The sequence below is a fragment of the Pseudophryne corroboree genome, chromosome 2 (assembly GCF_028390025.1).
Source record: "Pseudophryne corroboree isolate aPseCor3 chromosome 2, aPseCor3.hap2, whole genome shotgun sequence".
NCBI classification, from domain to species: Eukaryota; Metazoa; Chordata; class Amphibia; order Anura; family Myobatrachidae; genus Pseudophryne; species Pseudophryne corroboree.
Genome location: NC_086445.1, coordinates 1049074108 through 1049136194, shown reverse-complemented (window position 1 = coordinate 1049136194; position 62087 = coordinate 1049074108). Strand labels below are relative to the sequence as shown.

The 62087-nt window shown below is 48.9% G+C and overlaps 1 protein-coding gene across 1 annotated transcript; it reads left to right on the top strand.

Annotated features, from left to right (window-relative positions):
- Nucleotides 1–1544: 1544 nt before the first annotated feature.
- On the top strand, nucleotides 1545–31284 carry LOC135030817 (immunoglobulin superfamily member 3-like). Its single transcript, XM_063953964.1, has 5 exons — nucleotides 1545–1617; nucleotides 8315–8377; nucleotides 10080–10451; nucleotides 21373–21783; nucleotides 30536–31284. Exons 1-5 carry the CDS (start codon nucleotides 1545–1547, stop codon nucleotides 30634–30636), a joined length of 1020 nt encoding a protein of 339 aa, XP_063810034.1. The 3' UTR covers nucleotides 30637–31284.
- The last annotated feature ends 30803 nt before the right edge of the window (nucleotides 31285–62087 follow it).

Sequence of the window (62087 nt, the reverse complement as noted above, 5' to 3'; positions counted from 1 at the left end):
TCTGCAAAGTGAAAATACACTTCCCGGTGGGCGGCGACTATGCGTTTGCACAGCTGCTAAAAACTGCTAGCGAGCAAATCGGAATGACCCCCACTGTGCGGAAGCCTGCCATTATCAGACACAACGCCGCAGATCACAGCACCAGGGGTTTTTGTTTTGCAATATCTGGAGTAGAAATCGCCGGCTGTAATAAATGCAGATTTAACAACTCGCGGAGATTCAATTAAAATGTCATTGATTCCCCCTGTAATGAATTCTTACAGTAATTCTGGTCCCTGAAATGAGAAATAATTAGTGACACAGTAATGCATGAGCCTAGTCTTCTGCCCGGCCATAGATCTAGAAACACTGAGAGCGCCGTCTCCGGTGAGTGTGTCCTCTAACACCTGACACAGATCGCTGCGAAACACGGGCGCGTTTCTCCACCAACCTCAGCTCGCTGGGAAAGAAAACCACACAGTTCGTGTAGATTTGCAACTCACCAGAAACACACAACCTGCGACACTGCAGCCATCGATGTGACCCTGAGTGTGGCAAGTCAGTAGGTGTGTGACGTCGGTATAGGCTGAAATACTGCGATTATACCGGCCAGATGTAGGTGAGCCCGCCCCCGCGATGTCTTCACTTCAGTGCTGGGACCCTCTCCCAGGCACGCGCGGCAGCCATTCCAGGAAGGGTTCCGGAGAAACCCTCTGCCAGCTGTCTGCAATCTGTAGCCCATACTGCCATCTTCAGATGGCGGTACCTGCAGGGGCCAAGCTCGGGGAAGCGTTCCAGAATTTAGTAAATCTGACAGCATCGCATCCCCCATAGATACCTAGGGGGGAGTACAGCTATTTAGTGATAAATGGGCCTGTAACATGCAGCTGCAGGACACACAACGTACGCTGGGTATACACCGTCTCTATGTATTGCATACGGGAAGGGGGAGGGGGATATGTGCTCACACCCAATCATTATACAAACCATGGCTTCGCGTGATGATGTCACTGCGCAGCGCCCCACTACTCAGATTAGTGCCCATTTATCATTACCTATGTGCAGCTTATTACCCCAATACCCTCATCTCTGGAGAGTGACCACAACAAGTGCAGTAAGCGCAGCACAGGAACGGGAGCCCCTACATGTACTTCTTATTACATCTGCCCGGTATAACCGCATCCTTCTATGTGATCCCAATGCGATGCAACTATGGGCACCATAATACAGAAAGGATTTCCTGGAACTAGAAAAGGTTCAGAGGCGGGCGACCAGATTGTTTAAGGGGGTGGAGACGCTGGAATACGAGGAAAGGCTTGCTAGGCTGGGCATGTTTACACTGGAAAAGAGGAGACTAAGAGGGGACATGACTAATATTTACAAATATATAAGGGGACAATACACAGATATAGCAGGGGATCTGTTTTTGGTAAGATCAGCACAGAGGACACGTGGACACCCGCTTAGGTTAGCGGAGAGGAGATTTCGCACACACACAGAGACGGAAAGGTTTCTTCACAGTAAAGGGAATACTTATCTGGAATTCCCTGCCTGAGAGAGTAGTAATGGCAGACTCGGTCGTTGCTTTTAAGAATGGGCTAGATAAAATCCTAATGGATAAGGATATACAGGATGATGGTGGGTAGGTCACGCAATATAATAATAGTAAAAAATAAAAATTGACATAACAGCTAAATAAAAATATTACAGTGCAGTACACTCACAGGTTGGACTCGATGGACAAATTGTCTTTTTCAACCTCAGAAAGTATGTTACTATGATTATTGGTAAATGGGCCCCTATGTATGAAGCTTCCGCATATCAGGGCCCGGACCCCTGCAGCCAAACCAGCACTGCAGCCACTGCTGCCCGTACATCTATAGTAACACCTGGCTATGATGTGGCCATTACCTGCTATCAGTAGCCATGGGGGGTGCCTGGGACAGTGTGCCTCCATACTACACGCTATGTAACTCCACACCGGGGGTCCTACACCCCTCCCTAATCCCATCAGCAGGATCTCTACCTGATACAGGAGCTCCGGCCGCTATATAAGAGATGAAACAGAGTACAGCACAGAGTATCATGTACCCTGCACTGCAAGCCAGACCCCGGCTATGGCTGCTCACAGTGACGCTGCTCTTATACACAGGTGAGTACAGTCCCCACCTTACACCCTTCTTATACACAGGTCAGCACAGCCCCCCACACTACACTCCTCTTATACACAGGTGAGCACAGCCTCCACACTACACTCCTCTTATACACAGGTGAGTACAGCCCCCACCTTACACCCTTCTTATACACAGGTCAGCACAGCCCCCACACTACACTCCTCTTATACACAGGGGAGCACAGCCCCCACACTACACTCCTCTTATACACAGGTGAGCACTGCCTCCACACTACATTCCTCTTATACGCAGGTGAGCACAGCCTCCACACTACATTCCTCTTATACACAGGTGAGCACAGCCTCCACACTACACCCCTCTTATACACAGGTGAGCACAGCCTCCACACTACACTCCTCTTATACACAGGTGGGCACAGCCTCCACACTACACTCCTCTTATACACAGGTGAGCACAGCCCCCACACTACACTCCTCTTATACACAGGTGGGCACAGCCTCCACACTACACTCCTATTATACACAGGTGAGCACAGCCCCCACACTACACTCCTCTTATACACAGGTGAGCACAGCCCCCACACTACACTCCTCTTATACACAGGTGAGCACAGCCCCCACACTACACTCCTCTTATACACAGGTGGGCACAGCCTCCACACTACACTCCTCTTATACACAGGTGAGCACAGCCCCCACACTACACTCCTCTTATACACAGGTGGGCACAGCCTCCACACTACACTCCTCTTATACACAGGTGAGCACAGCCCCCACACTACACTCCTCCTTTACACAAGTGAGCACAGCCCCCACACTACACTCCTCTTATACACAAGTGAGCACAGCCCCCACACTACACTCCTCTTATACACAGGTGAGCACAGCCCCCACACTACACACCTCTTATACACAGGTGAGTACAGCCTCCACCCTACACCCCTCTTATACACAGGTGAGCACAGCCTCCACACTACATTCCTCTTATACACAGGTGAGCACAGCCTCCACACTACACCCTCTTATACACAGGTGAGTACAGCCTCCACACTACATTCCTCTTATACACAGGTGAGCACAGCCTCCACACTACACCCTCTTATACACAGGTGAGCACATCCCCCACACTACACTCCTCTTCTACACAGGTGAGCACAGCTCCCACACTACACTCCTCTTATACACAGGTGAGTACAGCCTCCACCCTACACCCCTCTTATACACAGGTGAGCACAGCCTCCACACTACACCCCTCTTATACACAGGTGAGCACAGCCTCCACCATACACTCCTCTTATACACAGGTGAGCACAACCCCCACACTACCCACCTCTTATACACAGGTGAGCACAGCCCCCACACTACACTCCTCTTATACACAGGTGAGCACAGCCCCCACACTACACACCTCTTATACACAGGAGAGTACAGCCTCCACCCTACACCCCTCTTATACATAGATGAGCACAGCCTCAACCCTACACTCCTCTTATACACAGGTGAGCACAGCCTCCACACTACACTGGTCTTATACACAGGTGAGCACAGCCCCTCCACTCCTCTTATACACAGGTGAGCACAGCCCCCACACTACACTCTCTTATACACAGGTGAGCACAGCCCCTATACTCCTCTTATACACAGGTGAGCACAGCCTCCACACTACACTGCTCTTATACACAGGTGAGCACAGCCCCCACACTCCTCTTATACACAGGTGAGCACAACCCCCACACTACACACCTCTTATACACAGGGGAGCACAGCCTCCACCCTACACCCCTCTTATACACAGGGGAGCACAGCCTCCACCCTACACCCCTCTTATACAAAGGGGAGCACAGCCTCCACCCTACACCCCTCTTATACACAGGTGAGCACAGGCCTCCACCATACACTCCTCTTATACACAGGTGAGCACAGCCTCCACCATACACTCCTCTTATACACAGGTGAGCACAGCCTCCACCATACACTCCTCTTATACACAGGTGAGCACAGCCTCCACCATACACTCCTCTTATACACAGGTGAGCACAGGCCTCCATACTACAGTCCTCTTATACACAGGTGAGCACAGCCCCCACCCTACACACAGGTGAGCACAGCCTCCACTCCTCTTATACACAGGTGAGCACAGCCCCCACACTACACTCCTCTTCTACACAGGTGAGTACAGCCTCCACTCCTCTTATACACAGGTGAGCACAGGCCCCACACTACACTCCTCTTCTACACAGGTGAGTACAGCCTCCACTCCTCTTATACACAGGTGAGCACAGCCCCCACACTACACTCCTCTTATACAACAGGCGAGCACAGCCCGCACACTACACTCCTCTTATAAACAGGTGTGCACCACCCCCACCTTACACTCCTCTTATACACAGGTGAGCACATCCTCCACACTACAGTCCTCTTCTACACAGGTGAGTACAGCCTCCACTCCTCTTATACACAGGTGAGCACAGCCTCCACCATACACTCCTCTTATACACAGGTGAGCACAACCCCCACACTACCCACCTCTTATACACAGGTGAGCACAGCCCCCACACTACACTCCTCTTATACACAGGTGAGCACAACCCCCACACTACACACCTCTTATACACAGGAGAGTACAGCCTCCACCCTACACCCCTCTTATACATAGATGAGCACAGCCTCAACCCTACACTCCTCTTATACACAGGTGAGCACAGCCACTACACTGCTCTTATACACAGGTGAGCACAGCCCCCACACTACACTCTCTTATACACAGGTGAGCACAGCCCCTATACTCCTCTTATACACAGGTGAGCACAGCCTCCACACTACACTGCTCTTATACACAGGTCAGCACAGCCCCCACACTCCTCTTATACACAGGTGAGCACAGCCCCTGCACTCTTCTTATACACAGGTGAGCACAGCCCCCACACTACACTCCTCTTATACACAGGTGAGCACAGCCCCCACACTACACTCCTCTTATACACAGGTGAGCACAGCCCCCACACTACACTCCTCTTATACACAGGTGAGCACAGCCCCCACACTACACTCCTCTTATACACAGGTGAGCACAGCCCCCACACTACACTCCTCTTATACACAGGTGAGCACAGCCCACACACTACACACCTCTTATACACAGGGGAGCACAGCCCACACACTACACACCTCTTATACACAGGGGAGCACAACCTCCACCCCTCATATACACAGGTGAGCACAGCCCCCACACTACACTCCTCTTCTACACAGGTGAGCACAGCCTCCACACTACACTCCTCTTCTACACAGGTGAGCAAAGCCCCCACACTACACTCCTCTTATACACAGGGGAGCACAGCCTCCACCCTACACACCTCTTATACACAGGGGAGCACAGCCTCCACCCCTCTTATACACAGGTGAGCACAGCCTCCACCATACACTCCTCTTATACACAGGTGAGCACAACCTCCACACTACCCTCCTCATACACAGGTGAGCACAACCCCCACACTACCCTCCTCTTATACACAGGTGAGCACAACCCCCACACTACACACCTCTTATACACAGGTGAGCACAGCCTCCACACTACATTCCTCGTATACACAGGTGAGCACAACCCCCACACTACCCTCCTCTTATACACAGGTCAGCACAGCCCCCACACTACACTCCTCTTATACACAGGTGAGCACAGCCTCCACCATACACCTCTTATACACAGGTGAGCACAACCCCCACATTACCCTCCTCTTATACACAGGTGAGCACAGCCTCCACATTACACTGCTATTATACACAGGTGAGCACAGCTCCCACACTACACTCCTCTTATACACAGGTGAGCACATCCCCCACACTACACACCTCTTATACACAGGTGAGCACCACCCGCACCTTACACTCCTCGTATACACAGGTGAGCACAGGCCTCCACACTACACTCCTCTTATACACAGGTGAGCACAGCCCCCACACTACACTCCTCTTCTACACAGGTGAGTACAGCCTCCACTCCTCTTATACACAGGTGAGCACAGGCCCCACACTACACTACTCTTCTACACAGGGGAGCACAACCCCCACACTACTCACCTCTTATACACAGGTGAGCACAGCCCCCACACTACACACCTCTTATACACAGGAGAGCACAACCCCCACACTACCCACCTCTTATACACAGGTGAGCACAACCCCCACACTACACACCTCTTATACACAGGAGAGCACAGCCTCCACCCTACACCCCTCTTATACACAAGTGAGCATAGCCCCCACACTACACTCTTATACACAGGTGAGCACAGCCTCCACACTACACTCTTATACACAGGTGAGCACAGCCCCCACCCTACACTCCTTATACACAGGTGAGCACAGCCCCTACACTCCTCTTATACACAGGTGAGCACAACCCCCACACTACACTCCTTCTACACAGGTGAGCACAGCCTCCACACTACACTCCTCTTATACACAGGTCAGCACAGCCCCCACACTACACTCCTCTTATACACAGGTGAGCACAGCCTCCACCATACACCTCTTATACACAGGTGAGCACAACCCCCACATTACCCTCCTCTTATACACAGGTGAGCACAGCCTCCACATTACACTGCACTTATACACAGGTGAGCACAACCCCCACACTACCCTCCTCTTATACACAGGTCAGCACAGCCCCCACACTACACTCCTCTTATACACAGGTGAGCACAGCCTCCACCATACACCTCTTATACACAGGTGAGCACAACCCCCACATTACCCTCCTCTTATACACAGGTGAGCACAGCCCCCACACTACACTCCTCTTATACGCAGGTGAGCACAACCCCCACGCTACACTCCTCTTAGACGCAGGTGAGCACAGCCTCCACCATGCACTCCTCTTATACACAGGTGAGCACAGCCTCCACACTACACTCCTCTTATACGCAGGTGAGCACAGCCTCCACCATACACTCCTCTTATACACAGGTGAGCACAGCCCCCACACTACACTCCTCTTATACGCAGGTGAGCACAGCCTCCACCATACACTCCTCTTATACACAGGTGAGTACAGCCTCCACACTACACTCCTCTTATACACAGGTGAGCACAGCCCCCACACTACACTCCTCTTATACACAGGTGAGCACAGCCCCCACACTACACTCCTCTTATATGCAGGCGAGCACAGCCTCCACACTACACTCCTCTTATACACAGGTGAGCACAGTCCCCTCCCTACACTCCTTATACACAGGTGAGCACAGCCCCCACACTACACTCCTCTTATACACAGGTGAGCACAGCCCCCACACTACACTCCTCTTATACACAGGTAAGCACAGCCCCCACACTACACTTCTTATACGCAGGTGAGCACAACCCCCACACTACACTCCTCTTATACGCAGGTGAGCACAACCCCCACACTACACTCCTCTTATACGCAGGTGAGCACAACCCCCACACTACACTCCTCTTATACGCAGGTGAGTACAGCCTACACCCTACACTCCTCTTATACACAGGGGAGCACAGCCTCCACCCTACACTCCTCTTATACGCAGGTGAGCACAGCCTCAACACTACACTCCTCTTATACACAGGTGAGTACATCCCCCACACCTCTTATACACAGGGGAGCACAGCCTCCACCCTTCACTCCTCTTATACACAAGTGAGTACAGCCCCCACACTACACCCCTCTTATACACAGGGGAGCACAGCCTCCACACTACACTCCTCTAATACACAGGTGAGCACAGTCCCCACACTACACCCCTCTTATACACAGGTGAGCACAGCCTCCACACTACACTCCTCTAATACACAGGTGAGCACAGTCCCCACCCTACTCTCCTCTTATACACAGGTGAGCACAGCCTCCACCCCTCTTATACACAGGTGAGTACAGCCTCCACACTACACCCCTCTTATACACAGGTGAGCACAGCCTCCACACTACACATCTCTAATACACAGGTGAGCACAGCCCCCACCCTACACCCCTCTTATACACAGGCGAGCACAGCCCCCACCCTACACTCCTCTTATACACAGGCGAGCACAGCCCCCACCCTACACTCCTCTTATACACAGGTGAGCACAGCCCCCACCCTACACTCCTCTTATACACAGGTGAGCACAGCCCCCACCCTACACTCCTCTTATACACAGGTGAGCACAGCCCCTACACTCCTCTTATACACAGGTGAGCACAGCCCCTACACTCCTCTTATACACAGGTGAGCACAGCCCCTACACTCCTCTTATACACAGGTGAGTAGAGCCTCCACAATATACCCTATGGTTTGGTATGACAACATGCATGTAGGTCGGCATTTAAATGCTGAAACACACATATCAACGTGTTTTTTTCCTCATTTTAACCTAACCCAGTGGTTCCCAAACTTTTTGAACCACAGCATCCTACAGCACAGGTTCTCAAACTGGGTCCTCAGGACACCACACAGGGCATGTTTTGCAGGTCTCCTCACAGAATGACAAGTGAAATAATTAACTCCACCTGTGGACCTTTTAAAATGTGTCAGTGAGTAATTAATACACCTGTGCACCTGCTGGGTTACCTGCAAAACATGCACTGTGTGTACCCCCGAGGACCGAGTTTGAGAACCACTGTCCTAGAGCATACCTCCCAACATGATCCTCTCCAGGAGGGACACCACGCTCTGCTTCTGGAATTTTCTCTTAATTTGTGATTGCTAGCACCTGTTTTAAACGGGTTCACTACGGCTGGCCGGCGGTCGGGCTCCCGGCGACCAGCATACCGGCGCCGGGAGGCTGACCGCCGGCTTACCGACAGTGTGGCGAGCGCAAATGAGCCCCTTGCGGGCTCGCTTCGCTCGCCACGCTATGGGCACGGTGGCGCGCTACGCTATTTTATTCTCCCTCTATGGGGGTCGTGGACCCCCACGAGGGAAAATAAGTGTCGGGCTCCCGGCGCCGGTATACTGAGCGCCGGGAGCCCGACCGCCGGCATACAGAAGATCACCCGTTTTAAACAGGTTAATGGATACGAAAGGTGTTTCAGCACAGGTGAGGGCAATCATACTTTAAGAGAGAAGTCCAGAAGCAGAGCAGTGTCCCTCCTGGAGAGGGACATGTTGGGAGGTATGCCCTAGAGCAGTGGTTCTCAACCTCGGTCCTCAAGTACCCCCAACAGGTCATGTTTTCCAGGTCTCCTCACAAGATTGCAAAATAAATAATTTGCTGCACCTGTGGGTCTTTTCAGACGTGTCAGTGATTAATGAATGCACCTGTTCAACTGCTAGGTGACCTGGAAAACATGAACTGTTGGGGATATTTAAGAACCAAGGTTGAGAACCACTGCCCTAGAGTATCAGGTTTTCTTTTTACGGCACCCCTAGGCCACAGGTTCTCAAACTCAGTCCTCAAGACCCTAAAAAGTGCATGTTCTCCAGGTCTCCTCACAGAATCACAAGTGACATCATTACCTCCACCTGTGGACCTTTACCAATGTGTCAATGAGTAATTGATACACCTGTGCACCTGCTGGGTGACCTGCAAAACATGCACTGTGTGGGGTCCTGAGGACAGAGTTTGTGAACCTGTTCCCTAGGCCAAATGTTTTTTTATTGGGAAATATAGAAATATTACATTCATTTAAATTGTGTTTATATGTCACCAGTTGTGTGGCGAGGGACAGGACTTGCTTCTGTGTCCACATATGTTATGACTGAGCCACCAGCACCTATTACATTGACCATAAATAATGTGAATTGGTCCTGGACAACCAACCCAGGGCCCCCTGCTATTGTCCCGAAGCGCCGCACACTGGCCTAACCCTAACCAGTCCATTATATGAAAGCAATGCTCACATGAAGCCACAAATGCCCAGATCTGGACTTTTCCCCATTTTTACATCTACCTGTGGACGCCTGATATGAATATAATGTGTGAAGGGAGCCACATATGTTTTTTTCCTCTGTCCCCCATCCAGGCCGGAGTCTCTCTCAGCACAACGTACATGACACCCCAGACGCCCTGATCCGGACACAGGGCTCTGCTGTCTCTATCTGGTGTAACGCCAGCGGCCATACCGTGGGGGGCTTCGAGTGGTCCATGTTTCCCGCTCATTCGCCCACACAGAAGATGCAGATTGTCAGCTCTGTGGACCCTCACTTCTCCTATACCATATACAGGGATCGGGTGAGGGTAAGGCGGGAGATCTACCTAGAGAGTGTGGGAGACGACGCCTCCCGACTTCACATCACCCACTTGCGGGCACAAGATGCGGGCGAGTATGAATGTTACGCCCCAAATACAGCTTACAGCTACTACGGGGGTTACAGCACCAGCGTCAGCCTGACAGGTAATTCACAAGCTCCCATACTATACCCCCCCCCACACACACTATACCCCTCCCATATTATACCCCCCATACTATACTATACTATACCCCTCCATACTATACCACTCCCATACTATACCCCACCATACTATACCCCTCCCATACTATACCCCTCCATACTATACCCCTCCATACTATACCCCTCCATACTATACCACTCCCATACTATACCCCACCATGCTATACCCCTCCCACACTATACCCCTCCCACACTATACCCCTCCCACACTATACCCCTCCCATACTATACCCCCCATACTATACTATATCCCTCCATACTATACCACTCCCATACTATACCCCACCATACTATACCCCTCCCATACTATACCCCTCCCATACTATACCCTCCATACTATACCCCTCCATACTATACCACTCCCATACTATACCCCACCATACTATACCCCTCCCACACTATACCCCTCCATACTATACCACTCCCATACTATAGCCCACCATACTATACCCCTCCATACTATACCCCTCCATACTATACCACTCCCATACTATACCACTCCCATACTATACCCCACCATACTATACCCCTCCATACTATACCCCTCCATACTATACCACTCCCATACTATACCCCACCATACTATACCCCTCCCACACTATACCCTCCACACTATACCCCCCAATACTATACCCCTCCATACTATACCCCCATCCTATACTATACCCCCCATCCTATACTATACCCCCCATCCTATACTATACCCCTCCATACTATACCCCCCCACACTATACCCCCCCCACACTATACCCCCCCACACTATACCCCTCCCATACTATACCCCTCCCATACTATACCCCTCCCATACTATACCCCCCCACACTATACCCCTCCCATACTATACCCCTCCCATACTATACCCCTCCCATACTATACCCCTCCCATACTATACCCCCCCCCCATACTATAACCCCCATACTATACCCCCCCATACTGTACCCCATTCATGGCCATAGACCCTCACTCTATAACTCCTATTACTCCTCAGAAGGCGATATAACTCACTTATTACTCCATGCTGCTTCTCTTTTCACTACTTACACCTCCTCCTCCTCCTATTACTCTATATAATCCCTGCTCCCTATAACTCCTGTTACTCAAACCATGTGTCTAATACTTCCTATTACGCTATAGACCCTCTCTCTGTAACCCCTATTACTCCCTAGAAGGCGATGTAATGGAATCGGTATGTTTTACCGGCAGATGGGATTCCAGCTCTCAGTATACCGACATCGGCATCCCATCTGTCAGAATCCCGGCAGCGAGTCCCCTCGCAGGATCGATGCGCTCGCCACAGGTTATGTTCCACTCGGCTAGTGGCGTGGACCCATAAACCCAGTGGGAACACCCTGCGGAGGTTGGGATTCCGTCCAGCGGTATTTAACCAGCTGTTTGGATTCCAGTGTCGGTCTCCTGAACGCCAGGATCTCGCAGCTGGTATTTTATCTGCATCCCGATATTATTCCATCTATTACTCTACGTTACTTCTCTGTTCACTTCTATTACTCTATATAATCCCTACTCCCTATAACTCCTCCTATTACTCTATATGATCCATACTCCCTCTAACTCCTCCTATTACTCTATATAATCCATACTCTCTATAGCTCCTCCTATTACTCTATATAATCCCTACTCCCTATAACTCATCCTATTACTCTATATAATCCCTACTCCCTATAACTCCTCCTATTACTCTATATATCCCTACTCCCTATAACTCCTATTACTCTATATAATCCATACTCCCTATATCTCCTCCTATTACTCTATATAATCCATACTCCCTCTAACTCCTCCTATTACTCTATATAATCCATACTCACTATAACTCCTCCTATTACTCTATATATCCCTACTCCCTATAACTCCTATTACTCTATATAATCCCTACTCCCTATAACTCCTACTACTACTCTATATAATCCCTACTCCCTATAACTCCTCCTGTTACGCTATATAATCCATACAACCTATAACTCCTCCTATTACTCTGAATAATCCCTACTCCATATAACTCATCCTATTACTCTATATAATCCCTACTCCCTATAACTCCTCCTATTAAACTATATAATCTCTACTCCCTATAACTCATCCTATTACTCTATATAACCCTTACTCCCTATAACTCCTCCTATTACTCTATATAATCCCTACTCCCTATAACTCCTACTACTACTCTATATAATCCCTACTCCCTATAACTCCTCCTGTTACGCTATATAATCCATACAACCTATAACTCCTCCTATTACTCTGAATAATCCCTACTCCATATAACTCATCCTATTACTCTATATAATCCCTACTCCCTATAACTCCTCCTATTAAACTATATAATCTCTACTCCCTATAACTCATCCTATTACTCTATATAACCCTTACTCCCTATAACTCCTCCAATTACTCTATATAATCCCTACTCCCTATAACTTTTCCTATTACTCTATATAATCCATACTCCATATAACTCCTCCTATTACTCCTATATAATCCCTACTCCCTATAACTCCTCCTATTATTCTATAGGATCCCTACTCCCTATAACTCATCCTATTACTCTATATAACCCTTACTCCCTATAACTCCTCCAATTACTCTATATAATCCCTACTCCCTATAACTTTTCCTATTACTCTATATAATCCCTGCTCCCTATAACTCATCCTATTACTCTATATAATCCTTACTCCCTATAACTCCTCCTATTACTCTATATAATCCATACTCCCTATAACTCCTCCTATTACTCTATATAATCCATACTCCCTATAACTCCTACTATTACTCTATATAATCCTTACTCCCTATAACTCCTCCTATTACTCTATTTAATCCATACTCCCTATAACGCCTCCTATTACTCTATATAATCCATACTCATTATAACTCCTCCTATTACTCTATATACTCCTTACTCCCTATAATTCCACCTATTACCCTATATAATCTCTACTCCATATAACTCCTCCTATTACTCTATATAATCCCTACTCCCTATAAATTCTTCTATTACTCTATATAATCCTTACTGCCTATAACTCCTCCTATTACTCTATATAATCTCTACTCCTTATAACTCCTCCTATTACTCTATATAATCCATACTTCCTATAACTCCTCCTATTACTTTATATAATCCATACTCCCTATAACTCCTCCTATTACTCTATATAATCCATACTCCCTATAACTCCTAGTATTACTCTATATAATCCTTACTCCCTATAACTCCTCCTATTATTCTATATAATCCCTACTCCCTATAACTCCTGCTATTACTCCCTATAACTCCTCCTATTACTCTATATAATCTATACTCCCTATAACTCTTCCTATTACTCTATATAATCCATACTCCCTATAACTCCTCCTATTACTCTATATAATCTCTACCCTTTATAACTCCTCCTATTACTCATTATAATCTCTACTCCTTATAACTCCTCCTATTACTCTATATAATCCCTACTCTTTATAACTCCTCCTATTACTCTATATAATATCTACTCTTTATAACTCCTATTACTCTATATAATCCCTACTGCCTATAACACCTTCTATTACTCTATATAATCCCTACTCCCTATAACTCCTATTACTCTATATAATCCCTACTCCCTATAACTCCTCCTATTACTCTATATGATCCCTACTCCCTATAACTCCTCCTATTACTCTATATAATCCCTACTCCCTATAACTCCTCCTATTACTCTATATAATCCCTACTCCCTATAACTCCTCCTATTACTCTACATAATTCCTACTCCCTATAACTCCTCCTATTATTTTATATAATCCCTACTCCCTATAACTCCTCCTATTACTCTATATAATCCCTACTCCCTATAACTCCTCCTATTACTCTACATAATTCCTACTCCCTATAACTCCTCCTATTATTCTATATAATCCATACTCTCTATAACTCTTCCTATTACTCTATATAATCCATACTCCCTATAACTCCTCCTATTACTCTATATAATCCATACTCCTTATAACTCCTCCTATTACTCTATATACTCCTTACTCCCTATAATTCCACCTATTACCCTACATAATCCCTACTCCCTATAACTCCTGCTATTACTCTATATAATCCTTACTGCCTGTAACTCCTCCTATTACTCTATATAATATCTACTCTTCATAACTCCTATTACTCTATATAATCCCTACTGCCTATAACACCTCCTATTACTCTATATAATTCCTACTCCCTATAACTCCTGTTACTCTATATAATCAATACTTCCTATAACTCTTCCTATTACTCTATATAATCCCTACTCCCTATAACTCCTCCTATTACTCTATATGATCCCTACTCCCTATAACTCCTCCTATTACTCTACATAATTCCTACTCCCTATAACTCCTCCTATTACTCTATAGAATCCCTACTCCCTATTTCTCTTACGTCCTAGAGGATGCTGGGGACTCTGTAAGGACCATGGGGTATAGACGGGCTCCGCCGGAGATAGGGCACCTAAAAAGAACTTTGACTATGGGTGTGCACTGGCTCCTCCCTCTATGCCCCTCCTCCAGACCTCAGTTAGATCTTGTGCCCAGAGGAGAATGGGTGCACTGCAGAGAGCTCTCCAGAGTTTTCTGTGGAAAAATAATTTTGTTAGGTTTTTTATTTTCAGGGAGTCCTGTTGGCAACAGGCTCCCTGCATCGTGGGACAGAGGAGAGAGAAGCAGAGCTGGCTTGTAAAGTTGGGCACTGCTTCTAAGGCTACTGGACACCATTAGCTCCAGAGGGAGTCGGAACACAGGTCTCACCTGGGGTTCGTCCCGGAGCCGCGCCGCCACCGTCCTCCTCACAGATGCCGGAGATAGAAGCCGGGTGAGTATTGAGGAAAAGACTTCAGGCGGCAGAAGACATCAGATCTTCATGAGGTAAGCGTGCAGCGGTGAGCTGCGCGCCATTGCTCCCAGTCACACACACAAAGCAGGCACTGAAGGGTGCAGGGCGCAGGGGGGGGGGGGGGCGCCCTGGGCAGCAATAAACCTCGATTTGGCCATAAATAAGGTGGATTAGGCTGGGGGACAGTAAATCCGCGGACCCCCGCCATTTTATTAATATATGATGAAGGGACCGAAGCCCGCCGTCGGGTGGGCGGGGCTTGATCCTCAGCACTAACCAGCGCTATTTTCTCCACAGAGGCTGCATGAGAAAACGCTGGCTCCCTGTTCTCTCCCCTGCTGAGCTTCCCAGGTTGGAAAAAAGAGGAGGGGGGCACATTAGCGACGCAGTGAGTGGGAATTGGCATATTATATATAGAAAAGCGCTATCTGGTCATATAATTTACAGTGCTTTTAAGCGCTGGTGTGTGCTGGCATACTCTATCTCTCTGTCTCTCCTAAGGGCCTGGTTGGGGTTTTGTCCCCTTATAGGTAAATCCCTGTGTGTGTGGGGTGTCGGTCTGTGTGTGTCGACATGTCTGAGGCGGAAGGCTTCTCCAAGGAGGAGGTGGAGCAAATGAGTGGTGTGTTCCCGTCGGTTGTGCCGACTCCTGATTGGATGGACATGTGGCATACGTTGCATGAAAGTGTGGCATCTTCACATAAAAGGCTTGATAAGGCTGGTTTAGGGGGGACATCAGGCGGTCAATCCTCAGATTGGACCGACTCACAGGGCCCGTCGGGGTCTCAAAAGCGTCCCTTAACACAAGACACTACTACCGACACGGATTCTGATTCCAGTGTCGACTATGACGAAGTAAAATTGCACCCTAGGGTGACTAAAACCATTCAGTGTATGATTGTGGCAATAAGGGATGTGTTGCATATTGAGGATGAACCCTCGGTCCCCGACACAAGGGTACACATGTTTAAGGAAAAGAAACAGATTATTAATTTTCCCACATCTCATGAATTAAATGAGTTCTTTGGAAAAGCTTGGGAGACTCCGGATAAGAGGCTGCAGATCCCCAAAATAATTTTTATGGCATACCATTTCCCTAAGCAGGACAGGGAGATTTGGGAATTACCCCCCACTGTGGACAAGGCCCTGACGCGCTTATCCAAGAAAGTGGCGCTACCATCTCCTGACACAGCGGCCCTTAAAGACCCAGCAGATCGCAGGCAAGAAACTACCTTAAAGGGTATTTATTCTCATACGGGTGCTGTGCTAAGACCGACGATTGCGTCGGCATGGGTGTGTAGCGCAATTGCAGCTTGGACAGAGGAGCTGACAGTTCAATTTGATAATATGGATAAGGATACTATATTCTTAACTCTAGCCCATATAAAAGACGCAGTCTTATTTATGAGGGATGCTCAAAGGGACATTGGATTGCTAGCTTCTAGGGCCAATGCCATGGCTATCTCAGCGAGAAGATCCTTATGGACTCGCCAATGGACGGGTGATGCGGATTCCAAGAAACATATGGAAGTACTACCCTATAAGGGGGATGTATTGTTTGGGGATGGGCTGACGGACCTGGTTTCCACAGCTACAGCAGGTAAATCAAATTTTTTACCATATATTCCCCAACAGCAAAAGAAAGTAACACCCTATCAGATGCAGTCCTTTCGGTCGCACAAGTCCAAAAGAGGTCGGGGATCCTCTTTCCTCGCCAGAGGTAAGGGCAGAGGCAAGAGAGCACCTGCTTCGGCAGGTGCCCAGGAACAAAAGTCCTCCCCGGCTGCTCCAAAACCCACAGCATGACGCTGGGGCTCCCCTGAGGGAGTCCGCACCGGTGGGGGCACGTCTTCAACTTTTCAGTCAGGCCTGGGTCAGTTCGGACCTGAATCCCTGGGTGTTGGAAATAGTTTCCCAGGGTTACAAAGTGATACAAACTGGAATTCGAGGAGGTGCCCCCGCGCCGATTTTTCAAATCGGCCCTACCAGCTTCCACATCGGAAAGGGATGTAGTGTTAGCTGCAATTCAAACGCTGTGTATACAGCAAGTGATAATCAAGGTTCCCCTGCACCAGCAGGGAAGAGGTTACTACTCAACCCTATTTGTGGTCCCGAAACCGGACGGTTCGGTCAGACCGATTTTGAATCTGAAATCCCTAAACCTGTACATAAAAAGATTCAAATTCAAAATGGAATCACTCAGAGCGATAATAGCCAGCATGGAGGAGGGGGAGTTTATGGTGTCTCTGGACATAAAGGATGCGTGCCTTCATGTCCCCATATATGCCCCCCATCAGGAATACCTGAGATTCGCTGTACAGGATTGTCATTACCAATTTCAGACGTTGCCGTTTGGACTTTCCACGGCCCCGAGGATTTTCACCAAGATAATGGCGGAAATGATGGTGGTCCTGCGCAAGCATGGTGTCACAATTATCCCATACTTGGACGATCTCCTGATAAAAGCGAGATCAATAGAGAAATTGCTGAGCAGTGTGGCGCTCTCTCTGAGAGTGCTCCAGCAACACGGTTGGATTCTAAATCTACCAAAGTCACAGTTGATTCCGACAACTCGACTGCCGTTCCTAGGTATGATACTGGATACGGAACAAATTAAGGTCTTCCTTCCAATAGAGAAAGCCCAAGACATCCAGAACATGGTCAGAGAACTGCTAAAACCGAAAAGGGTGTCAGTTCACCAATGCACTCGATCCAGGAGAGTGGGGACTTCATCAAGAAGTCTTTGCAGACGTAACACGTCTTTGGGGAACTCCTCAAATAATAGACATGATGGCGTCACGCCTCAACAAAAAACTTCGGAGGTATTGTGCCAGGTCTCGGGACCCACAGGCAGTAGCAGTAGACGCACTGGTAACACCGTGGGTGTTCGACTCGGTCTACGTGTTCCCTCCTCTTCCTCTCATCACGAAAGTGTTGAGGATCATAAGACGAAGAAGAGTACAGATGATACTCGTTGTCCCAGACTGGCCTCGAAGGGCTTGGTACTCGGATCTACAAGAGATGCTCACAGGAGACCCCTGGCCTCTTCCTCTGAGGGAAGACCTGTTGCAGCAGGGGCCCTGTGTATTTCAAGACTTACCGCGATTACGTTTGACGGCATGACGGTTGAACGCCGAATCCTAGCGAAAAAGGGGATTCCGGATGAGGTCATCCTTACTTTAATAAAGGCTAGGAAGGAGGTGACGATAAAACATTATCACCGTATCTGGCGAAAGTATGTGTCTTGGTGTGAGACCAAGAATGCACCTACGGAAGATTTTCATCTGGGTCGTTTTCTCCACTTCCTACAGACAGGAGTGGATATGGGCCTGAAGTTGGGCTCTGTTAAGGTACAGATTTCGGCCCTCTCGATTTTCTTTCAGAAGGAATTGGCTTCTCTTCCAGAAGTCCAGACGTTTGTAAAGGGAGTGCTGCACATCCAGCCCCCTTTTGTGCCTCCAGTGGCACCATGGGACCTGAACGTGGTGTTGCAGTTCCTAAAATCTCACTGGTTTAAACCGCTTAACAAGGTTGAGTTGAAATTTCTTACCTGGAAGGTGGTAATGTTGTTGGCCTTAGCATCAGCAAGGCGAGTGTCAGAATTGTCGGCTCTATCATACAAGAGCCCCTACTTGATTTTTCATGTGGATCGAGCTGAATTGAGGACACGTCCGCAATTTTTGCCTAAAGTGGTTTTGTCGTTCCATATGAATCAACCTATTGTGGTGCCTGTGGCTACTGGTGACCTGGAGGATTCCAGATCCCTGGACGTAGTCAGGGCCTTAAAAATGTATGTAGCCAGAACGGCTAAAATTAGGAAAACAGAGGCTCTGTTTGTCCTGTATGCGGCCAATAAGATTGGTGCTCCTGCTTCGAAGCAGACTATTGCTCGATGGATCTGTAATACGATTCAGCAGGCTCACTCTACGGCTGGATTGCCGGTACCAAATTCGGTTAAGGCCCATTCCACTAGGAAGGTGGGCTCTTCTTGGGCGGCTGCCCGAGGCGTCTCGGCTTTACAACTTTGCCGAGCGGCGACGTGGTCAGGGTCAAACACTTTTGCTAAATTCTACAAGTTTGATACCCTGGCTGATGAGGACCTAGCGTTTGCTCAGTCGGTGCTGCAGAGTCATCCACACTCTCCCGCCCGATTGGATGCTTTGGTATAAACCCCATGGTCCTTACGGAGTCCCCAGCATCCTCTAGGACGTAAGAGAAAATAAGATTTTAAACCTACCGGTAAATCTATTTCTCCTAGTCCGTAGAGGATGCTGGGCGCCCGTCCCAGTGCGGAAACTCTGCAAGACTTGTATATAGTTGTTGCTTACATAAGGGTTATGTTACAGTTGACATCGGTCTTGGACCGTTACTGTTGTTTTTGTTCATACTGTTAACTGGTTATGTATGTTCCAGGTTACATGGTATGATTGGTGTGGGCTGGTATGAATCTTGCCCTTGGATTGCTAAATCCTGCCTTGTATTGTCCATCTCCTCTGGGCACAGTTCTCTAACTGAGGTCTGGAGGAGGGGCATAGAGGGAGGAGCCAGTGCACACCCATAGTCAAAGTTCTTTTTAGGTGCCCTATCTCCTGCGGAGCCCGTCTATACCCCATGGTCCTTACGGAGTCCCCAGCATCCTCTACGGACTAGGAGAAATAGATTTACCGGTAGGTTTAAAATCTTATTAACTCCTCCTATTACTCTACATAATTCCTACTCCCTATAACTCCTCCTATTACTCTATATATCCCTACTCCCTATAACTCCTCCTATTACTCTACATAATCCCTACTCCCTATAACTCCTCCTATTACTCTATAGAATCCCTACTCTCTATAACTCCTCCTATTACTCTATATAATCCATACTCCTTATAACTCCTCCTATTACTCTATATAATATCTACTCTTTATAACTCCTATTACTCTATATAATCCCTACTGCCTATAACACCTCCTATTACTCTATATAATCCCTACTCCCTATAACTCCTGTTACTCTATATAATCCCTACTCCCTATAACTCCTCCTATTACTCTATATAATCCCTACTCGCTATAACTCCTCCTATTACTCTATATAATCCCTACTCCCTATAACTCCTCCTATTACTCTATATAATCCCTACTCCCTATAACTCCTCCTATTACTCTATGGAACCCCTCCCTTTAACACCTCCTATTAAGCGACATAACTCCTATTATCTCCAATGACTCTGGGGAGGGTAATAATAATCTGGAATTTCCTCCATTTGTACAAAATCTGTCTGACTGTTGATTGGTGGAGACAAACTCTTTAGACATGGTTGTGTGACCCTTTCCAGCCTGATGAGCATCAACTCTTCTTCTGAGGTCCTCTGACATCTCCTCTGTCCGTGGCAGGATACGCTTCCACAAATGTGTGCTGTCAACATCAGACTCTGATAGATCCCCGTTCTTTTAAAAAGACAGGTTGTCCACTCACACCAGATCGTCATCCCATAAACTGATAATACCTGACTCACAGATATATGTGATATTGGATAATAATAATTTCTATGTGTCATTTGTTTGGATTTGGTTCTCATATGTACGTTTAGGCCAAATTTCAGCAGAAATATATAACATTCTGAAAGGTTCACAAACTTTCAAGCACCACTGTATCTCCTATTATCCCCTATGACCCTCTCTATAACACCATATAACTACTCCCTATAACGACTACTCTTACCCTATATAACCCCTTCTCCCATATGTTCCTGTGCACAGTGCCTGTTGGCATTTAGGCCAATCTGTGCTTTCAGCAATGCTGATAGATCATCCGTCTTTTCCACAGTTGTTTGATGCAGAAACAAACAGTAGCTGCTGCTATTACGTACAATACTGTGTCCCTGTGATTCTTCCTGTTTCTTCAATACCATCCCCACCATCACCAGCTACATCTATTTCTCACCACACCTGGGCCTTCTCTCTGTTTATCTGGTCTCTATGTTGTCCTCTCTGCAGTGATCCCAGACTTGCTACGGGTACGGTTATTGTCACCAGAGGAGCTGACTCTTCATGAAGACGACTCATTGACCATGACTTGTGAGGTTTCCTCTGGAACCCGCCAGCACATACACTTCTCTGTCACCTGGTATCAGAGACATACGGACTCTACACAGTCAGTACTCAGCCTCTCCAAGCAATCCGTTGTGTCTGCTGGGCCCACTTTCCTCGGACGCCAGCAGGCTGGTGAGATGAGGCTGGAGAAAGTGTCAGCCACCTGGTACCAGCTAACAGTGTACAGACTGCAGGCCTCAGACCAAGCTGAATATTACTGCCAGGCCAGCGAGTGGATCCAGGATCCGGATAACAGCTGGTACCCACTGACCACCAAGAGAAGCCGTGCCGCCAAAGTCCAGCTTCATTCACCAGGTATGACTCAGGCCTGTGGCTATAGCAGGGAATATCTGCAGCACTGGTTTTACACCAGGATACTATACAGAGGTTACCCATTTTATGAAGTTAGAGATACTTACTCCACCAGTTGCTATCACCACCCACAAAGCAGCTATGACCACCCCATCAGTTGCTATGACCACCCCATCAGTTGCTATGACCACCCCACCAGTGGCTATGACCACCCCACCAGTGGGAAATTGAAAAAAAAAAAACCATTGGTTGCTTTAAAGACCTCTTAGCAACCAAATGTACCTATGCACCAACAGATGGCGCTAAAGTCTCCACTAGTTCCTCTGTAGACCACTGGTTGCTATGAAGATGCCACCAGTTGCTATGGAGGCCCTATAGCTAGCTCTGGAGACTTTGCAGGTTCTTATGATGATACCATGAGCTCTGTTGCACATATGTTTTAGCAAACAAGGGACTGTTTACATATAGTAATGTTTAATTCTTCTTTGTAGCTGTCAGCTTGGACAATACTCACAACTGTTAGATGCAAAATATTTGCCACGTACATTAGGACAGTGTCCATGATTTCCAGGTATTCCATACCTGCCCGGACCCCAGGCATGTCTCCTGTACACTGACCTGTCATCTAGCGAGTGATGCTAGACATTTGCTTCTAGAGCTGGACCTCTGCTGTGGTGATGGGTGGGAGGGGATGGGGGCTGGTCCGGTTTAGGGCATCTGTCTCCCAATGTGCAGGATAAGTATCCCAACTAGCACAATTATCTGGCCAGGTCCCATACACAGTATCTGCGCTCAGGCCTTCTCAGCTGGTGCCTACATGAGAACAGCCATATATACTAAATGTCATGGTGAGGGCTGAGGATACTCCAGGGTCAGATGTGTATAACCCTCTAGAGAGGACACTTCCCTCAGCAACCAGTCACATTGTAGCTATCATATATAGAATATACCAAATACATGATCGCTAGATTCTTATTGGTTGCTATGGGTTTGGTAAATCTTAGCAACCAGTCAGATTGTAGCTATCATATATAGAATATACCAGACACATGATAGCTAGATTCTTATTGGTTGCTATGGGTTTGGTAAATCTTAGCAACCAGTCGGAGAGAGAATTGACTAACATAGGAGAGGAATGGGTTAAACATCCTGTGAGGGGTGGACCTAGCTGTGAGGTAGTACAGCCTTAGGAAAGGGGGAGGGTTAAGGTATATATAGGCTGGAGTGGCCATTTTAGGTCTCTTTTGCTTGCTGAAATTTCTTGTGAGTACTGCTTGGCAGATTTTCATTTAAATTCATTCGAATTTAATTTCATTCGTTTAAATTTACAAGTTTATTTAACTTGAAAGCATGGCCTCCAGCCGCCCACGCCGGTTCGCTGGCGCCCCAGCCCGTTACCTGTCTGGTGAGGCTGGCCCCGGGGCAGGGGTGCCCGGCTCCGATGTGGCCATTTCTTCCCCTGGGGCCCCTCTGAGAGCTAGGGGTACGGAGCGTAGAACCCGCTCCGCTGGGGAGATGGATGGGTCCCCCTCTACGAGAGGGCGCACTCGGCGGTCCAGGGCGGCTGGGCAGTCTGGCCACACGGAGTGGGGCGACCAACAGCCCTCACCTCCGGGGTCGGCCAGGGGTGCCGGGTACACGGGCGCTTGCGGGCGCGCGTCGGCGCGCCCTGCCGGGCGCCTTTCGGCATCCGCTCTGGTAGCTCCCGCACCCGCTCTCTTGCCGGGGCCGGGTAGAGGCCTCAGGCGGGGGGCGGGAACCGGTCGGGAGAACGCTACGATCCGGGCTGGGCCTGTTGCGGTGCCCAGCACGCGATCGACCAGGAGCCTGGGCCTGCCGGCGGGTGCTCTGGGAGAGACCGCAGCTGTGGGCGCTCAGGCAGCAAGTGGTGGGGCGCGCGCACAGCGTGCGCGCGCGCCCACACGAGGCTCTGGCGGCGTCTCTCGCGCACTAGTGCGCGCAGCGGCGCCGCAGCCCTCCGTGTCCCCCCAGCCCTCTTCGTTACGGCCGGAGTCCGGCGCGACGAGGGGGGGGAGGAGGCCTGGCAGGGATCAACCAGGTAGTGGGGTGATCTATAACAGTGGTGCTGGGGACCCAGTACCACGGGCAATTATTTCCTCACGGCGCGGGGCCAACCCTGCTGGCGGTGCTGGCTCCGTCAGGCGGGGGGTGGGCCTCAGTGAGGGGTTAGAGCAGAGGTCAGGCATCACTCCAGGGGGGCGGGGTGGGTCCGGAAGTATACCCATTTTTAGAGACCCTGGCGTTATTTGCCCCCCCCCCCCGGGGCCGGCCTGGCCGCGGGCCAGATGGGTCTGGGTTGCCTATGCCCAGCGGTGGCTCTAATCGCCGCGTGCCCCCGGCAAGGCAGTCATCAGGTGACGACGCGGCGTTACAAGGTCACGCTGAACCGCCCGGGGCGTTCGCGGCGGCCCTTGCCACGGTGGTGGCGGCATTGGGTCCGCTCGCCGCGGCCCCGGAGCTCGAGGGCGGGTCCAGGGAGGCGGCGGACGGCGCGGGCGCAGGTGCCTTTTCAGCCGCCCAGAGGGTTGCACGCGCGTGCCGGGAGCTGGGGGCGGCCGCAGCGCAGCTGCATTTACAGCCAAGGCGGGACGAGAGTTTGCAGTCACCTCGCACGCCGGCCTTAGGTCGGGCTGGGCGCACGCCATTTTTGTTGTCCGGGTCCCCTCCCCCTTTTCTGCCCACAGATGTTCAAGCGGATGCAAGGGTGTCGGAATCGGAGGACGAGGATGTTACATATGTCGCGACTGAGGAGTCTGGATCTGACCAATCTACGGCTTCAGGTGAGGCGGAGCAATGGGGGTCGGTTTCTAGTACGCCCTCGGGTTCGCGCAGCTCTTCCCCTTCCTCCTCCTCTTCCTCTTCTTCCTCTGCTTCCTCCTCTTCCCTTTCTTCGGCAAAGTCCGACGTCAGTAGTGCGACAAAGGCGAAGAAAAGGGCGATTAAATACGCCAAGAAGGCGGCTGGGCAACAGGAGAGGCGTAAGAGGCGAAGGCGGCTTAGCAAAGAATCTCGCAAGGCCAGGAAGCGACGCGACTTGCCAGGCATGGTCCGCTGCGAATATACCGCTGTCATGCGGGGGCTTAGGGATAGCTGCAGCAAGAGTATTCGCAGGGGGGACTACGTAGATGTCTTCGTCTTGACTAAAGACGCTAAAAAAGAGTTTAAGGCGGCAACCGCTAAGAAGGGCATAGGGGCCGAGGCGTTCCGCACGTTTGATAACTGGCTGGCGGGGTTTTGGGTTTTCGCGGCTTGCTACCTTGAAGACAGGCCAGACGAACATATGAATGTCATTCGGTACCTGCATCTCGTGCACGATATGCAACGCACGTCGGCGGGTGACGAATGGCGTAGGTATGATGAGGAATTCAGAGAGAAGCAGGACGGGTTACACGTTATGGACTTCGGTTTCAAGGACGTGGAGGTATGGCTTAAGGTCACCAGGGCCTCGCAGCAGGCCAAGGAGCCCCGGAGCGCAGGGGCGGACGGACACCGTGCTGGGCCGTCCGCCCATGCGCCCGGCGCGGACGGCGGGTCGGCCAAGCCGGGTAAGTCGGCCGTCCGGGCTGGGAAACAGCCCGCAACGAAAGGATTATGTTTCGCGTTTAACAACGCTGCATGTTCCTACGGCAAGCAGTGTCGGTTCCGTCACGCTTGCCTCCATTGCGGGGGTTCCCACCCTGCCTCCTCCTGCTTCAAGAATACTCGGCAGGGTCCCCGTTCTAAGCAATCCTACTCGAGAGGGGCACCCGGCGGGGGCGCCCCACAGGGCGCCAACGCCAATTAGGTTAAAGGCTATGAGTAAATGGTTGGATTGGTATCCGAATAGGGAGGATGCCAGGTTTTTATACGAAGGTTTTAGTTTTGGTTTCCGCTTGCCTGTTGCGAGCGATGTTACAGTTCGGGCACAGAGGAACCTCCAGTCTGCTCGGGCCTTGCCTTTAGTGTTGCGGGAAAAGGTCGATAAGGAGGTCAGGCTGGGCAGGATGGAGGGGCCGTTTGCAACACCCCCAGTGGCGGGTCTCGTCATCTCCCCGGTGGGGGTGGTCCCCAAGAAAACACCCGGTTCCTTCCGACTGATCCAACACCTTTCCTACCCAGCGGGGTCCTCGGTCAACGACGCTATACCTCCGGGTCATTGCTCGGTAGTGTATCAGTCATTTGACGAGGCGCTTAATTTGGTCCGCAGCTACGGCGCTGGGGCCCTCATAGCAAAGATTGACGTCGAATCCGCTTTTCGGTTGCTACCCCTCCATCCGGACTCATTCCGTTTTATGGGTTTCCGGATTGGATCGGAATATTTCATTGACAAATGTTTGCCGATGGGATGTTCTGTTTCATGCTCGTATTTTGAACGTTTTAGCACCTTCCTGCATTGGTGCGTGGAGTCTTCGTCGGGTGGGCACGGGGTTGCCCACTACCTCGACGATTTCCTTTGTACAGGGCCGGCGGATTCGCCACGGTGCGGCAACTTGCTTTTCAGTATACGAGCTTTGTTTTGTCACTTCGGAGTGCCAGTGGCCGAGGACAAAACGGAGGGACCGGTGTCTTGCCTCTCATTTCTGGGAATCGAGATCGACACGGTGGCAGGCGAATGTCGCCTTCCTTTGGACAAAGTGGCTAAGCTTCGCGAAGCCATTGGCCAATTCATGGGTTCGCGCAAGGTTAAGCTGCGGCAGGCACAATCCTTGCTGGGCATGTTTAACTTTGCTTGTCGGGTCATCCCGATGGGCAGGGTTTTCTGCCGGAAGTTAGAAAGAGCGACCGCGGGGTGTGCTAGGCCGCACCACTTTGTACGCTTGCCCGCTGAGTTAAAAAGGGATCTGGCTGTATGGGCCTCGTTCCTGGAGGATTTCAACGGTGTGCGCATATGGCAGGCACCAACGGTCGACAGCGCCAGATTGCAGCTTTTCACCGACGCGGCAGGAGCCTCCGGTTTTGGTTGCTATCTTGAGGGATCTTGGTGCGCGGCATCATGGCCGGCGGGCTGGCACCAGGCGGGTTTGACTAAGGACCTTCTGCTCCTGGAACTCTTTCCCATCATGGTTGCGCTGGAAATCTGGGGCGAGCGGCTAGCGCATCGCCGCATCCTGTTCAGATGCGACAATCTGGGCGTGGTGCACGCGATTAACAACCAGAGGGCAAAATCGCTGGTAGTGCTTCGGGTGCTAGGGCAGTTGCTGCTTACTTGCCTGCGCAGGAACGTGTGGTTCCGGGCACAACACGTACCGGGTTTAGAGAATGGGGTCGCTGACGCGCTATCACGAGGGCAATGGGAGAGGTTTTACTGGTTGGCTCCTGAAGCCGAGGAACAAGGTTTTCATTGTCCCGGTTATGTCTGGCAGGTCATCGAGCCGGACTGGAAGGTCTAGCACTACGTTCGGTAGCGCCATCCACGCTTAAGGCTTACAAGCAGGCCTGGGGCGAATGGGAAGAATTTGCTAGAGGACGGAAGCAACGAGGTAAGAGCGGGCATCGGATGATGCTTTCTTTTATTTGGCAGCTTTATGTTTCGGGTAGGTCTAGAGCGGTGGTGTCCCGGTACTTGGCTGGCATTGCATTCTTCTGCAGAATTAAGGGTGTTCCCGATTTGACGAAAAGTGGCATTCTGCTTAAGGCTATGAAAGGATAAGCGCGCGTGGCGCCTACGCCGCCTGACAGAAGGCGGCCCATTGATGCGGCGTTGCTGCCAGGCATCATTGGGTCGGTTGGAGCCATCGCATCATCTATGTTTGAATCGCTGCTTTTTAGATTGGCGTTCTCTATGGCTTACCACGGCGCCTTTAGGATATCGGAGTTGGTAGCGCCTTCTAAGCAAACTGATTCGCGCATGCTAGTAGAGGACGTAGTGGTGAGTGGGAGGTCCTTGCTGTGCAGATTGCGACGCTCTAAGACGGACCAGGTGGGGAAGGGCCGATGGGTCACCCTGGTTCCGGCACTTGAGGAGAGCATATGCCCAGTACGGTTGGCAGTACAATATGAGGCAGTGAGGCCCGACTGTCGGGGGTCGTGGTTGCTGCACTATGACGGGCTGCCAGTAACGAAGTTCCAATTTCGGTGGATGATGGGTCGCTGTCTGACGAGCATGGGCCTTTCCCCCTCCCACTTCGGTACACACTCCTTCCGCATTGGGGCTGCTACGGCGGCAGCGGCCGCGGGTTTTTCGGGAGCCCAAATCCAGGCGGTGGGACGATGGAAGTCGTCCTGTTATAAGCGGTACATTCGCCCCGTCGCCTGAGATACTTTGCTTAAGCGTAGCTTGCATCAATAAGTTAGAGTAAGATAATGTTTTGCTTGGTGTTATGCATATGTTATGTTCGCTGTATGTTGGTTCGTTTACCCGTGTGTGATCCTACTCAGGGATTAGCCACTTGCCGCTGCGGGCGTGAGCCGGCAGCGGGGGTCTGGAGTTATTTTGCGATTTTTGCCTGACTTGACGGACTGAATTCTAATCTTTAATTCGGCTAATCTGTTCTAATCAAAGTCCCTCAGCAGGTTTTTATGCTTTCACCTCCAGCTGAGTTATTTCATGTTTTACCCCTTTTTATACCCCCCCCCCCCCTTGTTAATTTCGTTTTGATTCTTTTGCCTTTCCCTTAATGTCTTAATGCTTTTACTTCAAATTGGCTAGGAGCTCGGGAGATCGGCTAGGCCGTGACTACTGCGACATTAGGAAACAATAAAAAAAAAATTTCTTTTGGCAGATCCTTCAGGTTAACATAATACATGCTAGGGCGTAGAATTATAGTAACACATTTTACCCCTTTTTCCTTCCATTCAGGTTGTTTCGCTGATGGCTTGTCCGTTTGGGTGGTCGGCCACTCGTATGTCTTCTGGGCAGCAAGGTTTTTGGCCTCTGATACTTCTCAGAGGTTTCCTAGAGGTCAGGGAATCAGATGGCTTGGTTGGCGAGGTATGATGTGGACAGATCTATTGAGTAGACTAGTCAGTCAGGCCAGGAAGCATGGAGTTCCCAAGGTTTTGGTTGTCCACTTAGGTGGCAACGACCTAGGGAAGAGGACTTCCTTGGAGCTACGGTGGGCCATGATACAAGATCTGGCAAAGGTGGCCGCAGCATGGACCAATTGTATATTGGTATTTTCCCTGATGGTGCCAAGGTTGAGTTGGCGAGGTGTGGAGGACGGACGCGTAATAGATGAGGCCAGGATAAAGGTGAATGGGGCGGTGGCGAAGTGGGTCTTGGCCCACGGAGGTAAAGTCGTTCGCCACCCTAAGATTCGGTTCCGAGACAAACACCTTTTTCGGCCTGATGGTGTGCATCTATCCAATGAGGGGATGATGTTTTTCCTGGAGGATCTGTTCCTAGTGTTGCAGGAGTTAGGGTAGTTTATGGTGGCGGTGCGAGGACTCTGGGATGGAGTCCTTCGCTGTTGGCGGAAAAGAACGGCAGTTTGTAGTTGTATGGTTTTTTATAGGTAGTAAGTTTCAGTGTTATATGGTTTAGGTGCACTCACCTCCATCGACTTAATGGCCGCTCGACCACCCATCCGGGAGGCAGCGGCAGGGCACCCAGGAGCGGTGGGAAGTCACTGTGGGGGTTGTGTTGACACCTATTACCGGTTTGGATAGGGTGCTGGACGGTTCCGGTCAGTTTACCAATTTAAGTTTACCAATAGTTTAATAGAGCCGTTCTTTTTTCTGCCACCATTATGCCGGCTGATTCGGCATCTTAACAAAATTTTCCCAATTACAGGTTTTGCTATGGTTAGGGTCAAATAAATAGCTAGCAATTTTTCTGCCAAAATCATGTCTCCGTGTCTTTATTTACTGGTATAGAAGGTAACTAAGGTTTACTTCAATAAAAGGGGTCCACCAAATATCACTAGGATGTTTAGGAGAGAGAATTGACTAACATAGGAGAGGAATGGGTTAAACATCCTGTGAGGGGTGGACCTAGCTGTGAGGTAGTACAGCCTTAGGAAAGGGGGAGGGTTAAGGTATATATAGGCTGGAGTGGCCATTTTAGGTCTCTTTGCTTGCTGAAATTTCTTCCCGCCCTCCCGCCCTAAGGGTAGAGGTTGTTTTGTTTGACGCGGAGTGCATTGGCGGTTAATTGATTAGCTGTTTTCATTCGTTGGCTATTTATAGGCGGAAAAGAACGGCAGTTTGTAGTTGTATGGTTTTTTATAGGTAGTAAGTTTCAGTGTTATATGGTTTAGGTGCACTCACCTCCATCGACTTAATGGCCGCTCGACCACCCATCCGGGAGGCAGCGGCAGGGCACCCAGGAGCGGTGGGAAGTCACTGTGGGGGTTGTGTTGACACCTATTACCGGTTTGGATAGGGTGCTGGACGGTTCCGGTCAGTTTACCAATTTAAGTTTACCAATAGTTTAATAGAGCCGTTCTTTTTTCTGCCACCATTATGCCGGCTGATTCGGCATCTTAACAAAATTTTCCCAATTACAGGTTTTGCTATGGTTAGGGTCAAATAAATAGCTAGCAATTTTTCTGCCAAAATCATGTCTCCGTGTCTTTATTTACTGGTATAGAAGGTAACTAAGGTTTACTTCAATAAAAGGGGTCCACCAAATATCACTAGGATGTTTAAGATTGTAGCTATCATATATAGCATATACCAGACACATGATAGCTAGATTCTTATTGGTTGCTATGGTTTTGATAAATCTCCCCTCTGCATGTAATCTTTCCACTGAGAGGACTTGGCAGCTGACCTCTCCCGCCGTGTCTAATTGTCTTGTCTGATTTTATTACAGAAATGATGTCACCAGTCCACAGCTCGGCCATCAGGAGGGCTCCCATCTTTCTGCTACAGCTCCCCCTACTGGCCTGGACAGCATACTGCAGCGCCCCTTAGCTGCACCCTGTGAGCGGGCCTGCTGGGGGGTGAAGTGGGCGGCACCACACCACAGGAAAACTTCACTGCTACGGGATACATGGAAACATAGAATGTGACGGCAGATAAGAGCCACTAGGCCCATCTAGTCTGTCCTGAACACGCACACTTACACACTAGGGTTCATTATTTGTGAGGAGCCTATTAACACACCGGTATAGTTTTGGATTGTGATACTCACACTCAGGGGATGCTTCTGTGTATCCTGGGAGTAATGATGGGCCGCCGTCAGTGACCCTACCTCTCCCATACTATTATTAGGGGATGACTTTCCTCACCATGAAATAACTCTTCCATTACCTCACCATGACACCTTTCCTTGTTACACACTACCCACAGAAGGGCCAGTAATGCTTTGCTGTTACCCCTGTCTCCTGCTGGGGGCAGGTTAGTGACAGAGGCCTCTTATACAGACTGCACATTCTGCACGCAGGCTGTGTATACCCGGACTGGCCAGCAGGGAGCAGCACACACTAACGTTACATTGCTGCGTATGTCATTAGCCGCGCACCAGTATACTCACACGCGGCCTGTCTGTTACTGCACGGGGAGAATCTCAGTACATTGTTCTGTTATTGTGTTTGTTGCTGAATAAATGTTTCTATGTGGCAGGAGTGTAATGTGTCGGTGTATTGCACACACCAGGGGCTGATACTGTACACACTGTACATCGCCGGTGGCGTGAGACCTGGGCCTGCACAAATGCGCTCAGTGCCTCCTACGCAGCAACGCGTATAAGATGCTGCGGCCACGTTGGGGCATCGGGCAGTGCTCTCAGAAACTGGGGCCATATTGGAGGCATCTTCCAACGCAACATCAGTGGCCACGGCAGCGAAAAAATACCGACCCTCATACGTGAGGGACCCATCAGTGCATAGAGATTCCATCTTCAGACGCAGCAGCGGATCACAGAAGCGGGCAGCAGGTGGATATTTACACAGGATGCGTCCTGCTGCTGCTACATTTTCTGGCACAGCTGCTGCGTACAGAGACACGGTGGCTGCGTCTATCTCAGGAGACGGCCATAATCAGATCTGCACTGCGTGCACGCGTCATAAAGAGTGTGTATACCCGCAGCCGAGCCATAGGCTTCTCTATTTATTATTATTATCCGTTATTTATACGGCGCCACAAGGGTTCCGCAGCGCCCAATTACACAGTACATATGCACATAATCAGAACAGGAAAACAGCGACTTACAGGTGATGACAGTATAGGACAAGTACAGGGTAATAAACATAGTTACATCAGCAGATGACACTGGAATAAGTATCAGGTGGCAGAAGACTGCTGGATGTGGTGCAGTTGAGGATTATTAAAGTAAGACAAAGTATAAGCACATGAGGGAAGAGGGCCCTGCTCGTGAGAGCTTACATTCTAAAGAGGAGGGGTAGACAGACAGGGGTGAGACAGATGGGGCAGACTGAACGTGGGACAGAGGGTATGCCCGCTTCATTGCATCTTCATTATCCGTGTGCCCTTACACCTGCCCTATCCCTGCTGAGAACAGGCGTAACCACACGTACGTACGTACATAGCCCACAGTTATGGTGGGTACACACTGGCCAATATATTGCGGGTCCGTCGGCCAGTGTGTACGGTTGATATGTCTGTGAACTCCGTCGTTCACAGACCTATCGCGTCGGCCCCACAGCACAGCTGATGGCCAATATATCTACCAATATATTGGTGCGTCACTGTGTGTGTACGTACACATACTGCGGCGGCCGGCAGTGAATTACAGCTGAACTGGGCTGGGAATGTCCGCCCAGTTCATGACATCAGTCCCCGACGGATCGGGCAGTGTGTGTACACAGCACACTGCCCGATCTGTCCATAGATATATGTGGTACAGTGTTTTTCATTAGGTTTTTTTGGGAAGGGGAGTGAGCACGCTTCCAGATTTGGTGATACCCCCCTCCCTATTACGCTGGCCCATTGTATGTCTCCCTGATGTCTTATAGAGGCCCCGCCCCCAAACATGTGACATCATGAGAAGGGGCGGGGCTGCCAGCAGGAGATTGGTCAACCTAGCAGAAGCACCGTTTGGACAGGGTCTGATTAAGGGCCTAGGGCTGAAAATGTTCCAAGGCTTACGCTGGGTGGCTGGTCGTCCTCATGCTGCCATGACTATGTGAAGGTCTGGAGCTCCATTGCTGGTCTTGCCCTGCCTTTGGACACTCCGGGCAGCAGTAAAGCACTACTGGCTGTAGACTGCTGTTCCAGGGCCCGTTAGCCAGACTGAGGGGCCGCGGGGTAGCGACTGTGCTGTCTCCCGCACCCTGCACCCTGGGCGATGGCACCGCTATACACACCCCTCCCTATGGCACGGGTCTGGGCTGCTCTGTTCGCAAGCCCCTCGCACCCTCATGGAACGTAGTGGAGGTGCCTCACCCATAGATGCACCCACTCAGCTACAGAGCACACGCAGCGCGGTCACACGTGAGATCCGTCCGCAAAACTGACGCCATCACTTAGCTGGTGCCTCATTATTATTACATCTATATGTTCTGTAACGCTAGCCAGTGACGTGAATTGCCGGAGTACTATATATAGGCTACCAGTATATGGCGGTAGTCCCACCACCACCAATTCTTTATTACTGTGCATGAGGTTGGTGGTATAATAAAGTCGGTAAATATAAATCATGAAATGATATAAAAATACAATTATTAGTCTGAAAGTACTGGGTCCGATATAAATAATATATACAAGATCCACATATTCTGAAGAACAATATTGTGTACTGGAGTGGAAGACATGAGTAATCTATCTATCTATCTATCTATCTATCTATCTAATCTATCTAATCTATCTCCAGCCCCAGAAAATGACGGGGCAACATAACAGTAATGTCAGCGCCCGCAGCTGTGCACACCTGAACAGAGCAACACTTGAATTGCTCCGTGGGGCATCATCTAGTGGCCGTAGGCACAAAACACTTGGATTTCACCATAGTGGTGAGGGGCAGCATTAGCCTTTTATTATATAGGATTGTATGGTGATCGCCTGGGGTAGATGGGCACTTCCTAACACACAGCAGCCAGGAAACATCACACCAGTCCAGGGTTTCTGTGCACTCTAGCTGTAGCTAGGGTTATTGTATAGCACAGATAAACAAAACAGAAAAAAAATCCTAGTCCATCCGGGCCCTAACACACAGATCAGATTCCATCTCTCAGAGTGGTAGGACCTCATGTCTTAGACCACACCAAAGGTACATGCATAGACCTCACAGTCAGTATATCACAGTATCTCTAAACAAGCCTGCTACCTGTCCGTCCGTCCCCCCCCCCCCCCCCCAGAAAGTGAGAGCCTGAGTAAAGCCCCGACTCAGCTTTAGTGGCCTCTACATTAAGTAGCCTGATCCCAGACTGAAGGCCTAATGCCCTTAAATAGGCCTAGTGGATGAAACCCGTCCTTTCTCTCCATCCACAACCCCAGGAACCCTTAACCAGCTTTTACTAAAGCCCACAACATTTAATAAGCCTGCTTTGCAACCACAGACATTTTCCTTGGCTTTTAAATCATATAGGTCAGAAACCTGGGAGAAATATATCTCCTGTGTGCAACCTTACCAGTGCTTCCTTACAATAAATATATATACAGTACAGGTTGAGTATCCCATATCCAAATATTCCGAAATACGGAATATTCCGAAATACGGACTTTTTTGAGTGAGAGTGAGATAGTGAAACCTTTGTTTTTGATGGCTCAATGTACACAAACTTTGTTTAATTCACAAAGTTATAAAAAATATGGGCTAAAATTACCTTCAGGCTGTGTGTATAAGGTGTGTATGTAACATAAATGCATTCAGTGCTTAGATTTAGGTCCCATCACCATGATATCTCAGTATGGCATGCAATTATTCCAAAATACGGAAAAATCCAATATCCAAAATACCTCTGGTCCCAAGCATTTTGGATAAGGGATACTCAACCTGTATATATATATATATATATATATATATATATATATGTAAAAATCCCCCACCTGTTGCAAATGCTGCATTGGGGAGGTTACATATACAATGTATAGGTAGATATAATGGTGTATGGGATAGGGCAGTGTTTCTCAGACTCAATAGATACGGCAGCCTACAGTGCAGGCTTAAACGCTATCCAGGATTAAACACAGGCGACATGATAAGTAGAGATGAGCGGGTTCGGTTTCTCTGAATCCGAACCCGCCCGAACTTCATGGTTTTTTTCACGGGTCCGAGCAGACTCGGATCCTCCCGCCTTGCTCGGTTAACCCGAGCGCGCCCGAACGTCATCATGACGCTGTCGGATTCTCGCGAGACTCGGATTCTATATAAGGAGCCGCGCGTCGCCGCCATTTTCACACGTGCATTGAGATTGATAGGGAGAGGACGTGGCTGGCGTCCTCTCCATTTAGATTATAAGAGAGAGAGATTTACTGGAGCTTAGGACTAGGAGGAGTACTGTAGAAGTGTAGAGAGTGCAGAGAGTTTACTAGTGAGTGACCACCAGACAGTGCAGTTTATTTAATATATCCGTTCCCTGCCTGAAAAAAGCGATACACACAGTGACTCAGTCACATACCATATCTGTGTGCACTGCTCAGGCTCAGCCCAGTGTGCTGCATCATCTATATATATTATATATCTGTCTGACTGCTCAGCTCACACAGCTTATAATTGTGGGGGAGACTGGGGAGCACTGCAGTGCCAGTTATAGGTTATAGCAGGAGCCAGGAGTACATAATATTATATAGTGAGTGACCACCAGACAGTGCAGTTTATTTAATATATCCGTTCTCTGCCTGAAAAAAGCGATACACACAGTGACTCAGTCACATACCATATCTGTGTACACTGCTCAGGCTCAGCCCAGTGTGCTGCATCATCTATATATATTATATATCTGTCTGACTGCTCAGCTCACACAGCTTATAATTGTGGGGGAGACTGGGGAGCACTGCAGTGCCAGTTATAGGTTATAGCAGGAGCCAGGAGTACATAATATTATATTAAAATTAAACAGTGCACACTTTTGCTGCAGGAGTGCCACTGCCAGTGTGACTGACCAGTGACCTGACCACACTGACCACCAGTATAGTTAGTAGTATACTTATATTGTGATTGCCTGAAAAAGTTAAACACTCGTCGTGTGACTTCACTTGTGTGTTGTTGTTTTTTTTATTCTATAAAAATAAAACTCATTCTGCTGACAGACAGTGTCCAGCAGGTCCGTCATTATATAATATATAATATATACCTGTCCGGCTGCAGTAGTGATATATATATATTTTTATATCATTTATCATCCAGTCGCAGCAGACACAGTACGGTAGTTCACGGCTGTGGCTACCTCTGTGTCTGCACTCGGCAGGCAGTCCGTCCATAATTGTATACCACCTAACCGTGGTTTTTTTTTCTTCTTTATACATACATACTACTACGACATCTCTTTATCAACCAGTCTATATTAGCAGCAGACACAGTACAGTACGGTAGTTCACGGCTGTGGCTACCTCTGTGTCTGCACTCGGCAGGCAGTCCGTCCATAATTGTATACCACCTAACCGTGGTTTTTTTTTCTTTCTTCTTTATACATACATAGTTACATAGACATCTCTTTATCAACCAGTCTATATTAGCAGCAGACACAGTACAGTACGGTAGTTCACGGCTGTGGCTACCTCTGTGTCTGCACTCGGCAGGCAGTCCGTCCATAATTGTATACCACCTAACCGTGGTTTTTTTTTCTTTCTTCTTTATACATACATAGTTACATAGACATCTCTTTATCAACCAGTCTATATTAGCAGCAGACACAGTACAGTACGGTAGTTCACGGCTGTGGCTACCTCTGTGTCTGCACTCGGCAGGCAGTCCGTCCATAATTGTATACCACCTAACCGTGTTTTTTTTTTCTTTCTTCTTTATACATACATAGTTACATAGACATCTCTTTATCAACCAGTCTATATTAGCAGCAGACACAGTACAGTACGGTAGTTCACGGCTGTGGCTACCTCTGTGTCTGCACTCGGCAGGCAGTCCGTCCATAATTGTATACCACCTAACCGTGGTTTTTTTTTCTTTCTTCTTTATACATACATAGTTACATAGACATCTCTTTATCAACCAGTCTATATTAGCAGCAGACACAGTACAGTACGGTAGTTCACGGCTGTGGCTAGCTCTGTGTCTGCACTCGGCAGGCAGTCCGTCCATAATTGTATACCACCTAACCGTGGTTTTTTTTTCTTTCTTCTTTATACATACATAGTTACATAGACATCTCTTTATCAACCAGTCTATATTAGCAGCAGACACAGTACAGTACGGTAGTTCACGGCTGTGGCTACCTCTGTGTCTGCACTCGGCAGGCAGTCCGTCCATAATTGTATACCACCTAACCGTGGTTTTTTTTTCTTTCTTCTTTATACATACATAGTTACATAGACATCTCTTTATCAACCAGTCTATATTAGCAGCAGACACAGTACAGTACGGTAGTTCACGGCTGTGGCTACCTCTGTGTCGGCACTCGGCAGGCAGTCCGTCCATAATTGTATACCACCTAACCGTGGTTTTTTTTTCTTTCTTCTTTATACATACATACTACTACGACATCTCTTTATCAACCAGTCTATATTATTAGCAGCAGACACAGTACAGTACGGTAGTTCACGGCTGTGGCTACCTCTGTGTCTGCACTCGGCAGGCAGTCCGTCCATAATTGTATACCACCTAACCGTGGTTTTTTTTTCTTTCTTCTTTATACATACATAGTTACATAGACATCTCTTTATCAACCAGTCTATATTAGCAGCAGACACAGTACAGTACGGTAGTTCACGGCTGTGGCTACCTCTGTGTCTGCACTCGGCAGGCAGTCCATAATTGTATACTAGTATCCATCTCCATTGTTTACCTGAGGTGTCTTTTAGTTGTGCCTATTAAAATATGGAGAACAAAAATGTTGAGGTTCCAAAATTAGGGAAAGATCAAGATCCACTTCCACCTCGTGCTGAAGCTGCTGCCACTAGTCATGGCCGAGACGATGAAATGCCAGCAACGTCGTCTGCCAAGGCCGATGCCCAATGTCATAGTACAGAGCATGTCAAATCCAAAACACCAAATATCAGTAAAAAAAGGACTCCAAAACCTAAAATAAAATTGTCGGAGGAGAAGCGTAAACTTGCCAATATGCCATTTACCACACGGAGTGGCAAGGAACGGCTGAGGCCCTGGCCTATGTTCATGGCTAGTGGTTCAGCTTCACATGAGGATGGAAGCACTCAGCCTCTCGCTAGAAAACTGAAAAGACTCAAGCTGGCAAAAGCACCGCAAAGAACTGTGCGTTCTTCGAAATCCCAAATCCACAAGGAGAGTCCAATTGTGTCGGTTGCGATGCCTGACCTTCCCAACACTGGACGTGAAGAGCATGCGCCTTCCACCATTTGCACGCCCCCTGCAAGTGCTGGAAGGAGCACCCGCAGTCCAGTTCCTGATAGTCAGATTGAAGATGAAGATGTTGAAGTACACCAGGATGAGGAGGATATGGGTGTTGCTGGCGCTGGGGAGGAAATTGACCAGGAGGATTCTGATGGTGAGGTGGTTTGTTTAAGTCAGGCACCCGGGGAGACACCTGTTGTCCGTGGGAGGAATATGGCCGTTGACATGCCTGGTGAAAATACCCAAAAAATCAGCTCTTCAGTGTGGAGGTATTTCAACAGAAAAGCGGACAACAGGTGTCAAGCCGTGTGTTGCCTTTGTCAAGCTGTAATAAGTAGGGGTAAGGACGTTAACCACCTCGGAACATCCTCCCTTATACGTCACCTGCAGCGCATTCATAATAAGTCAGTGACAAGTTCAAAAACTTTGGGCGACAGCGGAAGCAGTCCACTGACCAGTAAATCCCTTCCTCTTGTAACCAAGCTCACGCAAACCACCCCACCAACTCCCTCAGTGTCAATTTCCTCCTTCCCCAGGAATGCCAATAGTCCTGCAGGCCATGTCACTGGCAATTCAGACGAGTCCTCTCCTGCCTGGGATTCCTCCGATGCATCCTTGCGTGTAACGCCTACTGCTGCTGGCGCTGCTGTTGTTGCTGCTGGGAGTCGATGGTCATCCCAGAGGGGAAGTCGTAAGCCCACTTGTACTACTTCCAGTAAGCAATTGACTGTCCAACAGTCCTTTGCGAGGAAGATGAAATATCACAGCAGTCATCCTGCTGCAAAGCGGATAACTGAGGCCTTGACAACTATGTTGGTGTTAGACGTGCGTCCGGTATCCGCCGTTAGTTCACAGGGAACTAGACAATTTATTGAGGCAGTGTGCCCCCGTTACCAAATACCATCTAGGTTCCACTTCTCTAGGCAGGCGATACCGAGAATGTACACGGACGTCAGAAAAAGACTCACCAGTGTCCTAAAAAATGCAGTTGTACCCAATGTCCACTTAACCACGGACATGTGGACAAGTGGAGCAGGGCAGGGTCAGGACTATATGACTGTGACAGCCCACTGGGTAGATGTATGGACTCCCGCCGCAAGAACAGCAGCGGCGGCACCAGTAGCAGCATCTCGCAAACGCCAACTCTTTCCTAGGCAGGCTACGCTTTGTATCACCGCTTTCCAGAATACGCACACAGCTGAAAACCTCTTACGGCAACTGAGGAAGATCATCGCGGAATGGCTTACCCCAATTGGACTCTCCTGTGGATTTGTGGCATCGGACAACGCCAGCAATATTGTGTGTGCATTAAATATGGGCAAATTCCAGCACGTCCCATGTTTTGCACATACCTTGAATTTGGTGGTGCAGAATTTTTTAAAAAACGACAGGGGCGTGCAAGAGATGCTGTCGGTGGCCAGAAGAATTGCGGGACACTTTCGGCGTACAGGCACCACGTACAGAAGACTGGAGCACCACCAAAAACTACTGAACCTGCCCTGCCATCATCTGAAGCAAGAAGTGGTAACGAGGTGGAATTCAACCCTCTATATGCTTCAGAGGTTGGAGGAGCAGCAAAAGGCCATTCAAGCCTATACAATTGAGCACGATATAGTAGGTGGAATGCACCTGTCTCAAGCGCAGTGGAGAATGATTTCAACGTTGTGCAAGGTTCTGATGCCCTTTGAACTTGCCACACGTGAAGTCAGTTCAGACACTGCCAGCCTGAGTCAGGTCATTCCCCTCATCAGGCTTTTGCAGAAGAAGCTGGAGACATTGAAGGAGGAGCTAACACGGAGCGATTCCGCTAGGCATGTGGGACTTGTGGATGGAGCCCTTAATTCGCTTAACAAGGATTCACGGGTGGTCAATCTGTTGAAATCAGAGCACTACATTTTGGCCACCGTGCTCGATCCTAGATTTAAAGCCTACCTTGGATCTCTCTTTCCGGCAGACACAAGTCTGCTGGGGTTGAAAGACCTGCTGGTGACAAAATTGTCAAGTCAAGCGGAACGCGACCTGTCAACATCTCCTCCTTCACATTCTCCCGCAACTGGGGGTGCGAGGAAAAGGCTCAGAATTCCGAGCCCACCCGCTGGCGGTGAAGCAGGGCAGTCTGGAGCGACTGCTGATGCTGACATCTGGTCCAGACTGAAGGACCTGACAACGATTACGGACATGTCGTCTACTGTCACTGCATATGATTCTCTCAACATTGATAGAATGGTGGAGGATTATATGAGTGACCGCATCCAAGTAGGCACGTCACACAGTCCGTACTTATACTGGCAGGAAAAAGAGGCAATTTGGAGGCCCTTGCACAAACTGGCTTTATTCTACCTAAGTTGCCCTCCCACAAGTGTGTACTCCGAAAGAGTGTTTAGTGCCGCCGCTCACCTTGTCAGCAATCGGCGTACGAGGTTACATCCAGAAAATGTGGAGAAGATGATGTTCATTAAAATGAATTATAATCAATTCCTCCGCGGAGACATTGACCAGCAGCAATTGCCTCCACAAAGTACACAGGGAGCTGAGATGGTGGATTCCAGTGGGGACGAATTGATAATCTGTGAGGAGGGGGATGTACACAGTGATATATCGGAGGATGATGATGAGGTGGACATCTTGCCTCTGTAGAGCCAGTTTGTGCAAGGAGAGATTAATTGCTTCTTTTTTGGGGGGGGTCCAAACCAACCCGTCATATCAGTCACAGTCGTGTGGCAGACCCTGTCACTGAAATGATGGGTTGGTTAAAGTGTGCATGTCCTGTTTTGTTTATACAACATAAGGGTGGGTGGGAGGGCCCAAGGACAATTCCATCTTGCACCTCTTTTTTCTTTTCTTTTTCTTTGCATCATGTGCTGATTGGGGAGGGTTTTTTGGAAGGGACATCCTGCGTGACACTGCAGTGCCACTCCTAAATGGGCCCGGTGTTTGTGTCGGCCACTAGGGTCGCTAATCTTACTCACACAGTCAGCTACCTCATTGCGCCTCTTTTTTTCTTTGCGTCATGTGCTGTTTGGGGAGGGTTTTTTGGAAGGGACATCCTGCGTGACACTGCAGTGCCACTCCTAGATGGGCCCGGTGTTTGTGTCGGCCACTAGGGTCGCTAATCTTACTCACACAGCTACCTCATTGCGCCTCTTTTTTTCTTTGCGTCATGTGCTGTTTGGGGAGGGTTTTTTGGAAGGGCCATCCTGCGTGACACTGCAGTGCCACTCCTAGATGGGCCCGGTGTTTGTGTCGGCCACTAGGGTCGCTAATCTTACTCACACAGCTACCTCATTGCGCCTCTTTTTTTCTTTGCGTCATGTGCTGTTTGGGGAGGGTTTTTTGGAAGGGACATCCTGCGTGACACTGCAGTGCCACTCCTAGATGGGCCCGGTGTTTGTGTCGGCCACTAGGGTCGCTAATCTTACTCACACAGCTACCTCATTGCGCCTCTTTTTTTCTTTGCGTCATGTGCTGTTTGGGGAGGGTTTTTTGGAAGGGACATCCTGCGTGACACTGCAGTGCCACTCCTAGATGGGCCCGGTGTTTGTGTCGGCCACTAGGGTCGCTTATCTTACTCACACAGCGACCTCGGTGCAAATTTTAGGACTAAAAATAATATTGTGAGGTGTGAGGTATTCAGAATAGACTGAAAATGAGTGTAAATTATGGTTTTTGAGGTTAATAATACTTTGGGATCAAAATGACCCCCAAATTCTATGATTTAAGCTGTTTTCTAGTGTTTTTTGAAAAAAACACCCGAATCCAAAACACACCCGAATCCGACAAAAAAAATTCGGTGAGGTTTTGCCAAAACGCGTTCGAACCCAAAACACGGCCGCGGAACCGAACCCAAAACCAAAACACAAAACCCGAAAAATTTCAGGCGCTCATCTCTAATGATAAGTGCTTCATTCACTCTGATTTGCCCACCTGTGCCCAGGTGTGCACATCCTTATTACCTGGCCTGTAAGGTCAGGGTGAGTGCCCGCAGATCTGGGCAGCACGGATGGTGTAATGGTTAGCATTACTGCGTCACAGCACTGAAGTCATGGGTTCGATTCCCACCATGGCCCTAACTGTGTGGAGTTTGTATATTCTCCCTCTACTTTCATGGGTTTACCCCGGTTTCCTCCCACAATACAAAAATATACTGGAAGGTCAATTGGATCCCAACACAAATGAACCCTGGTGAATGTGTGTACCTGTGATAGGGAATATAGAGTGTAAGCTCACTGGGGCAGGGACTGATGTGTATGGGGAAATATTCTCTGTACAGCGCTGCGGAATATGTGTGCGCTATATACATAACTGGTAATAATAAAAGAGAAAAGAATTTGTACCTAGCAGACAACGCTGTGACATCAGGAGAGGAATATGAATATATTATAAGAGGAATATGAATATATTATACAGCACCGGGGTATACACCAGCCCCCCGCCCTCTCCAGCTCTGCGGGCATGTTACACGCTAATGACATGCACCTGGCCTGGTTCTATCATCTCCTGGCGTGTGACGGGCTGAGGCTGAGCTGTGAAGCCGATCAGATTAGAGGGGGGGGGGGGGGTCTGTCCTGAGTACCACCCGGCTGCCCCCTCCAGCAGGCTCTCTACATCTCCCCCAACACGCGGCGCTGTCTGCAGACTGATCCTGAGAGGAAACCGTTCAGTGGTCGGTGTAACGATACCTCCAATCCCAGGGGCCGCTGACCGTCTGCCCTGATTCATTATTAACTCTTTCCAGCCTGGTCAGAGTCCGCTGAGACCGGCCCGTCAGCCTGAGGAGGGATTCCTGAGAATGTACAATATTACCGGGGCATGAAGAGGAGTCTCAGCTGTGTGACATAGACGCTCCCAAGCCTAGCCAGCCGATAATGAGGACTGGGGGGGGGGGATTTCTGGGGGCAACAAATGCACCGTCCTGCAAACACTAGAAGTATGTAGGTATGAATGTACGTATAATGGTGGTCATTCCGAGTTGATCGCTAGCTATTTTTTCGTTCGCAGCGCAGCGTTTAGGCAAAAAAGCGGCACTTCTGCGCATGCGTATGCAGCGCAATGCGCATGCGCAACGTACTTTCACAACAGCCGAAGTAGTTTCACACAGGGTCTAGCGAAGCTTTTCAGTCGCACTGCTGGCCGCAGAGTGATTGACATGAAGTGGGTGTTTCTTTCTGGGAGTGTGTGGAAAAACGCAGGCGTGCCTGGGGAAACGCAGGCGTGGCTGGCTGAACGCAGGGCGTGTACGTGACGTCAAAACAGGAACTAAACATTCTGAAGTGATCGCAAGCTCTCGAGCTACTCAGAAACTGCACAATATTATTTTGTAGCCGCGCTGCGATCCTTTCTTTCGCACTTCAGCTAAGCTAAGATACACTCCCAGAGGGAGGCGGCATAGCGTTTGCACGGCTGCTAAAAGCAGCTAGCGAGCGATCAACTCGGAATGAGGGCCCTAAACCTGTTGGAAACTGACGTTTTCCGACAAAAAGTCAGTTTCCAACCGGTATTGAATATACCCCTATGTATGAATGTCTAAGTTATATATAGGATATCTGGCACCAAATGACAAAGGGTATGAGCCTAAACGGACCCATATGTGTCAGATGCCAGCCTGGAGGGACTGTAAATGCCACCGGACCACTAGGACACAGCCAGAAAATGTTCCCGGCAAGCCTGCGTTCAGGTGAGCTGCTAATACTGACAGCAGCATGGTGACGCAGTGGTTAGCGCTGCACAGGTGTGTATACAGGAGGCGGCTTAGTCTGACCTCATCTATCAGCTCCTGTTTCTCGGTCTGCGGTTTCTCCTATGATGTCGCTGTGCCGACGAGTCCTGTATCCCCCAGCAGATGATGTCGGCCAGGGGACTCGTTTCCCTCCTCATTACCAGGTAATCATTATGTTAATGATAACAAGATACGTGTTGCTATAGAAACAAAAGAAGAACTTCATTAATTGAACCCATTTATTAGTATTTCTATAACTTGTTGCAATGTAATTACTAACAATGTAACGCTGAGTAGCTGAAGACCTCGTCGTAGTAATTACTCTGTGGTGAGGATGCATCGCCGGAACCCCCGCATATGTGTCACAGGAGTTATCTATCTATCTATCTATCTATCTATCTATCTATCTATCTATCTATCTATCTATCTAATATCTATTTATCTCATATGTACTATAACTACCCGGAACCCCCGTATATGTGTCACAGGTGTTATCCATCTATCTATCTATCTATCTATCTATCTATCTATCTATCTATCTATCTATCTATCTATCTATCTATCTATCTAATATCTATTTATCTCATATGTACTGTAACTACCCGGAACCCCCGTATATGTGTCACAGGTGTTATCCATCTATCTATCTATCTATCTAAAATGAGCAAAAAAGACTGCGGCACTCAGAGGCTTAATGCAAAAATCTTAGTGTATTAAAAATAACACCTGATATCCAACGTTTCGGGGTTGGCACACCTCTTTGTCAAGGAGAAACTGCAATGAAGTGAATGAAAGAAAACTTACCTAAATACCCGGAAGAAGCCCGCCAAGTGAAAAGCGCGACCCTGGGATCCGTTCTCTGAGCCCTGGTCCGGCGTGCACCATACGCGTCATTGATGACAAGAGGTCGGGTTGTCAGGGAAACCAAGACGCCCGGCGTTCCTGTCAGCTAGCGTTGAATAAACAAAACAGTGTAATAATAAGAATTTACTTACCGATAATTCTATTTCTCGTAGTCCGTAGTGGATGCTGGGGACTCCGTCAGGACCATGGGGAATAGCGGCTCCGCAGGAGACAGGGCACAAAAATAAAGCTTTAGGATTAGGCGGTGTGTACTGGCTCCTCCCCCTATGACCCTCCTCCAAGCCTCAGTTAGGATACTGTGCCCGGACGAGCGTACACAATAAGGAAGGATATTGAATCCCGGGTAAGACTCATACCAGCCACACCAATCACACCGTATAACTTGTGATCTGAACCCAGTTAACAGTATGATAACAGAGGAGCCTCTGACAAGATGGCTCACAACAATAACAACCCGAATTTGTTTGTAACAATAACTATGTACAAGTATTGCAGACAATCCGCACTTGGGATGGGCGCCCAGCATCCACTACGGACTACGAGAAATAGAATTATCGGTAAGTAAATTCTTATTTTCTCTAACGTCCTAAGTGGATGCTGGGGACTCCGTCAGGACCATGGGGATTATACCAAAGCTCCCAAACGGGCGGGAGAGTGCGGATGACTCTGCAGCACCGAATGAGAGAACTCAAGGTCCTCCTCAGCCAGGGTATCAAATCTGTAGAATTTTGCAAATGTGTTTGCCCCTGACCAAGTAGCAGCTCGGCAGAGTTGTAATGCCGAGAGCCCCCGGGCAGCCGCCCAGGATGAGCCCACTTTCCTTGTGGAATGGGCCTTGACAGATTTAGGTTGTGGCAAGCCTGCCACAGAATGTGCAAGTTGAATTGTGCTACAAATCCAACGAGCAATCGTCTGCTTAGAAGCAGGAGCACCCATCTTGTTGGGTGCATACAATATAAACAGTGAGTCAGACTTTCTGACTCCCGCCGTTCTTGAAATATATATTTTCAATGCCCGGACCACGTCCAACAACTTGGAATCCTCCAAATCGTTAGTAGCCGCAGGCACCACAATAGGCTGGTTCAGGTGAAACGCTGACACCACCTTAGGCAGAAAATGAGGACGTGTCCGCAGTTCTGCCCTGTCCGTATGGAAAATCAGATATGGGCTCTTATATGATAAAGCCGCCAATTCTGATACTCTCCTGGCTGAAGCCAGGGCCAGTAGCATGGTTACTTTCCATGTAAGATACTTCAACTCCACCGATTTGAGCGGCTCAAACCAATGGGATTTGAGAAAATCCAAGACTACATTAAGATCCCACGGTGCCACTGGGGGCACAACCGGGGGCTGTATATGTAGTACTCCTTTTACAAAAGTCTGGACTTCAGGAACTGAAGCCAATTCTTTCTGGAAGAAAATCGACAGGGCCGAAATTTGAACCTTAATGGACCCCAATTTGAGGCCCATAGACAATCCTGTTTGCAGGAAATGTAGGAATCGACCCAGTTGAAATTCCTCCGTGGGGGCCTTCCTGGCCTCACACCACGCAACATATTTTCTCCAAATGCGGTGATAATGTTGTGCAGTCACCTCCTTCCTGGCTTTTACCAGTGTAGGAATGACCTCTTCCGGAATGCCTTTTTCCCTTAGAATTCGGCGTTCAACCGCCATGCCGTCAAACGCAGCCGCGGTAAGTCTTGGAATAGACACGGTCCCTGCTGAAGCAGGTCCGGTCTTAGAGGTAGAGGCCACGGATCCTCCGTGAGCATCTCTTGAAGTTCCGGGTACCAAGTTCTTCTTGGCCAATCCGGAGCCACTAGTATCGTTCTTACTCCCTTTTGCCGTATAATTCTCAGTACCTTTGGTATGAGAGGCAGAGGAGGGAACACATACACTGACTGGAACACCCACGGTGTTACCAGAGCGTCCACAGCTATTGCCTGAGGGTCTCTTGACCTGGCGCAATACCTGTCCAGTTTTTTGTTGAGGCGGGACGCCATCATATCCACCATTGGTTTTTCCCAACGGTTCACAATCATGTGGAAGACTTCTGGATGAAGTCCCCACTCTCCCGGGTGTAGATCGTGTCTGCTGAGGAAGTCTGCTTCCCAGTTGTCCACTCCCGGAATGAATACTGCTGACAGTGCTATCACATGATCTTCCGCCCAGCGAAGAATCCTTGCAGCTTCTGCCATTGCTGTCCTGCTTCTTGTGCCGCCCTGTCTGTTTACGTGGGCGACTGCCGTGATGTTGTCCGACTGGATCAACACCGGCTGACCCTGAAGCAGGGGTTTTGCCAGACTTAGAGCATTGTAAATCGCTCTTAGCTCCAGTATATTTATGTGAAGAGACATCTCCAGGCTTGACCATACTCCCTGGAAGTTTCTTCCCTGTGTGACCGCTCCCCAGCCTCTCAGACTGGCATCCGTGGTCACCAGGACCCAGTCCAGTATGCCGAATCTGCGGCCCTCTAACAGATGAGCACTCTGCAACCACCACAGAAGAGACACCCTTGTCCGTGGCGATAAGGTTATCCGCTGATGCATCTGCAGATGCGATCCGGACCATTTGTCCAGCAGATCCCACTGAAAAGTTCGTGCGTGGAATCTGCCGAATGGAATCGCTTCGTAAGAAGCCACCATCTTTCCCAGGACTCTTGTGCATTGATGCACAGACACTTTCCCTGGTTTTAGGAGGTTCCTGACAAGTTCGGATAACTCCCTGGCTTTCTCCTCCGGAAGAAACACCTTTTTCTGAACCGTGTCCAGAATCATTCCCAGGAACAGCAGACGTGTCGTCGGGGTCAACTGAGATTTTGGAAAATTCAGAATCCACCCGTGTTGTTGCAGCACTAGTTGGGTTAGTGCTAGAGATGAGCGGGTTCGGTTTCTCTGAATCCGAACCCGCACGAACTTCATGTTTTTTTTCACGGGTCCGAGCGACTCGGATCTTCCCGCCTTGCTCGGTTAACCCGAGCGCGCCCGAACGTCATCATGACGCTGTCGGATTCTCGCGAGACTCGGATTCTATATAAGGAGCCGCGCGTCGCCGCCATTTTCACACGTGCATTGAGATTGATAGGGAGAGGACGTGGCTGGCGTCCTCTCCATTTAGATTAGGAGAGAGAGAGAGAGATTGACCTGAGGCTGATACTGTAGAAGAGAGTGCAGAGTTTAGTGACTGACCACAGTGACCACCAGCAGTGCAGTTGTTTTATTTAATATATCCGTTCTCTGCCTGAAAAAAACGGTACACACAGTGACTCAGTCACATACCATATCTGTGTGCACTGCTCAGCCCAGTGTGCTGCATGCCTGCATCATCTATGTATATATATCTGACTGTGCTCAGCTCACACAGCTTATAATTGTGGGGGAGACTGGGGAGCACTGCAGTGCCAGTTATAGGTTATAGCAGGAGCCAGGAGTACAAGACAGTCACATACCATATCTGTGTGCACTGCTCAGCCCAGTGTGCTGCATCATCTATGTATATATATATTATATATCTGACTGTGCTCAGCTCACACAGCTTATAATTGTGGGGGAGACTGGGGAGCACTGCAGTGCCAGTTATAGGTTATAGCAGGAGCCAGGAGTACATATTATATTAAAATTAAACAGTGCACACTTTTGCTGCAGGAGTGCCACTGCCAGTGTGACTGACCAGTGACCTGACCACACTGACCACCAGTATAGTTAGTAGTATACTATATTGTGATTGCCTGAAAAAGTTAAACACTCGTCGTGTGACTTCACTTGTGTGGTGTTTTTTTTTTTATTCTATAAAAAACTCATTCTGCTGACAGACAGTGTCCAGCAGGTCCGTCATTATATAATATATATACCTGTCCGGCTGCAGTAGTGATATATATATATTTTTTATATCATTATTTATCATCCAGTCGCAGCAGACACAGTACGGTAGTTCACGGCTGTAGCTACCTCTGTGTCGGCACTCGGCAGTCCATCCATAATTGTATACCACCTACCCGTGGTTTTTTTTTCTTTCTTCTTTATACATACATACTACTACATCTCTTTATCAACCAGTCTATATTAGCAGCAGACACAGTACAGTACGGTAGTTCACGGCTGTGGCTACCTCTGTGTCGGCACTCGGCAGTCCGTCCATAATTGTATACCACCTAACCGTGGTTTTTTTTTCTTTCTTCTTCATACATACATACTACGACATCTCTTTATCAACCAGTCTATATTAGCAGCAGACACAGTACAGTACGGTAGTTCACGGCTGTGGCTACCTCTGTGTCGGCACTCGGCAGTCCGTCCATAATTGTATACCACCTAACCGTGGTTTTTTTTTCTTTCTTCTTCATACATACATACTACGACATCTCTTTATCAACCAGTCTATATTAGCAGCAGACACAGTACAGTACGGTAGTTCACGGCTGTGGCTACCTCTGTGTCGGCACTCGGCAGTCCGTCCATAATTGTATACCACCTAACCGTGGGTTTTTTTTCTTTCTTCTTTATACATACATACTACGACATCTCTTTATCAACCAGTCTATATTAGCAGCAGACACAGTACAGTACGGTAGTTCACGGCTGTGGCTACCTCTGTGTCGGCACTCGGCAGTCCGTCCATAATTGTATACCACCTAACCGTGGTTTTTTTTTCTTTCTTCTTCATACATACATACTACGACATCTCTTTATCAACCAGTCTATATTAGCAGCAGACACAGTACAGTACGGTAGTTCACGGCTGTGGCTACCTCTGTGTCGGCACTCGGCAGTCCGTCCATAATTGTATACCACCTAACCGTGGTTTTTTTTTCTTTCTTCTTCATACATACATACTACGACATCTCTTTATCAACCAGTCTATATTAGCAGCAGACACAGTACAGTACGGTAGTTCACGGCTGTGGCTACCTCTGTGTCAGCACTCGGCAGTCCGTCCATAATTGTATACCACCTAACCGTGGTTTTTTTTTCTTTCTTCTTTATACATACATACTACGACATCTCTTTATCAACCAGTCTATATTAGCAGCAGACACAGTACAGTACGGTAGTTCACGGCTGTGGCTACCTCTGTGTCGGCACTCGGCAGTCCGTCCATAATTGTATACCACCTAACCGTGGTTTTTTTTTCTTTCTTCTTTATACATACATACTACGACATCTCTTTATCAACCAGTCTATATTAGCAGCAGACACAGTACAGTACGGTAGTTCACGGCTGTGGCTACCTCTGTGTCGGCACTCGGCAGTCCGTCCATAATTGTATACCACCTAACCGTGGTTTTTTTTTTCTTTCTTCTTCATACATACATACTACGACATCTCTTTATCAACCAGTCTATATTAGCAGCAGACACAGTACAGTACGGTAGTTCACGGCTGTGGCTACCTCTGTGTCGGCACTCGGCAGTCCGTCCATAATTGTATACCACCTAACCGTGGTTTTTTTTTCTTTCTTCTTCATACATACATACTACGACATCTCTTTATCAACCAGTCTATATTAGCAGCAGACACAGTACAGTACGGTAGTTCACGGCTGTGGCTACCTCTGTGTCGGCACTCGGCAGTCCGTCCATAATTGTATACCACCTAACCGTGGTTTTTTTTTCTTTCTTCTTCATACATACATACTACGACATCTCTTTATCAACCAGTCTATATTAGCAGCAGACACAGTACAGTACGGTAGTTCACGGCTGTGGCTACCTCTGTGTCGGCACTCGGCAGTCCGTCCATAATTGTATACCACCTAACCGTGGTTTTTTTTTCTTTCTTCTTTATACATACATACTACGACATCTCTTTATCAACCAGTCTATATTAGCAGCAGACACAGTACAGTACGGTAGTTCACGGCTGTGGCTACCTCTGTGTCGGCACTCGGCAGTCCGTCCATAATTGTATACCACCTAACCGTGGTTTTTTTTTCTTTCTTCTTCATACATACATACTACGACATCTCTTTATCAACCAGTCTATATTAGCAGCAGACACAGTACGGTAGTTCACGGCTGTAGCTACCTCTGTGTCGGCACTCGGCAGTCCGTCCATAATTGTATACTAGTATCCATCCATCTCCATTGTTTACCTGAGGTGCCTTTTAGTTGTGCCTATTAAAATATGGAGAACAAAAATGTTGAGGTTCCAAAATTAGGGAAAGATCAAGATCCACTTCCACCTCGTGCTGAAGCTGCTGCCACTAGTCATGGCCGAGACGATGAAATGCCAGCAACGTCGTCTGCCAAGGCCGATGCCCAATGTCATAGTACAGAGCATGTCAAATCCAAAACACCAAATATCAGTTAAAAAAGGACTCCAAAACCTAAAATAAAATTGTCGGAGGAGAAGCGTAAACTTGCCAATATGCCATTTACCACACGGAGTGGCAAGGAACGGCTGAGGCCCTGGCCTATGTTCATGGCTAGTGGTTCAGCTTCACATGAGGATGGAGGCACTCAGCCTCTCGCTAGAAAAATGAAAAGACTCAAGCTGGCAAAAGCAGTAGCACCGCAAAGAACTGTGCGTTCTTCGAAATCCCAAATCCACAAGGAGAGTCCAATTGTGTCGGTTGCGATGCCTGACCTTCCCAACACTGGACGTGAAGAGCATGCGCCTTCCACCATTTGCACGCCCCCTGCAAGTGCTGGAAGGAGCACCCGCAGTCCAGTTCCTGATAGTCAGATTGAAGATGTCAGTGTTGAAGTACACCAGGATGAGGAGGATATGGGTGTTGCTGGCGCTGGGGAGGAAATTGACCAGGAGGATTCTGATGGTGAGGTGGTTTGTTTAAGTCAGGCACCCGGGGAGACACCTGTTGTCCGTGGGAGGAATATGGCCGTTGACATGCCTGGTGAAAATACTAAAAAAATCAGCTCTTCGGTGTGGAACTATTTCAACAGAAATGCGGACAACAGGTGTCAAGCCGTGTGTTCCCTTTGTCAAGCTGTAATAAGTAGGGGTAAGGACGTTAACCACCTCGGAACATCCTCCCTTATACGTCACCTGCAGCGCATTCATAATAAGTCAGTGACAAGTTCAAAAACTTTGGGCGACAGCGGAAGCAGTCCACTGACCAGTAAATCCCTTCCTCTTGTAACCAAGCTCACGCAAACCACCCCACCAACTCCCTCAGTGTCAATTTCCTCCTTCCCCAGGAATGCCAATAGTCCTGCAGGCCATGTCACTGGCAATTCTGACGAGTCCTCTCCTGCCTGGGATTCCTCCGATGCATCCTTGCGTGTAACGCCTACTGCTGCTGGCGCTGCTGTTGTTGCTGCTGGGAGTCGATGGTCATCCCAGAGGGGAAGTCGTAAGCCCACTTGTACTACTTCCAGTAAGCAATTGACTGTTCAACAGTCCTTTGCGAGGAAGATGAAATATCACAGCAGTCATCCTGCTGCAAAGCGGATAACTGAGGCCTTGACAACTATGTTGGTGTTAGACGTGCGTCCGGTATCCGCCGTTAGTTCACAGGGAACTAGACAATTTATTGAGGCAGTGTGCCCCCGTTACCAAATACCATCTAGGTTCCACTTCTCTAGGCAGGCGATACCGAAAATGTACACAGACCTCAGAAAAAGACTCACCAGTGTCCTAAAAAATGCAGTTGTACCCAATGTCCACTTAACCACGGACATGTGGACAAGTGGAGCAGGGCAGGGTCAGGACTATATGACTGTGACAGCCCACTGGGTAGATGTATGGACTCCCGCCGCAAGAACAGCAGCGGCGGCACCAGTAGCAGCATCTCGCAAACGCCAACTCTTTCCTAGGCAGGCTACGCTTTGTATCACCGCTTTCCAGAATACGCACACAGCTGAAAACCTCTTACGGCAACTGAGGAAGATCATCGCGGAATGGCTTACCCCAATTGGACTCTCCTGTGGATTTGTGGCATCGGACAACGCCAGCAATATTGTGTGTGCCTTAAATATGGGCAAATTCCAGCACGTCCCATGTTTTGCACATACCTTGAATTTGGTGGTGCAGAATTATTTAAAAAACGACAGGGGCGTGCAAGAGATGCTGTCGGTGGCCAGAAAAATTGCGGGACACTTTCGGCGTACAGGCACCACGTACAGAAGACTGGAGCACCACCAAAAACTACTGAACCTGCCCTGCCATCATCTGAAGCAAGAAGTGGTAACGAGGTGGAATTCAACCCTCTATATGCTTCAGAGGTTGGAGGAGCAGCAAAAGGCCATTCAAGCCTATACAATTGAGCACGATATAGGAGGTGGAATGCACCTGTCTCAAGCGCAGTGGAGAATGATTTCAACGTTGTGCAAGGTTCTGATGCCCTTTGAACTTGCCACACGTGAAGTCAGTTCAGACACTGCCAGCCTGAGTCAGGTCATTCCCCTCATCAGGCTTTTGCAGAAGAAGCTGGAGACATTGAAGGAGGAGCTAACACGGAGCGATTCCGCTAGGCATGTGGGACTTGTGGATGGAGCCCTTAATTCGCTTAACAAGGATTCACGGGTGGTCAATCTGTTGAAATCAGAGCACTACATTTTGGCCACCGTGCTCGATCCTAGATTTAAAGCCTACCTTGGATCTCTCTTTCCGGCAGACACAAGTCTGCTGGGGTTGAAAGACCTGCTGGTGAGAAAATTGTCAAGTCAAGCGGAACGCGACCTGTCAACATCTCCTCCTTCACATTCTCCCGCAACTGGGGGTGCGAGGAAAAGGCTCAGAATTCCGAGCCCACCCGCTGGCGGTGATGCAGGGCAGTCTGGAGCGACTGCTGATGCTGACATCTGGTCCGGACTGAAGGACCTGACAACGATTACGGACATGTCGTCTACTGTCACTGCATATGATTCTCTCACCATTGAAAGAATGGTGGAGGATTATATGAGTGACCGCATCCAAGTAGGCACGTCACACAGTCCATACTTATACTGGCAGGAAAAAGAGGCAATTTGGAGGCCATTGCACAAACTGGCTTTATTCTACCTAAGTTGCCCTCCCACAAGTGTGTACTCCGAAAGAGTGTTTAGTGCCGCCGCTCACCTTGTCAGCAATCGGCGTACGAGGTTACATCCAGAAAATGTGGAGAAGATGATGTTCATTAAAATGAATTATAATCAATTCCTCCGCGGAGACATTGACCAGCAGCAATTGCCTCCACAAAGTACACAGGGAGCTGAGATGGTGGATTCCAGTGGGGACGAATTGATAATCTGTGAGGAGGGGGATGTACACGGTGATATATCGGAGGGTGATGATGAGGTGGACATCTTGCCTCTGTAGAGCCAGTTTGTGCAAGGAGAGATTAATGCTTCTTTTTTGGGGGGGGTCCAAACCAACCCGTCATATCAGTCACAGTCGTGTGGCAGACCCTGTCACTGAAATGATGGGTTGGTTAAAGTGTGCATGTCCTGTTTTGTTTATACAACATAAGGGTGGGTGGGAGGGCCCAAGGACAATTCCATCTTGCACCTCTTTTTTCTTTTATTTTTCTTTGCGTCATGTGCTGTTTGGGGAGGGTTTTTTGGAAGGGACATCCTGCGTGACACTGCAGTGCCACTCCTAAATGGGCCCGGTGTTTGTGTCGGCCACTAGGGTCGCTAATCTTACTCACACAGTCAGCTACCTCATTGCGCCTCTTTTTTTCTTTGCGTCATGTGCTGATTGGGGAGGGTTTTTTGGAAGGGACATCCTGCGTGACACTGCAGTGCCACTCCTAAATGGGCCCGGTGTTTGTGTCGGCCACTAGGGTCGCTAATCTTACTCACACAGTCAGCTACCTCATTGCGCCTCTTTTTTTCTTTGCGTCATGTGCTGATTGGGGAGGGTTTTTTGGAAGGGACATCCTGCGTGACACTGCAGTGCCACTCCTAAATGGGCCCGGTGTTTGTGTCGGCCACTAGGGTCGCTAATCTTACTCACACAGTCAGCTACCTCATTGCGCCTCTTTTTTTCTTTGCGTCATGTGCTGATTGGGGAGGGTTTTTTGGAAGGGACATCCTGCGTGACACTGCAGTGCCACTCCTAAATGGGCCCGGTGTTTGTGTCGGCCACTAGGGTCGCTAATCTTACTCACACAGTCAGCTACCTCATTGCGCCTCTTTTTTTCTTTGCGTCATGTGCTGATTGGGGAGGGTTTTTTGGAAGGGACATCCTGCGTGACACTGCAGTGCCACTCCTAAATGGGCCCGGTGTTTGTGTCGGCCACTAGGGTCGCTAATCTTACTCACACAGTCAGCTACCTCATTGCGCCTCTTTTTTTCTTTGCGTCATGTGCTGATTGGGGAGGGTTTTTTGGAAGGGACATCCTGCGTGACACTGCAGTGCCACTCCTAAATGGGCCCGGTGTTTGTGTCGGCCACTAGGGTCGCTAATCTTACTCACACAGTCAGCTACCTCATTGCGCCTCTTTTTTTCTTTGCGTCATGTGCTGATTGGGGAGGGTTTTTTGGAAGGGACATCCTGCGTGACACTGCAGTGCCACTCCTAAATGGGCCCGGTGTTTGTGTCGGCCACTAGGGTCGCTAATCTTACTCACACAGTCAGCTACCTCATTGCGCCTCTTTTTTTCTTTGCGTCATGTGCTGATTGGGGAGGGTTTTTTGGAAGGGACATCCTGCGTGACACTGCAGTGCCACTCCTAAATGGGCCCGGTGTTTGTGTCGGCCACTAGGGTCGCTTATCTTACTCACACAGTCAGCTACCTCATTGCGCCTCTTTTTTTCTTTGCGTCATGTGCTGATTGGGGAGGGTTTTTTGGAAGGGACATCCTGCGTGACACTGCAGTGCCACTCCTAGATGGGCCAGGTGTTTGTGTCGGCCACTAGTGTCGCTTAGCTTAGTCATCCAGCGACCTTGGTGCAAATTTTAGGACTAAAAATAATATTGTGAGGTGTGAGGTATTCAGAATAGACTGAAAATGAGTGGAAATTATGGTTTTTGAGGTTAATAATAATATGGGATCAAAATGACCCCCAAATTCTATGATTTAAGCTGTTTTTTAGGGTTTTTTGAAAAAAACACCCGAATCCAAAACACACCCGAATCCGACAAAAAAAATTCGGTGAGGTTTTGCCAAAACGCGGTCGAACCCAAAACACGGCCGCGGAACCGAACCCAAAACCAAAACACAAAACCCGAAAAATTTCAGGCGCTCATCTCTAGTTAGTGCTACTCCGTCCTCCAGCTGTTCTCTGGACCTTGCCCTTATCAGGAGATCGTCCAAGTAAGGGATAATTAATACGCCTCTTCTTCGCAGAAGAATCATCATTTCGGCCATTACCTTGGTAAAGACCCGAGGTGCCGTGGACAATCCAAACGGCAGCGTCTGAAACTGATAATGACAGTTTTGCACCACGAACCTGAGGTACCCTTGATGTGAAGGGCAAATTGGGACATGTAGGTAAGCATCCTTTATGTCCAGGGACACCATAAAGTCCCCTTCTTCCAGATTCGCTATCACTGCTCTGAGTGACTCCATCTTGAACTTGAATTTTTGTATGTACAGGTTCAAAGATTTCAGATTTAGAATAGGTCTTACCGAGCCGTCCGGCTTCGGTACCACAAATAGCGTGGAGTAATACCCCTTTCCCTGTTGTAGGAGGGGTACCTTGACTATCACCTGCTGAGAAAACAGCTTGTGAATGGCTTCCAATACCGTCGCCCTGTCTGAGGGAGACGTTGGCAAAGCAGACTTTAGGAACCGGCGAGGGGGAGACTTCTCGAATTCCAACCTGTAACCCTGAGATACTACCTGCAGAATCCAGGGGTCCACCTGTGAGCAAGCCCACTGTGCGCTGAAATTCTTGAGTCGACCCCCCCACCGCTCCTGAGTCCGCTTGTAATGCCCCAGCGTCATGCTGAGGGCTTTGCAGAACCCTGGGAGGGCTTCTGTTCCTGGGCAGGGGCTGCTTGCTGCCCTCTCTTACCCCTTCCTCTGCCCCGAGGCAGATATGACTGTCCTTTTGTCCGCTTGTTCTTATAGGACCGAAAGGACTGCGGCTGAAAAGACGGTGTCTTTTTCTGTTGGGAGGGGGTCTGAGGTAAAAAGGTGGATTTTCCGGCAGTTGCCGTGGCCACCAGATCCGATAGACCGACGCCAAATAATTCCTCCCCTTTATACGGCAATACTTCCATATGTCATTTGGAATCCGCATCACCTGACCACTGTCGCGTCCATAAACTCCTTCTGGCAGATATGGACATCGCATTTACTCTCGATGCCAGAGTGCAAATATCTCTCTGAGCATCTCGCATATAAAGGAAAGCATCCTTTAATTGCTCTATAGTCAATAAAATACTGTCCCTATCCAGGGTATCAATATTTTCAGTCAGGGAATCCAACCAGACGACCCCAGCACTGCACATCCAGGCTGAGGCGATGGCTGGTCGCAGTATAACACCAGTATGTGTGTATATACTTTTTAGGGTAGTTTCCATTCTCCTATCAGCTGGATCCCTGAGGGCGGCCGTATCAGGAGACGGTAACGCCACTTGTTTTGATAAGCGTGTGAGCGCCTTATCCACCCTAGGGGGTGTTTCCCAGCGCGCCCTAACCTCTGGCGGGAAAGGGTATAATGCTAATAACTTTTTTGAAATTAGCATTTTTCTATCTGGGTTAACCCACGCTTCATCACATACATCATTTAATTCCTCTGATTCAGGAAAAACTACAGGTAGTTTTTTCACCCCCCACATAATACCCCTTTTTTGTGGTACTTGCAGTATCAGAGATATGCAAAGCCTCCTTCATTGCCGTGATCATATAACGTGTGGCCCTACTTGAAAATACGTTTGTTTCATCACCGTCGACACTAGATTCAGTGTCTGTGTCTGGGTCTGTGTCGACCGACTGAGGTAAAGGGCGCTTTACAGCCCCTGACGGTGTCTGAGACGCCTGGGCAGGTACTAACTGGTTTGCCGGCCGTCTCATGTCGTCAACTGATTTTTGTAATGTGCTGACATTATCACGTAATTCCATAAACAAAGCCATCCATTCCGGTGTCGACTCCCTGGGGGGTGACATCACCATTATCGGCAATTGCTCTGCCTCCACACCAACATCGTCCTCATACATGTCGACACACACGTACCGACACACAGCAGACACACAGGGAATGCTCTTATCGAAGACAGGACCCCACTAGCCCTTTGGGGAGACAGAGGGAGAGTTTGCCAGCACACACCCAAGCGCTATAATATATATGGGAACAACCTTATATAAGTGTTGTTCTTTATAGCAGCTTAAATATATCAAAATATCGCCAAAAAAATGCCCCCCCTCTCTGTTTTACCCTGTTTCTGTAGTGCAGTGCAGGGGAGAGTCCTGGGAGCCTCCCTCACAGCGGAGCTGAGCAGGAAAATGGCGCTGTGTGCTGAGGAGAATAAGCTCCACCCCCTATTTCGGCGGGTTTTTCTCCCGTAGTTTTAGATAACTGGCATGGGTTAAATACATACATATAGCCTCAATGGCTATATGTGATGTATTCTTTTGCCAAAAAGGTATTAAATATTGCTGCCCAGGGCGCCCCCAGCAGCGCCCTGCACCCTCCGTGACCGCTTGGTGTGAAGTGTGTGACAACAATGGCGCACAGCTGCAGTGCTGTGCGCTACCTTCATGAAGACTGAAGAGCCTTCTGCCGCCTGTTTCCGGACCTTCAATCTTCAGCATCTGTAAGGGGGGTCGGCGGCGCGGCTCCGGGACGAACCCCAGGGTGAGACCTGTGTTCCGACTCCCTCTGGAGCCAATGGTGTCCAGTAGCCTAAGAACTTGAATCCAATCCATCCTGCACGCAGGTGAGTTGAAATTCTCTCCCCTAAGTCCCTCGATGCAGTGAGCCTGTTGCCAGCAGGACTCACTGAAAATAAAAAACCTATAAGCCGCTCATAACTTTATTGTGATTACATAAACCTTTTACTTAAGCTAGCTTATCACTAAATAAAACCACACCACACACTGAAATAAAGACACGGACACAGTAGCTGGAGTTAAAGGTCAGACGATGTTTATTAATCGCTGACCAACTCTTTAAACTAATAATTGAGGCCGAATTAGAATTGAATTGAATATATATTAACTTTAGTTTGGAGGATGGCAAACAGAAAACCGCTGCCAAACACCAGCACCCGTCACCTAGATGACAAACCACCAAACCAAGGAGGGGAGTACACATACCCCGCCTCCTTCCCGCATAACCCGCATTGTGCTGGCCTTACCCCTCTTTCTCTGGCAAACGTTCGGTTCCCGCAGGGGAACGTCTAAATGTCCAACCGCAAGAAAAGGACACACCTGCCGTCCATTTAAAGAGGGAGCCCCACAATGACCACTTATGCCTGTGTGACAGCTGGTTGGCAGCGATTTCCCGCCAATCTGGCTTTCAATAGCCCACAGCAAGAACAAAAAACGTAGATGCATTCTGGGAGGGCGGGCGGGCATAAACTGAAAGGCAAGAGGGAGTCTAGCAAGATGGCCACCCCCTATATACTAACCTAAGACCCTCCTCTTCATCCTGATGCACAACCCCTTAAACCAATAGGAAAAAACCAACCGGGAAAACTGATCTGCCTAGCAACTGCTTAGTCATTTAACAACCAATCACAAAAAGTTGATCGCTTATATGGCCTCAGGCTTATGCAGCCTTCAGCTTATCTAAGCCGCTCATAACTTTATTGTGATTACATAAACCTTTTACTTAAGCTAGCTTATCACTAAATAAAACCACACCACACACTGAAATAAAGACACGGACACAGTAGCTGGAGTTAAAGGTCAGACGATGTTTATTAATCGCTGACCAACTCTTTAAACTAATAATTGAGGCCGAATTAGAATTGAATTGAATATATATTAACTTTAGTTTGGAGGATGGCAAACAGAAAACCGCTGCCAAACACCAGCACCCGTCACCTAGATGACAAACCACCAAACCAAGGAGGGGAGTACACATACCCCGCCTCCTTCCCGCATAACCCGCATTGTGCTGGCCTTACCCCTCTTTCTCTGGCAAACGTTCGGTTCCCGCAGGGGAACGTCTAAATGTCCAACCGCAAGAAAAGGACACACCTGCCGTCCATTTAAAGAGGGAGCCCCACAATGACCACTTATGCCTGTGTGACAGCTGGTTGGCAGCGATTTCCCGCCACCAAGGTTTTCCAAACCGCCACCGCCATCCGCAAACAGAACCTTAACCAACCAGAAACTAACTAGCTCTAACGAAAAAGACCGAAAATATCTTCCAGAAAAAACTGCACTCCTTCCGGAGAAAGGTGAACCCCATCGTCTCTATAGAACTGCCTGTTCCGCAGCACCAGCAGAGGATGCTTAATTGCCACTCCGCCTATGGCCTTGACAAACAGAGACACCGTCGAGTTCACCTTTTTGCGTGCTTTCTCCAGCGCCGAGAAACGCACCGCACCACGCCAATGGAAACGGGGCACCATTTCCGACCAGACAATGCATACCCCAGGCCAGTGACAACGTATCGCCACCACATCCGCCTTTATAGACAAAATCAAGTCTATGCCTTTAACTCGGCCCAGATCATTACCACCCAGATGAATGATAATACAACTGGGGCGACCCCAGCGGCGCTCCCTAGAAAAAAGGACGCGCAACAAATCACCCCATAACATGCCCCTAACACCTAACCATCTAAATTGCCGGGACCCAAAAATCTCAGTCGCCCTAGATGCCATGGGATGTTTCTCCGCCCAAAAAACATATGAATGACCAACCATCCATATGTGGTCTCCAAAATTGCTGACAGCTGTAAAAGAAAATATCCTAATGTCAGATTATGCACATAATCTGTAACTTAAACACACCGTAACCAATAAAACCCAAGTGAAGGAGAAAACTCAAAAAACCTCCCGTGGACCTTGGTAGAACAGCCAATTGAAATTAGGCCCCCTCGGAGGAAAAATTTTAAAAATTCGCTTCACACCCTCGATTCCTGAACGGTAAGCGTTCAAAAACCGACGAGTAAACACGTTTTTGGGTTAGCGCAACAGGCGCACTTATAACTTATCTATACGGACATAGGACTTATAGGAGGCCGACTTCCAGCGACCCAACTCCCGAATAGCCGCTGGTGATGAACCAGCGGCCGCCGCATGGGTAGCCGCCCCAATCCGAAAGGAATGAGTACCGAAGTCCGCCTCCTGCAAGCCCAACGCCGTCAAACATTTCTTGAACACCGATGAGAACTGAAACTTTGTCAGAGGGTCCAACTGCGCGTGCACCAGCAACTGGTTGCCCCCCGGAGGTCTTAACCGCACATACTCTTGCGTCAACCGCAGCGGGCAAACGCCCATACCTCCCTGAGCCTCCAAGGACAACCAGCGACCCCGACCTGTTTGATCTGTCTTGGACCGCACAATCCTACAGAGCAACAGGCCCTCCTGCAAGCGCACATTCTCGTAGAGCAGACCCGATTCCCGGGACGCCTTGCTGCTCGCCACTAGCTCGCTCACCCGAAAAGCCCCGAAAAAGGCCAGGGCATACGCGCTACTAAACAATGCCACCTCAAATTCCGAGGACGCAATCCGAGGTAGCACACGCAGCAATTCCGCTAGCAGCTGCAACGTTATAGGCCTACGTGAATCCGCAGGCGCCGGGTGCAACCTAGCCCAACCTTTCAGCGCTCTGGAAAGGACAAACGACCCCGTGGGGTCCGTTGTCCCGTGGAGTCGCGAGTGAAAGGCGATGCCCGCAAGGGCAGTAGCCATGGCCGCTTTTGACCTACCGTTTTGGTAATGCTCCCAAACAAAGGTCAACAGGGCGTCGGCCGAGGACTCACCTGCTACCCCGTACCTACTCTGAAAGGCTGACCAATCCCGCCATGCAGCATCATACGCTCGTAGCGCAGAGGGAGCCAGTGCACACCTGGCCAACGCCGTTAAACCGCTTCGACCATCTGCCAGACAGAAGGTGGGCACTGTAACCCCTCTGCCTCCGCTCCCGGAACCAACGTCCTGAATTTGTCAAACTGGAACCGGGACAATGCATCCGCAATTCCATTGTCAACTCCAGGTACGTGGCGAGCCCTAAAATTAATATTGCGCTGCAAACAAACCAACACTAAATGCCTTAGCAATCGCAGCGCCTGCGGAGATGAGGAACGCTGGTTATTAATCGCATGCACTACCCCTAAGTTGTCGCAAAGAAACAAAATGTCCCTATTTGCGAACCGTCCGGCCCATAACTCAAGCGCCACTAAGATCGGGAACAATTCCAGCAGAAGCAGGTTCTTGGTAAACCCACGCGTTACCCAAGATGCCGGCCAGGCCGCAGCGCACCATGAGCCAGCGAAGAACGCGCCGAAACCTCGACTGCCTGAAGCATCCGTGAACAACTGCAGCTGCTTACTGGAACAACAAGGAGCGGGCCACAACACTTCCCTGTTGAAGGACACCAGGAACGAGACCC

What these genes read in the sequence shown, in the direction of transcription:
- LOC135030817 (XM_063953964.1), top strand. Translation starts at nt 1,545, where the DNA reads ATGGCAGACTCGGTCGTTGCTTTTAAGAATGGGCTAGATAAAATCCTA. An exon ending in TAAGGATATACAGGATGATG is followed by an intron (nt 1,618 to 8,314) that starts GTGGGTAGGTCA and finishes TACACAGGTGAG; the next exon opens with CACAGCCCCTACACTCCTCT. An exon ending in CACCAGCGTCAGCCTGACAG is followed by an intron (nt 10,452 to 21,372) that starts GTAATTCACAAG and finishes TCCTCTCTGCAG; the next exon opens with TGATCCCAGACTTGCTACGG.